At 35.9% G+C, this 72089-nt stretch overlaps 2 pseudogenes; one reads left to right on the top strand and one right to left on the bottom strand.

The window, feature by feature from the left end:
• Window positions 1–32428: 32428 nt before the first annotated feature.
• LOC116893431 lies at window positions 32429–33334 on the bottom strand (annotated as a pseudogene).
• A 14646-nt stretch (window positions 33335–47980) lies between these two features.
• Window positions 47981–52137, top strand: LOC116893430 (annotated as a pseudogene).
• Window positions 52138–72089: the final 19952 nt, after the last annotated feature.

Below are 72089 nucleotides of genomic sequence, written 5' to 3'. Positions count from 1 at the left end.
ACCTGCAAATGTGCAGAGAGTAATCTTCACATCCACCTCGATGTTCGCTTGGCTGTTCCCTCACTACTCTCACTCCAGTTTCCACCTCCTCTAAAACTACTCAATGGGGGATATTGTAGACATCATATTTTTTTTATGAACTTGAGTATTTCTTATTTACATTTCGAGTGTTATTCCCTTTCTCGGTTTATGGGCCAACATCCCCCTAACCCCTCCCCCTCCTCTTCCTTATGGGTGTTCCCCTCCCCATCCTCCCCCCATTGCCGCCCTCCCCCCAACAATCACTTTCACTGGGGGTTCAGTCTTAGCAGGACCCAGGGCTTCCCCTTACACTGGTGATCTTACTAGGATATTCAATGCTACCTATGAGGTCAGAGTCCAGGGTCAGTCCATGTATAGTCTTTAGGTAGTGGCTTAGTCTCTGGAAGCTCTGGTTGCTTGGCATTGTTGTTCATATGGGGTCTCAAGCCCCTTCAAGCTCTTCCAGTTCTTTCTGATTCCTTCAACAGGGGTCCCGTTCTCAGTTCAGTGGTTTGCTGCTGGCATTCGCCTCTGTATTTGCTGTATTCTGGCTGTGTCTCTCAGGAGAGATCTACATCAGGCTCCTGTCTGCCTGCACTTCTTTCCTTCATCCATCTTGTCTAATTGGTGGCTGTATATGTATGGGCCACATGGGCAGGCTCTGAATGGGTGTTCCTTCTGTGTCTGTTTTAATCTTTGCCTCTATTCCCTGCCAAGGGTATTCTTAATTCCCCTTTTAAAGAAGGGAATGAAGTATTCACATTTTGATCATCCGCCTTGAGTTTCATTTGTTCTAGGCATCTAGGGTAATTCAAGCATTTGGGCTAATAGCCACTTATCAATGAGTGCATATCATGTGTATTTTTCTGTGATTGGGTTACCTCACTCAGGATGATATTTTCCAGTTCCAACCATTTGCCTACGAATTTCATAAAGTCATTGTTTTTGATAGCTGAGTAATATGAAGTAATATCAAGATGGACTCTCAATTCTGCACATCTGTGCTCCAAATGCAAGGGAACACATATTCATAAAAGAAACATTACTAAAACTCAAAACATACATTGTACCACAAACAAAAATAGTGGGCAATTTTAATACTACACTCTCATCAATGGACATATCATGGGAACAAAAACTAAACAGAGACACAGGGAAACTAACAGAAGTTATGAACCAAATGGAATAAACGGATATGTGTAAAACATTTCATTCTAAAACTAAAGAATATACATTCTTCTCAGCACGACATGTTACCTTCTCAAAAACTGAACCAATAAACGGTCCAAAGCAGGTCTCAAAAGATACAAGATGATTGATATAATCCCATGCATCCTGTCAAATTATCATGGACTAAGGCTGGTCATCAATAACAACAAAAACAACAGAAAGCCTGCATACATATGGTCACTGTAAAAAAGTTCTACTCTGTGATAACTTGGTGAAGGAAGAAAGGAAGAAAGAAAGAAAGAAAGAGAAAGAAAGAAAGAAAGAAGGAAAGAAAGAAAGAAAGAAATTAAAGACTTTTTAAAAAGGAAAGCACAGCATACCAAAACTTATGGGACACAATGAAAATAGTGCTAAAAGGAAAAGTTATAGCTCTGAGTTCCCCTCTGCCCCCAAAAAATGGAGAGAGCATACACTAACAGGTTGACACCATACCTGGAAGTTCTAGAATAAAAAAAATAAAAAGAAGAGAAGCAAATACACACAAGAGAGGTAGGCAGCAGGAAATAATCAAACTCAGGTCTGCAATAAACCTTGGAGAAACAAAATGTACTATATAAAAAGTCAACAAAACTAGGAGCTACTTCTTTGAGAAAATATACAAGTTATATGTAATTATTTAGTCAGACTAACTACACAGCACAGAGACAATCTTGAAAGTAACAAAATTAGAAATGAAAAGGAAGACATAACAGAAGCTTTTCAAATTCAAAAACATCAAATCATAATGTAAAAGCCTATACTCAACAAATGTAGACAATTGGGATGAGATGGACAATGGAAGACAATGATAGGGGGTTCATGGGAGAGTTGGTAGGTACGAATTGGAGGCTCTTCATAGAAGCATGGGAAGGGGGTTGAAAGTGGGGGAAAGGAGATAAAATTGAAATGTAAATACTTAAAATATCCAATAAAATAGAAAAAATGAAGAAATTCTACATTTAAGCAGTGAGTACGTGCTATTTTCCTAGCTTATTGCCTGATTATCAAGTGTTGCAGATTCTTCTCATGGAGTGTATGACCATGGAGTACACAGCATTGTATATGTTATGAATATTATCACTAAAGGCCCTGTCAAACTTCTCTTCCATTAGCCACTGCAATGAGGCATTGGATGAATAGTTACTCAATATTTTACAATTATGTGTTGAGGCTTCATAGTTAAAGTAATGCCACTCTGGCATTACTAGATATAAATCTGTGCTTCTGAGATGGTACCATGACTGTACAAAAATTTTAAAGACAGAAATCTCACCATCATGGTGTAGAAATGTAAGAGTTCCATAGAATGTGTCATGATTTAAGTCTCTGTTACTTGCCAGGAATTCCAACTCTGATTTGGTGACCCATAATCTCTGTATTGCTGGAGATTCCCACATTCTGAAGCTCAATTCAATAATACTGTATCCTCCCCATAAATAGTAATATTTGTGGATAATACCACAATTTGGTTTTAGTACATTTGAGTGTTTTGATAGAATGAAAACTCATTGATTGAGATCATGTTAACAAAGGCAAAGCAAATTTCCTTTTTTTCACTCTCATTTTTCAACTATGAGAGAAAATGAATGACTTTATCATTATCTGAGATGACAAAGGCCAACCAAGTTCCACTTAAAATAACATAATAAGGAGACCATTGCCAATGGTATTGATGTGTACTTTGAAGTCATCTAATAGAAATAGAGAAATTGTTTATTATCACTGAAGGTAGAATTTAAAGGTCCATAGGTAGGGTGAAGGAGCAACAACACAGACAGCATCATGAAGTGTAGTGTACTTAAAAATAAGTGTAATCAAATTTACCTATGACTTTTCCTTTCAATTATGATTTAATTGAGCAAATGTGGAAGCCTGGTACATCCATGTCTAATTGGAAGAGCAAGCACAGTGGTTTGACATAAATGCAGCAAAACACATTGCATGTTATAACTTTCGTTTCATCATTCAGTTTTTGTCTTAATATCTGTGTTTTTCAATGTTTAAATATATTTTAATATATTTACAACATAGAGATATTTGACTCATATTATTCTAAAAAAGGCATTTATATCTTAATTCAGAAATACTTCTACTAATTTTAACCAGAAAATTTGATGCATAATACTGCTTTAGCTTTTAGGAACAAATAACTTAACGTGCCCTACTTGATGGTATTTTTTGTACACTAGAGGTTGTGACTTTACTAAAGATGACAGAGATCCTCTTTTTAGGAAAAGGCTATAAATCCTCTGGGAATATTTACCTCTGTGCCTCCACAGAAAACAGATAATCAGAACAAAGTAAAGTTAAATATTTAATCATGATTTGGCAGCCTAAATGTGTTATGAGAAAATTAGATAAAAAGCTTTATCCTATTAAATATCCAAGCAATTTTCAGGAAAATATATCAGATTCATAAGTTGTAGTTCTTGAGGGAATACAGAAGTTTGATTGAATGGAGTTTTCTCTAATATACAAAGTGTCTGATAATGATGAAAAATAATTTTGTGGAAAATTATGAAAGAATGAGGTATCAGAATGGAGGAGGAAACAAAAGAAAATCAAGATAAAACATAGCAATAAGTTCTACCAAGATATGATTTAATAATTATTTAAAATGATCTATAAAAACTATAGCAGTATGTTTGTGAAATTTTTGACATTGGTTTTAATGACATTTGGCACTCTGACACTTAATGATTGGTCAAACACTAGCTCGTAGTAAAATAGCTAAGTGCACAGACAGGATTAGATGTTTTCATCCTCCTTACTTCCACTAAAATGTCATGAGCTGACAAGCTAAAAATGATTTGTCATCATGCCCTTTCAAAATAGTACTCCAGATAATTAAAAGTTGAGTTATAGAGAAAATATTTGTAAAATATATTTCTGTTCCATCACAGTTTATCACTGAGAAGTAAGTATATAACACAACCAGGATGGTAAATGAAAACGTTGTTACTTGAAATTTTAACAATGATAATATAAACTAAGACCAATAAAAGAAAACACATATCTAGGCACAGAATGATACTTTCTATGTTTTGGAACAACAGTAATCTCTACTTACTGAGAATCGCATAAATAAATACTCAGCCAGTCAGTCAAGACTGCAAGTTTCTCTCTTCCACCATGCCAGATTCAAGTCTTCATGGCCTCCTCTATTCTTCCTTTCTGGAATCTGTCAATTTCTTGAAGTCATGCCTAGCAAAAGTCCAATCATGTCTCTGATTAGTAAGTACAGTGGAACTACATAGATTGTCTATAACCATAAATCCAATCTCATTCATTAATTTTATTAATATCCATCAAAATTCCCCAAAGAGACATGTTAAAAATTCCTGGTCTACGGGTTGGGGATTTAGCTCAGTGGTAGAGCGCTTGCCTAGGAAGCACAAGGCCCTGGGTTCGGTCCCCAGCTCCGGAAAAAACAAAAAACAAAAAAACAAAACAAAACAAAACAAAAAATTCCTGGTCTATGATAACTCTCACATGGAAATAATAAAATTTCCATGTAAATTAAAAAAAATGTAAAGATGTCCTAGAAGTTGGTTCTTTAAGCAGTAACAAACACATAGTCTCTTCATAATATAAACAATTAGGGATAGTCATACACTATTTTTCATTAAATAAATTGGGCATATGTGTTATAGTTTTCCACCACAATGGCCCAAAGTGTGTTTTATAATCAAAGACATATTTGGTAATAGATCACGATTCCTGTTGATTTCATCCATTGAAAAGACAATGCCAATGCATATTTGTGGTCCTTAGTTATTTTTCTGTAAAATATTACAGTTTTTATTATGGACAGATATCTATACATGATCAATTTTACTCAATTGAAACACTCATCTGTACTCTAAGTTTCTGCATCTAACCTCTAAAGATGGAAATAACTGGCTTTTGTTCTGAGATTGATTGACATGATGAACATAGAAAATAGCAAACACTTTAAAAGTTCATGACAGTGTTTCCTCCCATAAATAATATGTGGTATTGGTCTCTTTCACACAGAGGATTTCCATCTCTACTTTTAAGTGCTTGATCAAAAAGTAAAGAGAAAGCAATAGATATGGACAAAAAAAGTAATTCTGATCATGTCTTCATTTTGAAATTATTAAGCAGTATAAAAATACATGTCTTAGGAGAGTCATTGAGTTCATGATATTTTCTTGTGAAATTACCTGTACTGGTTAAGGAAGTGAAAACATGATTTATTTATCAGTGCATAATAGACTTTCTGAAACAATTGGTTAATGTAATTACAATCATTTATACTTAGTGGCCAATATACTTACCATGTTCCAATCATATCTACCATCATCTTGTTAATATTTTCTTTCAATATTTTGCTAAAAGAAAATATTTTCTAAATATATAAATTCAAGTATCAAGTATGCGTTTTGTAAATGCATATGGTTGTATGTAATTGAATGAGGATTATTTAGGTCATAATAGGGCACTATATCCAAGTGTATTATAAGATTCTTTGCTGTAGAATATCCGGTTCAAATGTGCATGTATACACTTATGCCATGTACTTAGTCCAGAGATTAAGGTCTTGTCCCTACACCCAAGTATAATTCCCCTACTTTCTGTTTACAAAGGAATGTGATATATTCACTCTGGGTACTTCTCATCATTATACATTGATTTCTAGCAAACATTTTTGATAACATTTCCAGGTACAGTAAAACAATGCTTGAATCCTCCTGAGAACTCAGAAAATAAGAGATCACAGTGATATTTTTATGTGCCTGTGGGATATGTTTATAATATAGAAGAAATTTTGGTGTAACATGTTAATTTTTTGTTAATAAAAGTGTGCCTCAAGAAAGTGCGAATGGAATAATAATACCATACTGTGTTTATATTTATGTAAAGACTAATATCTCCAATCTCACACTTGTCATTTAATATAATTTAATCAATAAACACTCAAAATACACCTATATATTTCATGATTAAATTTGAGGTAAATAGAATCAGGTTTTCCCAAAAATTATAAACCTGTGGGGATTTCATTCTATACCTTATAAAATTGACCATTTTAGAATGTTCTTTATTACCAAACACAAAATTCTCAATGGACACTTTTCTAATAACAAAATAATTTGAGGATAAACGTTGTGCATTGCTCAAAATACTTCCTACAGGAAGATTTTAGGAAACATCAGTTACTTAAGCTGTCTGTGTAGCCTAACAATCTAAAGGGCTATGTTTTAAAGCAACTATCAGCAATTCACTAAAATGGGTATTAATAAATACTACATTGGTATCATGCACGCCTATATTTCATAAAATGAGTGAAAATTGTCTCACAAGATATAAATATCATAAAGGGGTCAGAGTTTAACCAATTTCCATAAAAGGAGTAAAGGACTAGCTATTTTTTCTAAAATAAAGACAAAAAAATCTAATAGACAGTTACTGTATCTCTAATTTCAAATGTTCCTAATATCCCACACCACAACTGTAAACTATGCCAGTGACAAGGGACATTATCAGTCAACATTGTTACTAATAGTTTCATTATTCAAAGAATGTTAACATATCATTTGATTCCATATGTTACAAATATATTTTATTATAAAGAGAGAGTGCCAAACTGAATTTTATAAAAGATAAAAGTCAGTGATTGTACATGAACAATGTAAAGCACAAAGCCACAGGTCTTTTGTATTTTATCTTTAAAACACTTGTATGCCTTACCCTCTAATGACCTAAATATTCCCTAATCATATAATACAAACATACACATCCAGGCATTCATATAAATATGAGTTTCTGAATGTAAAGTCCTTTTTTCAAACGTGATGAAACATTAGATGGCAAGTGATCACATGCAATGAATCTGGTAGAGTAAGTTTGCATGTATGTAAAGATCTTGATAACTATACACACCACAAATATTACTGGAACCAGCTATGCTCTAGAAGCAAAACAGTGAAGGAAGGATTGTCAGCAGAATTTATGATACTTTATTTGCAGGTACTTGGGATAAAACCTAATGAAATATTATGGCACCAATTTCCATAAGTCATAATTGTCTAGTGTGAAACATAAACTGTTATTAGGAGGGCTTTATGTGAAGGATAAATGTTAATATTCCTTTATTCTTCAGATTCTACGCTTTAAGTTAGAGAATACCTGGAAGAAAATCAAAACCTCCACTAAATAAATTAAAACAAGAAAATTGGATAGAATCTGTAAAATAATTAAGCTTGTTTAGTAGTATTCACACTTTTAAACAGGACAGAAGACTCGTGGATTTACCCAGTCTTCCTCCTGGGAGCACTCAAGAAATATTCAAGTTGTCATTTACATGGAAAATACAAATGCACTTAACAGAAAATTCAGTTGAAATAGTCATTCTCCATAGGCAACTGAAAAACCTATACCCAAGTCTTTATTCTAGACTTCATTCAAATTTATTCTCTAAAACTACCTGGGATCAATGGAATTTGACATGAGAAGAGGAATGTTGAGAAGAAAGTATTCTACCATCAAAAAGAACATATTTTTCCAGCCTAAAACCATGAGTTCTGGCAATTGAACTCATGTTTTTTCGCAGAAGTAAGACATACTCCTCACCACTGAGTCATTACTTCATCCTCTTTATATTGGCTATTTTTACAAGTCTGGGGACCAAGAACAAACGATTGTTAGTGTGAGAAGATTTTCAATGGCACTGGAGCACTGGCAGTTCTCTGTGTGTCATGAATATTACATAGTCAAACATTCATGTGCTGTTTTAGAAGCTGACACTTGAAGTGAGGATGACCTTTTTCCCCACTTTAGACCCAAGTATGTCTAAGCACAGGACCCTCTTGGGTGCTTATATGGGAATGGGATGAGCTATAACACCGCAACAGAAAGGGAATAGAATAAAACACTTGAAGAGTAAGCGTAGCATGCCCTTGAGATCAAGCAAATCATGAACCATTTTTTAGCAGATTTTATGACTGTTTACCCCATGATATAAACATAAATGCTATGGGAAAAGAAGGAGGCAATAGAACAATGGGAATGCACATTTCTGACACTAGAGGAAAATGCCTAGTGTCATCTGGAACCCCTGTGCACAGGAGCCCGAGAAAAGGCAGGGCAGGCCCTGCTGGTTGCTGCAATCACAGAGAGCTGAACGGCATCCCCAGAGTAGAGATTTCAGTCATGAGACCAGAGGTAAGATCAACTTTTCTGCTCCACATGACCTGCCTGATTGACTCAGGACACACACCCACAGGAACAGCTGAAGACCAGTAGACAGGAAAGACTACATGCCTGAAAGCAGAATACTTCGTTCCTATAACTGGCTGAAGGAAAACAGAAAAACAGGTCTACAGCACTCCTGACACACATACCAATAGGACGGTCTAGCCACTGTCAGAAATAAGAGAACAAAGTAACTCCAAGAGACAACCTGATAGTGAGAGGCAAGTGCAGGAACACAAGCAAAAGAAAACAACACTACATGGCAACATCGGAGCCCAATTCTCCCAACAAAGCAGCATTGAACATCCAAACACACCAGAAAAGCAAGATCTAGATTTTAAGTCACATTTGATCATGATGATGGAGGACTTCAAAATAGAAATAAAGAACTCCCTTAGAGAAATGCAGATAAACAAGTAGAAGCGTATAGAGGAGAATCACAAAAATTCCGGAAAGAATTACAGGAAAAGGAACTCAAACAGGTGAAGGAATTACAATTGGAAATAGAAGCAATAAAGAAAGCTTAAAGAGAGACAAACCTGGATATAGAAAACCAAAGGAAGAGACTAGGAGCTGTAGATACTTGCATCACGAACAGAATATAAGAGATAGAAAAGTGGCTCTCACACACCTTGCCTCCAGTTCACTGCTCCCAAACCCAGTGGGAGAGAGAGCTAACTGCCCGGACAGGTGGGCACTCCTGAGACTGCAGAGCGGAAGAGACCAGCAACACTGCCTACCGCTGCCCACATCCCTGGCACAAGAGGAAACTGTATATGGCCTCTGGGTTCCCTTGGATAAGGGCACAGGAGCAGCAAGTCTGCTGCGTCTGAGATACCGCCAGAACCTGATGGGACCAACCAAATACACAGTTCTCTGCACCCAAATCCCATGGGAGGGAGAGCTAAACCTTCAGAGAGGCAGACAGGCTTGGGAAACCAGAAGAGACTACACTCTGCCCACACCTCTGACTCCAGAGGAAAACACCAAATGCCATTTCGGACTCTGGTGCACGGGGGCTCCCGGAGAGGGCAGCACCGATCCTCCTGGTTGCTGCCCGTGTGGAGAGCTCATAAGCAACACCCCACGAGCAAACTTGAGTCTCGGGACCACAGGTAAGACCAGCGTTTCTGCTCCAAGCCTCCTGCCTGGTGAACTCAGGGCACAGGCCCACAGGAACAGCTGAAGACCTGTAGATAGGAAAAACTACACGCACGAAAGCAGAACACTCTGTCCCCATAACTGGCAGAAAGAAAACAGGAAAACAGGTCTACAGCACTCCTGACACACAGGATTATAGAACAATCTAGCCACTGTCAGAAATAGTAGAACAAAGTAACACTAGAGATAATCTGATGGTGAGAGGCAAGCGCAGGAACCCAAGCAACAGAAACCAAGACTACATTGCATCATCGGAGCCCAATTCTCCCACCAAAGCAAACACGGAATATCCAAACACACCAGAAAAGCAAGATCTAGTTTCAAAATCATATTTGATCATGGTGCTGGAGGACTTCAAAAAAGACATGAAGAACTCCCTTAGAGAAATGCAGGAAAACATAAATAAACAAGTAGAAGCCTACAGATAGGAATCACAAAAATTCCAGAAAGAATTACAGGAAAACACAATCAAACATTAAAGGAATTAAAAATGGAAATAGAAACAATCAAGAGAGAACACATGGAAACAACCCTGGATATAGAAAACCAAAGGAAGAGACGAGGAGCCGTAGATACCAGCATCACCAACAGAATACAAGAGATAGAAGAGAGAATCTCAGGAGCAGAAGATTCCATAGAAATCATCGACTCAACTGTCAAAGATAATGTAAAGCAGAAAAAGCTACTGATCCAAAACATACAGGAAATCCAGGACTCAATGCGAAGATCAAACCTAAGGATACTAGGTATAGAAGAGAGTGAAGACTCCCAGCTGAAAGGACCAGTAAATATCTTCAACAAAATCATAGAAGAAACCTTCCCTAACCTAAAAAAAGAGATACCCATAAGCATACAAGAAGCCTACAGAACTCCAAATAGATTGAACCAGAAAAGAAACACCACCCGACACATAATAGTCAAAACACCAAATGCTTAAAATAAAGAAAGAATATTAAAAGCAGTAAGGGAAAAAGGTCAAGTAACATATAAAGGCAGACCTATCAGAATTACACCAGACTTTATGCCAGAGACTAAGAAAGCCAGAAGATCCTGGACAGATGTCATACAGACCCTAAGAGAACACAAATGCCAGGCCAGGTTACTGTATCCTGCAAAACTCTCAATTAACATAGATGGAGAAACCAAGATATTCCATGACAAAAACCAAATTTATACAATATCTTTCTACAAATCCAGCGCTTCAAAGGATAATAAATGGTAAAGCCCAACAGAAGGAGGCAAGCTACACTCTAGAAAAAGCAAGAAACTAATCGTCTTGGCAACAAAACAAAGAGAAGAAAACCACACAAACATAACCTCATATCCAAATATGAATATAACAAGAAGCAATAATCACTATTCCTTAATATCTCTCAACATCAATGGCCTCAACTCCCCAATAAAAAGACATAGACTAACAAACTGGACATGCAATGAGGACCCTGCATTCTGCTGCCTACAGGAAACACACCTCAGAGACAAAGACAGACACTACCTCAGAATGAAAGGCTGGAAAACAACTTTCAATGCAAATGGTCAGAAGAAGCAAGCTGGTGTAGCCATTCTAATATCAAATAAAAACAATTTTCAACTAAAAGTCATCAAAAAAGATGAGGAAGGACACTTCATATTCATCAAAGGAAAAATCCACCAAGATGAACGCTCAATCCTAAATATCTATGCCCCAAATACAAGGGCGCCTACATACGTAAAAGAAACCTTACTAAAGCTCAAAACACACATTGCACCTCACACAATAATAGTAGGAGATTACAACACCCCACTCTCATCGATGGACAGATCATGGAAACAGATATTAAACAGAGACGTAGACAGACTAAGAGAAGTCATGAACCAAATGGACTTAACAGATATTTATAGAACGTTCTATCCTAAAGTAAAAGGATATACCTTCTTCTCAGCTCCTCATGGTACTTTCTCCAAAACTGACCATATAATTGGTCAAAAACGGGCCTCAACAGGTACAGAAAGATAGAAATAATCCCATGCGTGCTATCAGACCACCACCATGCCCTAAAGCTGGTCTTCAATAACAATAAGGGAAGAACGCCCACATATACGTGGAAGTTGAACAATGCTCTACTGAACTATAACCTGGTCAAGGAAGAAATAAAGAAAGAAATTAAATAGTTCTTAGAATTTAATAAAAATGAAGGTACAACATACCCAAACTTTTGGGACACAATGAAAGCTGTGCTAAGAGGAAAACTCATAGCGCTGAGTGCCTGCAGAAAGAAACAGGAAAGAGCATATGTCAGCAGCTTGACAGCACACCTAAAAGCTCTAGAACAAAAAGAAGCAAATACACCCAGGAGGAGTAGAAGGCAGGAAATAATCAAACTCAGAGCTGAAATCAGCCAAGTAGAAACAAAAAGGACCATAGAAAGAATCAACAGAACCAAAAGTTGGTTCTTTGAAAAAATCAACAAGATAGATAAACCCTTAGCCAGACTAATGAGAGGACACAGAGAGTGTGTCCAAATTAACAAACTCAGAAATGAAAAGGGAGACATAACTACAGATTCAGAGGAAATACAAAAAATCATCAGATCTTACTATAAAAGCCTATATTCAACAAAACTTGAAAATCTGCAGGAAATGGACAATTTCCTAGACAGATACCAGGTACTGAAGTTAAATCAGGAAAAGTTAAAAGATTTAAAAAACCCAATAACTACTAAAGAAATGGAAGCAGTCATTAAATGACTCCCAGCCAAAAGAGCCCAGGTTCATATGGGTTCAGTGCAGAATTCTATCAGAGCTTCATAGAGGACCTCATACCAATACTATCCGAAATATTCCACAAAATTGAAACAGATAGAGTGCTAATAAATTCCTTCTATGAAGCCACAATTACTCTTATACATAAACCACACAAAGACTCAACAAAGAAAGAGAACTTCAGACCAATTTCCCTAATGAATATCAACACAGAAATATTCAATAAAATTCTGGCAAACCGAATCCAAGAACACATTAAAACAATTATCCACCATGATCAAGTAGGCATCATCCCAGGCATGCAGGGATGGTTTAATATACAGAAAACCACTAACGTAATCCATTATATAAACAAACTGAAAGATAAAAACCACATGATCATTTCATTAGATGCTGAGAAACCATTTGACAAAATTCAACACCCCTTCATGATAAAAGTCCTGGGAACAGTAGGAATTCAAGGCCCATACCTAAATATAGTAAAAGTCATATACAGCAAAACAGTTGCTAACATTAAACTAAATGGAGAGATTGAAGCAATACTAAAATCAGGGACTAGACAAGGCTGCCCAGTTTCTCCCTTCTTATTCAATATAGTTCTTGAAATTCTAGCCAGAGCAATGAGACAACAAAAGGAGATCAAAGGATACAGATTGAAAGAGAAGTCAAAATATCACTATTTGCAATGATATGATAGTATATTTAAGTGATCCCGAAAGTCCCACTATAGAACTACTAAACCTGATAAACACCTTCAGCAAATAGCTGGGAATAAAATTAACTCAAATAAATCAGTTTCATTCCTCTACACAAAGGAGAAACAAGCTGAGAAAGAAATTAGGGAAACAACACCCTTCATAATAGTCCCAAATAATATAAAATACCTCGGTGTGACTTTAACCAAGCAAGTGAAAGATCTGTACGATAGAACTTTAAGCCTCTGAAGAAAGAAATTGAAGAAGATTTCAGAAGATGGAAAGATCACCCATGCTCATGGATTGGCAGGAATTATATACTAAAAACGGCCATTTTACTCAGCTATCAAAAACAATGACTTTATGAATTTCATAGGCAAATGATGGAACTGGAAAATTTCATCCTGAGTGAGGTAACGCAATCACAGGAAAACCCACATGGTATGCACTCATTGATAAGTGGATAATAGCCCAAATGCTAGAATTACCCTGAATGCGCAGAACACATGAAACTCAAGAAGGATGTCCAAAATGTGAATGCTTCACTCCCTCTTTAAACAGGGAACAAGAATACCCTTGCAAGTGAATAGGAAGGCAATGTTTAGAACAGAGGAATAAGGAACACCCATTCAGAGCCTGCCCCACATGTGGCCCATACATATGCTGCCACCCAACTAGATAAGATGGATGAAGCAAAGTATTACAGGCAGATAGGAACCAGATGTAGATCTCTCCTGAAAGACACAGCTGGAATACAGCAAATACATAGGCGAATGCCATCATTAAACCACTGAACTGAGAACAGGACCCCAATTGAAGAAATCTTAGAAAGGACCGAAAGAGCTTGAAGGGGCTTGAGACCCCCATATGAACATCATTGCCAACCGACCGGAGCTTCCAGTGACTAAGCCACTACCCAAAGACTATACATGGACTGACCCTGGACTCCAACTACATACATAGCAATGAATAGCCTAGTAAGAGCACCAGTGGAAGGGAAAGCCCTTGGTCCTGCCAAGACTGAACCCCCAGTGAACATGATTGTTGGGGGTGGGCGGTAATGGGGCAAGGATTTGGAGGGGAAATCCCATAGAGAAGTGGCCGGGGAGGGTTTAGGTGTATGTTGGCCCATAAACCGGAAAGGGGAATATTAATTGTAATGTAAATGAGAAATACTCATCTTAATAAAGGTGAAAAAATAATATAAAAATAAGTTAAAAAATAAATAACAAGTCATGAGGGAAAATTCAAATTATAAAAAAAAATCAGGACTGAAGAAACTGTATTATAAGAAATGCCAAATATTCTTGAGGATCATAAGAGTATTCATTGGAATTATGTACTCAATTAATTTTGAAAATCTAAGAGAAATTATTAATATTCTCTATAGATATCAGTTAGAAAATGTAGGTCAAGTACAATCCATTTCAATTAAACCTACAATCCTGACAGAAATATAAGCAGTCTTAAAGGTCTCACAATGTGACATCAAGCTGTATACATAGTGAAAGTAATTAAAATGTAGTGTATTGGTATAGAAAAATACCCCTTGATTAATGGATTAAAATCAAAGTCCGAGGAAGAAAGTTCACATCTATGGAAAATTGAATTTCTACAAAGAAGTCAAAATAATACAAAGAAGTAGTCAGTGTACCTTCACCAACTGCTGCTGGCCTAATGGGAAATCTGCATGTTGAAGAATGCAAATGGACCCATAATTTATCACCTAGAGAAAATTCAAGTCCATTTAGATCAAAGTATTTAATGTAAAAACCTCAGTTCTCATGAGTTGAGAAGATGATAGAGTCATGCCACACAGTTCCTGATTTTGAAGATGAATCACTCCTTGGAAACATTTGTTTACATCGATAAGCCAGAAAAATTCTTTAGCTGAGTAGTGAACAATAACGGAGCAACAGGTTATAACTTGTGGAAGTGATCCATCACACAAATGATATTAAGAGTTGAGCAAGTCCTGAGAATGGAATAAGCCAAAGCTTGAATACTAGAGACCATCGACTGAGGCTCAAGGATGAGGTTAAAAGATGTCTTTACCCTCCCGCAGTCTGGCTCTCCATATATTTTTACATAATTGTCCTATAGATGCATTAAACATGAAGTTGTTAGCTTGTCTTTTGGACATATCCATGGCTCCAGCTGCAAATATGGGAGAGGATAGCCTTATCTGATATCTGTGTGAATGGATGCTGTTGGTCCTATGTAGGCTTGATGCCCCAGTTTAGGGGAATGCTGAGGTGCTGAGGAGGAATTTTGTTGGTGTCTGTGGGAGTATCCTCATAGAATTATGAGACATGGGGGTCGAATAGGAGGGTTTCATAGGGGAAAACTGGATGTGGGTTAACATTTGAAATATAAATAGATAAAATAGCGAGTCAAATTTTTTTTAAAAAAATTAATGTATACTTGAAAAACCAAAAACATAAACAAAAATAAAACAAAACTTTCAGAGTTCGGAATTTTATCTAGGGAATATTCAAACTCAAATGTACTGTGAATACCATAATGGAAACTGAAATTAATAGGTATGACAATCCGGACACTGTCAACCCTATTTCTAATACAGAAGACATTGATGGTTACCCAGAACTTGTAATAGAAAAAACTTTTAGAACTCTGGTGCAAAATTGTTTGAAATTAGGAGAAGCAGGAGGTAAATTTAATACACTGCTGGTTTTGAATGCAGCTAAAGCAAACAATGTTTTGAGAATTAGGGGACTGGAGATTTATAACTGAAGACTAGATTATTTTTCTTTCTTTGGAAACCAAAATGCTTCAGAATGAATAAATAGTGACATACTTACATTGAAAAAAGAAAAAGAAAATTCAATTTTGGTACTGAATGTTTTCTCAGTGTGTGAAGGTTTGTTATATAATCAGAAGGACCTGAGTTGTGACCTCTTGCACTATATGACATGACATAATTTCTGATTTGTAGAATTGGCTGCACTGCTACACACTCTAAAAACCAGGCTGGACTTTGGTTCAAAATCTGCTTACTTACCTTTTTGGTCCTGGGATAAATGGTGTTTGCCACCAATTCTGAATGGAAATTTTTTTTTTCTTTGACTGGCTTTAATTGCTTAAACAAGTCTCTGCAGTTATCTATTTGATCTTCATGAAACTTAACTTTATTCCAGGTAGTATTTGTAAGGAAGGACCTAGAATACATGTATATTCAAATGTATATATCAAAATGTGCTGGATATTTATTTTGTTTTGACTTTAAGAGAAACTTGGATGAACAAAATTAATTCAGAAAGTTTTCTAAATTGTGGAGAAAAATCAAAGCTTGTTGGAAACCCAGTAATCTCTTCAGAACTAGGGAGGTCATGGATCTTAGAGGAGAATTTTCTACTGCCACTTTATTAAACCAGCATGATTCCTAACTACATTCTAAATATTTATGATTATATTCAAATAAAACTATAGGACTCATATCTCTTAGGAAAAATAAGCCTTGAAGAAGATGGGTAGCATTACTGAGTACCAAACAGAACAAAATTAAGGGAATAAGAGACCATGTGGTGCCTACCACCAATCTGATTCATCTACTGCACACAACTGTACACAAAGCTTGTGGATGAAAGTTGAGGGCAGGTTGAAAACGTGGTAAAATAAAGAGGAGCAGGAAGATTACTCTGAGAATACTCTCCTACAAATGCTAGAGAGATGGCATTCATGATATTGCATAAATGAGGCTATCTGAAAAATAAATGGAAAATGTGATAGTGGTAGACAAACTAGCATGAAAGTGTTGAACTTCAGGAAAATTCAATCATATGCAGAGTACTGCAGACAACCATGGAATGCTGAAAATGGGAGAGTTAATCAATCCAGGGGAAGATATTTCCAGTAGGTAATCAAAAGGCAAGTGTTCAGCTAGGAAATACTATAAATACAAGTTGTTTTCAATGGAATAACTCAGTTCTAATGATAATTTTAAATATTCATAAATGAACACTATGAGTATGAGAGTGTTTGTGGTGTGTGCATGTGAAGGACTGAAGGTCAAATGAAAATGTGAAATGATATAATTATATTTAAATCTTAAAAGTAGAACATATTTTTTAATTTACAAAAATTACAAAATGAAATATTTTCACAGAATATTTTTTATTATTATAAAAATATATTTATTAGATTATACCAAGTATCCTAGTGATCTCCATTGCTTCATAAAACAGCAAGTTTTCCTTTTACTCCTAATGGAGTAGACTTTTTTTCTGATATGAGGTAGTATATTCTAGTTATGAGTGTTCTATACTGGGGCAGATTATATGTTTCAAAGTTAGGAAATAAATTGAGAACAACATAGGATGATGTTTATGGCCTGTAATGTTTACCAGTGATGGCATTATGGTAAGTATCCATTTCTTTTCTTTTTTTTTTTTTTTGGTTCTCTTTTTTTCAGAGCTGGGGACCGAACCCAGGGCCTTGCGCTTCCTAGGCAAGCGCTCTACCACTGAGCTAAATTCCCAACCCCAAGTACCCATTTCTTAAGATACCTTATCCATGAGTCAAAGAACCTGAAGAAATCAAGCTGGAAGCTTTAAATATACAGCATATTTTTAATAGTCATAGAAGTAATAAAAAATATTATGCAAGTGTGAACCCTGAGACATATAGCAACAATATGACTGTTGGAACAGTGTCACGACCATCCTAGGAGTAACCGATGAGTTCATAATTGAGTTGAAGGTCCACTTAACAAGATTATATCCATGCCTGGAACCATTACCAGGGAGAAGAGTATGCAGCTAGAAAGTTACATAAATTCTGTAGAAGGACCTAACAGTAATAATTAGCTAAATTTTCATAATGATAATATTTCCCCTGAATCTTATTTTTGTATTGAAGATTAGTCTATATCTCAATCCTCATCAAGTGATTTATTTTTTGCAATTCATGGTAATTAACTTCTTGCTTTCGATCATTCAATTTGACAGTAATAAACTTCGGTGTTTCCAGCTAAAATAAACTTATGTCTTAAACCTTACATTCCAAGATGCCAGAATCATCCTGGAAGATGAGTCATAAACTATTTAAAACCAGAAGTGATATATAACTTCCAGAAAGGAGGATTTTTTTTCTCAGACAGAATAAGGTACTTCCCCTCATAAAATCATTTGTTTTAAAAATATATGAATACCTTCCCAAAATTAAGCTAGGAGAATCTGAGTGGAGTAGAGGATGTCAGGGATTTCCACCACTATCAGAAGATGTATAGACCAAGATTGCTACACAGACTTCAATTTATGTCTCAACCCTAGTCATAATTCATTTCAGTTCACTAAGTAGAACAAGTGCTATTTCTTGGAACCCATAAAATTTGGATGAAATAGTGGTAGGGGTCAAGTGATTGGAAAAGTAATAATTGAACGTGAACTTTTGTAAAACACATATGCAAATAGAAAACAATCCAAGAAAGAATTAAGTATTAAATGTTCTAACTGGTTTTATTTAAAAGAACGTAGTTTGTTTTTGTTAGAAATAATCATCCTGTAAGAGTGAGACATTTAGATTTCTCCTATTTTCTCACAGATGTGTGTCAAAGTTCTTAGCATCTTCCAGAGGACACCTGGTCAGCTTTCAGGGATAATGAAATCATATGACTACTCAAAACACCTGATCTATGAAAATGTTCATAACAACCTCCTATATATTTTTAATTATCAGTTGGATGATATTCATAAATAATTTGGAATCCTGATTTTAATGTTGTCAATGCCATTGTCAGTGATACTAAATTCATCATCCTTTAGAAAAAAATCTCATATCACTTTGTCTATTCCTCAGAGATTAACAACCAGATATAATATATAATATATAATATATGATATATGATATATGATATATGATATATGATATATGATATGTGATATGTGATATATGATATATGATATATGATATATAATGTATAATGTATAATGTATAATACATAATACATAATACATAATATATAATATATAATATATAATGTACAATATATAATATATAATATATAATATACAATGTACAATATACAATATATAATATATCATGTATATTATACTGCAGAATATACACATGAAAAGACATGAATATGGCCCCAAAATATCCTAAAGTATTTCCTTACTAAGAATTTTGTAATTATCTGGATCTGCTTTATCTCTATCTATATTGCTGAGATTCATTCACCCCAAGTGTAGTATACAGCAAGTACACTCACATGTGTCCTTGTGTTCCTCCATTGTCATTAGAAATGTTCAGTTCATGTGCTGTGTAGTTTATCAGTCTTTAAAATCATTCATATTTGAAAAGGTAAATTATATGTCACAAAGGAAATGACCTTACATGAAATAAAACAAGCAGAGTACTAAACACAATGTAACAGAAAGTAATGGGAAAAAAGGGACACAAACTCTCTAATGAAGATGAATAAGGCATACAGGCCCAGGAGAGGAATTTGAAATTTTCATATTTTTGTTAAACCTGTTCCCAAACACAAACCTGGGGATTTGAAGTTGGGAATTTGGCTCATTCTGTTCATAATTCCATGCAGAAATTCACAGGATAAAGGACTTAGAATTTCTGCTCATTACAGGCACACGTGTATATTAAAAAATGATGAGTGATCACTGTCATGTACTTCATACAAGCATTGTAATCTACTCACACCGTACAAACTTTTTATTAAATATTTTTAATTTTATGAAAAATGTTCTGGAAGAGCTAAGAACAATATTTATTGTAGAAAGAGAATATTACAACAGTGCCTAAACCTGTTTAAAAACAACATAACTATTAATTCTAGAAAAGAATGTTAAAATTCCAAGCATATCTGTCCTTCAGGAGGCCCAACAAGGATTTGACTGAGATAGAAGCAGGCATCTTCACACATTTAATTGACTGTAGTTGGGGATCCTGGTGGTTTAATTAGGAAAAGACTGCAAGAAGTTGAGGAGGAGGGTGAACACATAGGAAAACCAGCAGCCTCAACTAACTAGGACCCTAGAAATACCTCATTCCCTGAGTCACCACCCAGACAACATACACTAGCTGTTATGTGACCACAGACACATATACAGCACAGGACTGCCTGGTTTTGTCACAGTGAGAGAAGTTATGCCTATCCCTTGAGACTTGAGACTACAAGTATTGGAGAGGCCTAGTGCAGAAATGAAGAGTGGAGTTTATAGGGGAAAATGAGGGATGAATCAAGGTTATATTAACTGGTGTGGGGTGCATGGGTGGAATAAGATGCATTAGACAGGATGGTGGGGACCTACTCTTGGACACAGGTGGGAGGAGAAATGTGTTGAGAAACTGATGGAGGGTGGACCAAGCGGTGAATAATGACTGGACTATAAGAAATGCTTATAGAAAAATATTTAAAAAAACTCTTTGGATATTTTATTTTCCTATGTAAATGAACACAACTGAATAACCATTAAGGAAATTTGTGTGTGTTCATGTATTTATGGTTATGTGTGTATGTTTAAATTTTCTTACGTCTGATATATCCATATATATGCATGAACTAACTTTGAAGACAGAAGTCAGATACCCAGGGACAGCAATACAATAGGAAATAAGGTCTTCTGTGTCTGGAAACAGTAGCCAGTTCTTCGAGAAGAATACCCAATATTGTTAACCACTAAGTTATGTACTCAGAATGCTAATATATATATATATATATATATATATATATATATATTGATATATATATATCTGAATAATGTTGTGAAATTTTATTAAAACCTAGGTAAATATGTGGTTAAAATTCTCTAAATGATAGAAATCAGTGACAAAATGAAAATGTATCTACACTGTTTCCAATTGTCCTTAGAAAATAGGTTTCAGAAAATGAGGCATATGTGGATTACACACACATAGTGGATTGGTATCCATATATGAATAAGGTATCTATAAAAGAACAGGTGATATGCACATTGGAAATAAAAATGGAAGATGGCTACTTGGACAAAGGAATCTACTCCGTGACATTTTGACTATAATAAGGAAGATTAAGAATCAATAACTAGCAAAACACATTACTATATGTATATGAAATTGCTAACATGAATCACATCACACAATATTCTACAGAGGAATGACATTATAATTGTGATACACAACTTAAATACTTTATTCCAAGCACAATGTAAAGCACTGGAAATCTTAAATGCAATCTTTAAATAAGAGTTTTCCTAGCTTTCTATGAATGATTGCTCTGGTTATGTCCTATATATCTGCAAATTAGACATAGAAGTACAATTCATCACACAATCAGTGATCATAAACATATTGCATTTTAATTTTTGAATGATCAATAAGAATCAGAGATTAACACCAACACAGTATGCCTCATATCACATGCTAAAGAATATTTATTACTCTCCATACACAAGAAAATGGCCTGTATTTACCTTAAACTCTGTGCAGGTCATCCCAACTAAGGAGAGTGCTATCCTCACACTCATCACTATAATTTTTCACTGTAAAGACATATTCTAAACTGAATATAAGAGACTAACCACAGAACATTAAAGATAGACAAGATATGATGTAAAGGGATGGAAATTCTTCACATCTTTGTTCTACCACACCAAATCACATAGGCTCTGTACGTGAAAATTTGCTAGAGCCTTTTGTGACACTTGAACCCAACACAATCTCCTCTGAAAACCAGAATTATTCTACTCCTAACAAGTCTGCATTTTATTTTCTTTATTTCTGCCCCTACATATCACCTGAAATATCTTTTTACAAAAAGAAAGTGCTAGTGCTGAAGAAATAATAGGATAAATCTAAACTCTCAGATTTTCACCCATGGAAATAGCTGAAATTGTCAAGTGGGTGATTTCCCTTAACTTTGTTCCTTTCAGAAGAAACTGAAAAAAAAAAACCAACCTAATATGACAGGATTCCTTCCCACTAACTTAGAACCATTTCAGAAATCTAGTTTATTTCCACTCCTAAGTGTCATATTCCTATGCTTCAAAACTTAAATGTACACTACTCAAAACTATCAGGCCAATAGAAAATTTCTTATCAGGCATAGTACATTCATAAAGCTCTTCAAAAATCAAGGGAAAGAGCCTAAATGAAGAAATACAAAACCCCTTCAACACAGAAGCAAAGAGATGTCAGTAACTAGAATTGTAATCTTTGCAATCCTTTATGTCTAGACACAAGCATTAAAACAAAATAAAAAATAGGAAGAACAAAATGTCCAGAAACTCTAACAGAGTCATCCCCATATATTCAGACTTAGATAACACTCAAGTAAATGATCTTAAAAGAGCATGGAAGAATAAAATAGATATTTTAATAATTATTTTACATACTTACATTCTAAATATGCCTCCCCTTCCTGAGACTTCAACCCATCACACATACTTGTCTTTAGAAAGGAAGCTCCCCAGCCACCCACACACCTCACTCCCACAAGTGGCCACCTTTGGTGCAACATCAAGTTTCTTCAGGATTAGGCAAATACTCTCCTACTGAGCCCAGATGAGTCAGTCCTCTGATTTAAATGGGCCAGGGCCCATAGTTCACCCCAATTATACTGTCTTGTTGGTGGCTTGGTCTCTGTGAACTCCCATGGATACTGGTTAGTTGATACTGTAGGTTTGTCTCTGTGGAGGCAATCTCCTTCAACTCCTTCAGTCCTTCCCATAACTCTTCTGTGTGTGTCCCTGACTGCAATCTAATGCTAAGCTGTAAGAATCTGCATCTGTTCCAGTGAGGTGCTGATAGAGCCTCTCAAAGAGAGCCTCAGTAGCCTCCTTTAAGCAAGCACTACTTGGAATAAATAACAGTCTCAGGTTTTGGTGCCAATGTGGTGGATCCCATGTTGGGCTGTTTACTAAATGGCCTTTCCTTCAATGTTTGTTCCATTTTTGTCCCTGCATTTTCTTTAGACTGAACCATTTCTAGGTCAAAAATTTACAACATGACTGAGGAACCCCATACATCACCTGTTTGCCATGTCTCTTTACTGGAAACAGTCTCTTCAGATTCCATCTGCACACCATTGTATATATCAGTTAAGCTCATCCTCATTGAGTCCTGGGGGCCTCTATCTACCAGAGGATCTCCCTACACTCCACCTGGCAGTGCTGCATATTTCCATTCATTTTTCTGGCTTTCTGAGCTTCTTTTCTTTTCAAACTTTATCATGTACCCTCCCCCTTTCCACCCAGGTACTTCCTTACCTTTCCCTCACATGACTATTTGGTTTCTCATTGTAAGTATTATTGAAATGTTCATACTTCAGCCTTCCTACTTGTTAAGCTTCAAAAGTATAGTATAGTATTATGCGTGTACTGTTCCTTTTCCTAATACACACCTCTCAATGAGAACACACCATGGATGTACATTTTGGCCTGCGTTAAATTACTCATGCTGACATTTGCTAGCTCCATATATTTATCTGAAATATTAATGATCTCATCATTTTTAAAAGCTGAATATTGTTCATTTTGTCAATGAACAACATTTTTTGTCCATTAATCTATTGAAAGACATTTGTGATATTTCCAGCTTCTGAATTTTAAAAATAAGGCTGCTATGAACATAGATGTTCTTCAGTATCTCTCGGGAAAAAGGTATGGTGATATTTTTATTCAGGTTTTCTTAGATTATGCACTGTAATTTGTACTAATATTAATTTTAAGAATGTTTTGTTAGTACAAAGAATGACATTCAGTTTCTGTTAAAGTTAACACTGAGTCTCAATATTAATATCTTTAAAATAGCAAATTCCAACATTTTGTTCTTCAAAATATACTCACAGCATATATTTGGGGGAATTTTTTCTGACCAGAACAACAAATACTTATACTTTATGATAAAAAAATTGAGAAATGGAACATTATAAAGCTTCAAATCTTCTGTAAGGCAAAGGACACAGTCAATAGGATAAAACAGCAACCAATACATTGGGAAATGATCCTCCATTGATAGAGGGCTAATATCTAACACAAATAAAGAACTCAAGATGTTAGATAGCATAGAAACAAATAATCTGATTAAAAATCAGTTAAAAATCTTAACAAATAACTCTCAACTGAGGAATATTGAAAGATTGAGAAGCACCTAAAGCAATGTTCAACATCCATAGTCACCAGAGAAATGCAAAAAAACAAAAACAAAAACAAACAAACAAACAAAAAAGCCCTAAGATACCACCTCACACCAGTCAGAATATCTAAGATCAAAACCTCATGTGACAGTAGATGCTGACAATGAAGTGGAGAAAGAGTAAAACTCCTCCATTGTTGGGATGGCAACTGCTACAACACCTCTGGAGGTCAGTCTTTTTGTTCCTCCGAAAATTTGACATAGTACTACCTTAGTACTCAGTTATACCACTCCTGGGCATATACCCAAACTATGCTCCAATACATAACAAGGGAACATGCTCCAGTGTGGTCACAGCAGCCTTGTTTATTAAAACCAGAAATTGGAAAGAACCCAGATGCCCTTAAACAGAGGAATGAATACAGAAAATATGGTACTTTTATACAATGGAGTACTAATCAGCTATTAAAAACAACGACTTCATTAAACTCTTAGGCAAAAGGATTGGACTAAAAACTTTCATCCTGAGTGCATTAATCATCTCACAAAATAACATACATGGTATGCAATCACTAATAAGTGGCTATTGCCCAAAAATTCGGACTACTCAAGAATCAATTAACCAGCCGTATTAGTCTTGGGAAGAAGGAAGACCAAAATGTGGATGCTACAGACCTTCTTTAAAGGGGTAACAAAATAATCATTGGACAAATACAGTAACAAAGAGGGAGGCACACACTGAAGGATAAGACATTCATTGACTGCCCCTCCTGGGAATCCATCCTATATGTTGTCACCACACCCAGTGACTATTGCTGATGCCAAAAAGTGCATACTGAGAGGAGCCTGATGTAGCTGTCTCCAGATAGGCTCATCCAGAGCCTGACAAATGCAGAGGTGGATGCTCAAACCCAACCTTTAGACATGGGGATCCAATGCAAGAGTTAGAGAGAAAACTGAATGAGCTGAACGGTTTGGCAAAATGATAGGGAGAACAACAATATCAACTATCCAAATAACCAGAGCTCTCAGGGACTAAACCACAAACTAAAGAAAAAACTTTGAAAGTTTTGCCATGGCTTCAGGCACGTATGTAGTAGAGGATGACACTGTATGGCCTCAACAAAAGAAGAAGCTTTTGGTCCTGTGAATGCAACTTTCTCTAATATAGGGGAAATCCAGGGTGTTGATATGGGATTAGGTAAGTGGTAATGTGAGAATCTTCATAAAAGCACGGAGACGGGAAATGGAAGAAGAGGGTAAGGAGGATAACATGTGAAATGTAAATATATAAAATATCTAATAAATATATTTAAAAACTCCCCACTTATTTAAATTATGTAAGCAGAAGTTCAAATACATTTTGAACGCATTGGGTTTTACATTTTCTAGCACTTTATGTACCCTTTACTGAGTCATAAATAATTGTACAGCATAACAGGGAATAAAATGAATGTACATCGAGTCGAATTGCTTTAATACTAGAACTTAGGAAAGATTTATTGAGAAATGGGAAGTTATGATGTCAGTATGTTATATACCCTCTGAAACTGGGAAACCTGCTAGATTTTGAGCTGGTGCAATGACAGAATATTTATAATGTTATAGTGTCTGGTACAAGAAGCTACTATGCTCCTTAAGAAAAATCATAATTAAAAATGGTATTTTGCTTACAAGAGAGTTAGGGCCCTTGTGGCACAAATTTTATAGGCCAGAGAAACAAACATATCTAATATATGTGAGCAAACACTACATGGCACTAAACCCACCAAGACAGTATTTTGAATACCATGAATCACAAATTAGATAGTGCCTGTACCTATAGAAGTAAATGCTGCTATTGTAAAAAAAATATAAAATACAACAATACAATGACTTGTGGTATTCTCGTGTCATACTAATAAATCTATGTCTTCTTCAGTCATCACCAAAGAATGTTCCTTAATTAGCAGATGGAAGAAATTCTCAGAACATCAAACAAACTATATGCTCTGAGTCACAATTTGAAATCTAAAGTGGATGTCAAATCCAAATATAACTCTCTTCAGACTTAAGGAAACACCATAGAAGAAGCTATAGAAAAACTGTGAGAGCTAGAGATGATTGAGGACAGGAAGAAAGCATGGTTTCTAAATAAATGGAAGTATAACACACACAGAGAGAGAGTGAGAGAGAGAGAGAGAGAGAGAGAGAGAGAGAGAGAGAGAGAGAGAGAGAGAGAGAGATAAGGCAACAGGAGTAAAAATAATAAGTTTTTTACACTGGGTCCCAAGATCTGAGAGTAGAAGTAGACTGTTGGCTCATCCTTAATAGAGTGACAATTTCTTTGTTCTTAAATTTTCACTTTTTTAACTTATTTACTTTAAATCTACTAATTGCCCCCTCTTCTAAGCTATTACCCCAAAAATCTAACCCACACATTTCTGAAGAAAAATAAAATACCTTCAATCTATTTTTAAACTAAAGTTCTTTGAATATGTATTATTTCTTACAAGTTAAAATTTTTAATGATATTTGTAAGTGTTTGAACACATGAATCTCTGGATTTCATGGCTTCTTTTGGGCTCTGTACCTTATTTTATCTAATACCTATGCGTTAGTATTTGTTTTACCTTAGTCTAATTTACATTAACATACATTATTCAAAATATATCCCATAAAAGATAGCTTTCTAATGGGAGATAAAATTATACTCTTGAGGAGTGATGTGTTAAGGATCTGGCAAAAGAAGAGGTAAGAATAAAGTCTAATTAGGTTTTGGAATAAAAAAAATCCCTTTAACTGAAAAGAATATACAAAAAGCGAGGAAAAGAAATAAATGAAAATCAGTTTTCTTTTCTGTGTCCTCATAAAACTCAATGGAAATATTTCTTTTAATTTCTTATATGTGTAATATTTATTTTAGAGTTTTGTACTATGTGCAATAATGAAGCAATCTCTTCATGTAAGCCAATATTGGCAATCTAATTTCACAATGCTTTTGTTGAAGGTGGGTGTGACAAAAAATTGCCTTGGATATGTTCTTCTAACTAAGATGCTTTTTCAGGTCTCAGTGGGAGAACAGGACCCTAGAATTTCAGAGACTTGAAGTGTCAGGGTAGGGAGATAGCCAATCACTAAAATAAGTATCAGGGAGGAGAAGCAGAAAGGATTGAGGGACCGGCTAACTGGGAGGTCAGCGAACAGGATTTAAATATGTAAGCAAAACAAAATAAAAATAAATTTCTGTGACATGCATTATTGACACCTACAAAAGAAACATAACAGGAAATAACAAATATCTGTCTTTAATGTCTCACATACAAGAAGATATAAGCTAGCAGACTAGATATGCAAATAGATTCCAACATTTTGATGCATACAAAAACACCTAAATAACAGAGAGAGTCAGTATATCAGAGGAAAAGTCTGGATAAAGATCTTCCAAGGAAATGGTCCCAAGAAACAACCTGGAGATGCCATCCTAATATCCAATTAAATAGACTTTTTACCAAAAGTTATCAAGTGAAATGAGAAAGGACACTTCATCTTCAAAAAAAAAAAAAAAAAAAAAAATCTAGAAAGAGAACATCTCAGTTCTGAACAGTTATGTCCCGAATGCAAAGGAACTCACATTCATAAAGCAACTTTACTAAAGCTCAAAACACAAATTGAATCCCAAATAAGAATGGTGGTAAACTTAAACACTCCATTCTCACTAATGGAATACACATTGAAAAAGAAACTAAACAGAGACAGGGTAAAACAAATAGAGGTTATGAACCAAATGTATTTAACAGATGTCTACAAAAGAGAAGAGTATATATTCTTCTCACCAACTCATGGTACCATCTCTAAAATTGACCATATAATGTGCCACATGACAAGCTTCAATAAATAAAAGAAGATAGAAATAACCACATACACCCTAACAAATCAGCATGGCTGAAGGCTGGTCTTCAATAAGAATGAAAACAAGAGAAAGCTTACATACATTTGGAAAATAAACCATGCTCTACTAAATGATAAGTTAGTCAGAGATGAAATAAAAAAATTTAAGCCTTATGGGACTTCAAGGAAAATGATTGCAAAATATGTCCAATGGTGCACAGTGAAAGTAGTGCTAAGAGAAAAAAATTCACAGCAGTAAGTTCTTTGATAAAGGATTGGAGTGATCTATCACTAGGAATTTAACAGCACACCTGAGAGCTTTAGAACAAAAAGAAGCAAACACACCCCAAAGGAGTAAAACTTAGGGTCAAAAATCAACTAAATAGAAACAAAGAAAAAGATACACAGAATCAGCCACACCCAAAGTTTGTTTTTGAGAAATAAAGAAAATAGATAAATAAACCCGTAGCCAAACTAAGGCCTAGAGACACTATCCAAATTAGAAAACAAACAAATAAGTAAACAAAAAACAAAGTGAAACAAAACAAAAGAAAAAAGAGAAGTGAAAAAGGAGACATAACAAGGAAATTAAAAATATGAAATCATCAGATCCTACAACAAAAGCTTATACGAAAGAATATAAATAAATAAACAAAATAAAACAAAACAAAACAAAAAAACTCAAAAAACAAAAAACTGGAAAACCTATCTGAAATGGATGGTTTTCTAGCAGGAAACCTGCGATCATGCCATATTGCTTAAGGAAATAGAAGAAACCTTTAAATCCTCACAACACCCTCCCCACCAGAAGACAAACAAACCTCAGGGTCAGATGGCTATAATGCAGAATTCTATGAGACCTTCAAAGAAGAACTAACAGCAATATTCTTCAAATTTTTCCATAAAATATCAGAAGAATGAACACTACCTAATTAATTATCTGAAGCTGTAGTATCCATGCAAAAATACTCAACATCCTTACAAATTGAACCCAAGAACACATCAAAACCATCATTCACCACTTTCAAGTAGGCTTCATCCAAAGGATGCAAAGTTGGTTCAACATACAAAAATCCATGAACATAAACAACTATAAATTAAACTAAAAAAAAACCTAAATATTCTGCTTAGATACAGAAAATTCATTTGACAAAACACAGTACTCCTTCATGATGAAATAATTTAAGGCCAATAGTTAAACATGGTAAAAGCATTTTACTGCAAATGGACAGCCAATATCAAATCAATTGAAGGGATTCTTGAAAAAAAATACCACAAAACTCATTGACAGGACAAAAATGGCCACTCCCTTCATATCTATTTACCCCCCCCCAAAAAAAATCAAGAAGATCTCTTAAGATCAAGTAAAGGTATCACTATTTGCAAATGATATGATAGTATACATAAGCAACTGTAAATTCTCCCAGAGAACTTCTGCTGCTGATAAACATCTTCAGGAAGTAGCTGGATACGAAATTAACTCAAATAAATCAACAGTTTTCCTTTATTCGGATAAAAAAGAGAGGTTTAGAAAAAATTAGAGCAACAACTCCCTTTACAATAGCCATAAATAATATAAAGTATCTTGAGTAACTCTAAACAAACAAATGAAAGATCTGTTCATGTTCAAGTTTCTCACCAAAAAATCGAAGAAGATCTCAGAAAATGGAGAGATCTCCCATGCTCCTGGTTCAGCTTAACTAACAGTAAAAATTGCCATCCTACCAAAAGCAATCTACAGATCATTGCAATATCCAATAAAATCCAAGCACACTTCTTCAAGCCATGGAAAAGAAATTCTCAAATTCATCTGGAAATGCAAAAATCATAGAATAGTGAACATTAATTTTTACAATAGAAGAACTGCTAGTGAAGTCACCATCCTTGACCTCAAGCTATAATACAGAGCCATAATTATAAAAATTTCATAGTATTGGCAGAGAAATGAACAGAGAGAAATGTACAGATTGATCAATGGAATAGAATTGAAGACCTAGACATGAAACTACATACTTAAAGCCAATAGACATTTGACTAAGAGGAAAAAAATGGAAAAAAAGAAAGCATCTTAAATAAATCATGTTGTCTAACTGGAAGTCACCATGTAGCTAAATGAAAATCAATCCATATTTGTAGCTTTGCATAAACCTCAATTCCAAGTGAATCAAGGACCTCAACATAAAACCACATAAACTGAAACTATTAGAAGAAAAAGTGGCAAAGTTCTTTGAACTTATTGGCTCAATGGGAAACTTCCTAAATATCTTAAACAGAAATCCAGTATATCAGGCTCCAACATCAAGAATTGCTAAACAGAACATCATGAAACTGGAAAAATCTGTAAGATAAAGGACATAATCAATAAAGCAAATCTTCAACCCATAGACTGGAAAAAAAATCTTCACTATCCCCAAATCAAATATAGGGTTTATATCCAAAATATGTATATGTGTATGTGTGTGCGTGTGCATGTGTGTGTGCTAAGAAGCTAACCCCCAACAAATCAAACACCCAATTAAAAAATGTGGTATAGAACTAAACAAAGAATTCACATCAGAGCAATTGAGAATAGCTGAGAATCACTTGAAATGTTCAAAGTTCTATGTGAGCAGGAAAATGCAAATCAAAATGACCCTGAGATTCCAAGTCACACAAATCAGAATGGTTAATATCAAGTTGTTTTATGGGCCTGAGCATTTGGGTCAACTGTGCAGAGAATGTAAAGTCCATGCTGAATATCTGATTTCTTTTCCTATACCCATGTAACATTTTTCACATCTGTCTCTCTGTCAGAATCACTGTATGACTTTCAGTTGGACCTGTTCTTGTATACACATGCAAGCACTTTGGTATGTACTCCATTCACACCCATATAAGTAAAATAATATGAATAATTTTTGTGAAAATTTTATTCTATTTATTTTTCTAAATAATGTCGATTATTTGTTTTATTAGAAATAATTTTATATCATTTTATGTAATAATTTTGAGTATGTATTATGTAAGAATATATGGATTTCAGAAGACACCTAGTAGAATTAGGCTTTCTCATGTTACTCAATAGACAAATATGGATGTTATTGCAAAATGTGTTTCTTAGGGGACATTGCTAATGATCATATATCCATGAAGACTAACTTAGGGAAGTGATAGTTGTGTTAATGTTGATGCATTTGACACCCATACCTTATCCCAATGTGGGAGGAGAATTGAACAGTATGAAGATTTAGTGGATCTGCAAGCACTCAATTGTCTTTTTGGAAAATTCATTTTCTAGGAAGCAGCATAATCAAAGCATCTGTCTCCCAATCCATTCTTTCAGAATTTTGTGAGTTCAGGACCTCAATCAGAACTGCACACCAAGGGCAGTCTCAGAAAAATTAGGTACATGAATATCAGAATTTTTCCCTATCCCTTCCATAACTACAGTATAATAGCATTTTAATATATTTGCAAACCTATTTAATTTTGTTTTAGTTTTCATGGTTTAATATTTTGACAGTATATTCATTATTCTTTTCCCAATTGGCTCCCAGATTCATCCTCATCCTATATCTCCTCCCCCAAGTCCAAGAGGATACCCCCACCTCTCTGACCACAAAACCTTCCCAATACATTTTAGCCTTATGTCTTTCAGGGGTTAGGTGAGTTTTCTCTCAATAAGGTCAGACCAGGCAGTCCTATGTTGCATATCTGCTGGGGGCCTCATATTAGCTCGTGGTTTCTGCCTAGTTAGTGGATCAGTGCCTGACAATTCTTGGTTGTCTGGGTTAGTTGAGATGGATGGTTTTCCTATGGGTCACCCTCCTTCTCAGGATCCTACAACTATCCCCTAAATAAAACACAGTGGTCACTGGCTTCTGTCCATTGTTGGATATAATATGTTTTGTGTTTGTAATCAGAAAAAGAACATTTTTAACTTGACTATTGACCAATAGCTTAAAAAGCTACTGTAAAAACTGACAGTATTCTGTAATGAGTGTACTCCTACTAGAAATCAGGAAATGTATTCTTATTGTATCTTTGTTGATTTTTAGTTTGTTTTTTAGTCCAATTGATTGTTTGATTTGATAGATTGTTTCTATGTGTTATTCCTGTCTGTCATAGAATTCACATTCTATACAAGGTTATAGATCCCACTGCCTTATCAAATTGATTTGAAGGTACCTGAGGCAAAATATCTATGAAAGCAAAATGTTGGATAAAATTTTAATAATAATTTGAGAATTTTAGGTCTCCCAGAGGAAACTAAAGAAGTGAATGATTGCAAGATTTTATGAACATTGTTTTCAAGAATGATAGATATGTCATTAGACATCACTAGAGGAACCAGTGATAGTGATTCTAAATCTAGATACATTCACTAATATTTGGTGAGTATATACCAACATTATATTTGCCAGAATTCCTGAAATATTTGTTCAGAAATATGATTTCTCCCTGAACTTTTGGATAGAATTTCTGGCTGGTTCCATTAAAATGATGTAGATTTTTGGGTGCAAAGATACATCCAAGCATCCCTGCACTGTGTGCCAAGATGGAGAAGATCACAACAGCAACCATGACCATACCCTTGGTGCTACGGTAGACAGGAAGCGAACCTACACAGACACTGCAGAACACCAGCATGCTGATGTCAAGGACTTGCCTTTGTTGAATGTGTCAGACAGATTCTTTTTCAGGAAAGCTACAGTGAAACTTCCCAGGGTCAGGCAGGCCAAGTATCTGAGTACACAGTTGAATGCCATAATAGAACCATTGCTATACACAATGATGATGTGTATAGCACATCATGCTCAGAATGTTCACCAATATCAAGAATGGGTGAGAAATTGCTAGTCAAATTGCACCCAGAATACATTGCAATAGGGAACATATAGAATAATGGAGTTTGTTGTCCCTGATAACAGGAAGGCTCTTAACCTTCTTCCTGGTTGTGTGACTTTGAAAGCCAGAACCATAGTGATTGTTTTGGCAAGAACTGGGGAAACAACCACAGTGAATACAATTACAAATGTGACCTGCTATAAGATACAGGCAGCTCTGATAGATTGGTCAATGAAGAAAAGGGAGCACAGAAAATAGAACATAAGTGACAGGATTAATAAGTAGCTGAGAATTCTGTTATTGGCCTTCACTATAGAGTGTTATGGTGCTTCACAGAGACCCAAAGTACCACAGCTCTGAAGGCAGACAAACAGAAGTGTATTAAGGCAAGAACAATCCCCAGGTGTATTCATAACTTTGAAGTGTCACTTTTCTGAAATGCATTAGTTCTATTCTGCGTTGGCATATTGGCATTTTGGAGAGTTCACACACTGATCCATATCTGATGTTCAAAGAAAATTTTAGTTAGTGCTGCTTTAGAAACGTTTTTGACAATGTATTTCAAGTAAGGTTGTTGAAAGAATCATCAGAATGCTGCCTTTGTTGCTGACAATATAATTTCAAGGATAGTGCTGCACAGCATTGCTTTCAATTTATAATGTTCATAATGATATAAGGGAAAATAAAAACAGGAATTTATTTATTTGTCTATTTAACTTTGTTGATTATAACCTTTTTTATGTTATCAGAAAGCAAAGATTTCCAAAACCAAGTATTTGTTCTATGTTGATACAAGTTGATTATTGAACTGAAAGAAGATTCCTCATAAACCATAATGTTTTGTAGTATATTTTATAAATAAATAGCCCCACACTCATTGTTTGCTAAGATCATTAACTGTTTTTGAATTCATTTCTTGTGACACATTATGACTCTGACTTTACTGGAATAATACCTGTAATAACTACATTAGAATTTACTATAGAAACAACACTAAATTGAACAGGTAGGCTGGATGTGTGTGTGTGTGTGTGTGTGTGTGTGTGTGTGTGTGTGTGTCCTAAGATATAATTCTCATCATGGCTACAATATGAACTGCGATTGTAATTGAAATCATTTTTTTTTGTAATTTCCGAGAACATTTATGTGCTTCTTTGCTTTTGAGAATTCTTATCTAGAACGGTGCATTTGTGGAGGGCTACTATTTGATAAGTGGCTTAAAACCCTAAGAAGTTGGTTTAGCTCTAAATAGAATATTTTGTTCTAGCAGAGAACCTAAGTTCAGATCTCAGAACCTATGTCAGGTGTCTCAGGATTAAACACAAATGTAACTACAGGGGTATTATTTCATCTTATGTGTACCTGTAAATGCGTTACACATCCCAAACAAATAACAATTAATATAATAAAATTTTTATACACTATTGTGGAATTCATTGATATAAGTATTAATTCTTTTATATTTTTATATCTAAAACAATTTCAGTATATTTTAAAAAATTATGTTTGATCATAGTGTAATGTTGAAATGCATGACTTCAAAGGACATCTTCTGAGTAGGTTCTTGGTTCTACTTCATGCATCATGGGAATAAAATCAGATCGTAAGCCTTATCAAAAAATGAGAAAGCCTAATTCTTCTAGGTGTATTCTGAAATCCATACATTCTTACATAATACAGACTTTTAATGACCAGCTATGAATAATGGAAACACAATGAAGACATGTTGGATAAATTCTGAATGTCTAGTTATTCTGAGAAAGAGCTGATGGTGAACTGTGTGTAAAATCTAGAGATTGCAACCTGATTTTTTTTTTAGTTAATTTTTTTTTATAGATTACCTCATTTGCCTTTTTTTTATTACTAACTTGAGTATTTCTTATTGATATTTCGATTGTTATTCCCTTTCCCGGTTTCTGGGCCAACATCCCCTAACCTCCCCCCTTCTTTATGGGTGTTCCCTCCCATCCTCCCCCATTGCCGCCCTCCCCCAACAATCTAGTTCACTGGGGGTTCAGTCTTAGCAGGACACAGGGCTTCCCCTTACACTGGTGATCTTACTAGGATATTCAATGCTACCTATGAGGTCAGAGTCCAGGGTCAGTCCATGTATAGTCTTTAGGTAGTGGCTTAGTCCCTGGAAGCTCTGGTTGCTTGGCATTGTTGTTCATAAGGGGTCTCGAGCTCCTTCAAGCTCTTCCAGTTCTTTCTCTGATTCCTTCAACGGGGGTCCTATTCTCAGTTCAGTGCTTTGCTGCTGGCATTCGCCTCTGTGTTTGCTGTATTCTGGCTGTGTCTCTCAGGAGAGATCTACATCCGGCTCCTGTCTGCCTGCACTTCATTGCTTCATCCATCTTGTCTAATTGGGTGGCTGTATATGTATGGGCCACATGTGGGGCAGGCTTTTTAATTATTTTTTTTTCAAATTGGCACAAAGTATTGTGAACAGACTGAGGGAACTTTAATTGGGATATTTTCTCAGCCAACACTAGCCTGTCTTCATACCTTTCAAGCATTTTCTTAGTTGGTATTTGACATAGAGTGCCCATCTCACTGTGGTTAGTATAGCTTGTATATAGTGTTCATTTCATATCTATGCCTTAGTTCAAGTCTGCAGATAACCACATTTGTCTCTTTTGATTATAAGCCGTATATGAAATCATCCTTTCCTCCTCATGTTTCTTATGATCAAAATTTAATTAAAGCAATAGAGAAGCAAGTTACTATTTGAAGACATTTGAAAGAGGAACAGTATGTGATTAGATCATTGATAACAAATATGACCTTGAACAAATTAGCATTTTAAAGCATGAGATTGTATATAAAAACAGTGGAATGTGCAGACTGCAGACACCGGTTTAATATGTTTGAAAATGATAAATTGATATGTAGTGACCTTAATTGTGGAGTGTTTCATTAAGTCAAAATGATCTATAGTAGGTGCAAATAATGAAAAAGGCTGGATAAAAATTAGATTGTTTAACATTAATTGATAATTTTAAGAATTCTTCTTATGATTTTCATATTGTTGAAATGGTCTTACCATGAAATATCAGTAGATTAATACAGGCAATGAGGGTCGGAGTAATTTTCTCTTTTTTCCCCATCATTTTCTTTAAATTTATTTTAATACATTGTAATCTTTTAAAGACAATTTAGAGTTAGAGTACTAAAATGGCATACTTTTATGCTTCATATTCATTTTTATGCTAGAATCTCCCTTTCGTACATAGCAGATTCAGGCTCACCACATAGGGTATACTGGCAAGAAATAGTGATATTCAGGCCACTGCCTCTAAAGTACTTAGATTAAAAACATGATCAACAAAACTACTTGTCACTACTTCAGATTTTCATGGATAATGATTTTCTCAACATTATTGATTATATTATAGTATTGTCAACAGGTTTGTAAAAAAAAAGTCATACCAATATGTGTTCCTTCTGTTTTATCATGTTTTATTTCATTAACACTAAATGAATTTTGGGCTTCTTTAACAGCCATTTCTGAATGTTTATGGATAATAATGTTATTCCAGTGTGTGTGGTGTATTGCACTCAAAAAAATCTGCATATGTGGAAGTATACCTGAATCTCTGGATTAAACTCGACTGGTTCTCCGAGAATAATCTCTCTGTTGTATCTTATGTTCTTTTGGTGTGTGCTTTAGTCAAGAATAACTCCATACATATCCATCATATTTTTTGTTACCTTATTTCATTTCCCCTCTCATTACACATTTAATATCTTCCTCCAAATTTATAAGGAAAAGTTCTCCTCTTGTATGTGAATGAGTCTCCAGTTCTTCGGAAGGCACCAAGGAATATCTTCAAATATAAAAAAGCTTTCTTGTTATTGATTACATTTAGAGAATATTACCAAAAATATTCAGCCATGTGGAAGATTATTTTTTAATTTTGTTTCATTGTTGTTATTGCCCTATTTGATGTGTTTTCAGAGCCATTTCTTTGTCTGTTGAACTTGTGCTGTCTATATGTTCCTTTGAAATTTTGTACATCTTACGTAAAAGTATCAAGGTGCTCTTCAAGTTTCTTAAAAGTGATGTTAGTGTAAATATGAATTTCTGCAATTGTATTCATTAATGAGCTTGGTAAATGCCCTATTATATGGGAAAACAATTTCTGAGTATAATAATAAATGTTAGCAATTATGGAAATTAATATTTCATAACTGTAACATTAGTCTCACTTGAACCAACTTGATTGCACAGGTTTAAGATAAGGAAGGAGATTACTGTGTAACAACAAAAAAGATATGAAAAGTATATTGTTAAATTTAAAGGGAAGAATATAAAATGGTGGTGAAGAACAGTTTTATATTCATTACATTTCAGATAATGGTTCTCATAGAAAAATGGTATTTTTATTCATCCATGAAATCTTCAGTGAATTAGTAAAATATATATTAAAAATGAACAAAAAGGTAATACAGTAGCCTAGAAATTGGTTCCTGATGTGACAAAATATTTCTTTTCAATATGTCACAGTGTTTACTGTTGTGTTTAATAAGTCAATAAGTTATTACATATCCACATTTCTAATTCCTGTGGCCAACTCAATCTTGTCTCTATATACATAAAATGTTCCACCATGTGGAAAATACAGGTTGAACTTTCCTATTTACATTTTAATCCCAAGGCATTGTGAGAAATTCTGAATATGAAAAATGTCAAGGTCTTCCTGTTCTCTCTCTCTCTCTCTCTCTCTCTCTCTCTCTCTCTCTCTCTCTCTCTCTCTCTCTCCCTCTCTCTCTCTGTTTCTCGTTTCATAATCATTCTGTCCCCAAGAGGTTTAGTCTAGTGGGTCTTTCTGAGAAACGAGTTTAGCTAAAAGACGAGCATTGCACAACAATATATATACCATTCCTTCAAGTCATAAAATGTATTATAATTTCATAGTAAAGGAAACATCATTTAAAGAATGAAAGTGAGAAATACAAAAAAAGCAATTGGAGATATGAAATTATCAGGTTTGATGTGGAGGTGCTTTATCCACTTGGACTTGAGGTTTCTATATGGGAATAAGAAAAGATCATGTTACATTCTTCTACAGGCTGACCTCCAGTTGAACCAGCACCATTTGTTGTAAATGCTGCATTTCTTCCCCTGGAGAGGTTTAGTTCCTTGTCAAAGATCAAGTGACCATAGGTGTGTGGGTTCATTTTTGGGTCTTCAATTCTATTCCATTGATCTAACTACCTGACTCTGTACTAATGCCTTGCAAATTTTACCACTATCTCCCTGTAATACAGCTGGAAGTTAGGGATGGTGATTCCCAGAAGATTTTTAGTTGTTGAGAATAGTTTTCATTATCCTGGTTGTTCTTTTTTTTTGTTATTTCTAAAGAACTTGCAATTTTCTATTTATAGCTCTGTGAAAAATTGACTTTGTATTTTGATTTTTATTGCATTCAATCTGTATATAGCTTTCAGAAAGATGTCCATTTTTAATATTTTAATCTTGCCAGTCCATGACCATGAGAGATCTTTCCACATTCTGATTTCTTCTTCAATTTATTTTCTCAGACACTGGAATTTCTTGTCATACAGATCTTTCACTTGCTCAGTTAAAGTCATACCCTGGTATATCATATTAACCGTGACTATCGGGAATGGTGTCATTTCCCTAATTTCTTTCTCAGCCTGTTTATTCTTTGAGAAGAGGAATGGTGCTGATTTGTTTGGGCTAACTTTATATCCAGTCACTTTGCTGAAATTCTTTATTAATCGTAGGAGTTCTTTGGTTGAATTTTTGATGTCACTTAAGTATACTGTCATATCATCTGCAAAGACTGATATTTTGACTTCTTTTTGTTGTCTAACTGCTCTGGCTAGGCTTTCAAGTACTACATTAAACTGATAGGGAGAGTGGGTCAAGCGGATCAAGAACATCCACATGAAACCAGATGCAATGAAACTAAGAGAAAAGAAAGTGAGGAAGAGGCTCAAGCACATGGGCAAAGGGGAAATTTTCCTGAAAAGAATACCAATGACTTATGATCTAAGATCAAGGATGAACAAATTGAACCTCATAAAATTGCAAAGTTTCTTTAGGGAAAAGGACACTGTCAATAGAACAAACAGCAACTAACCAATTGGTAAAAGATCTTTACCAATCCTACATTCAACAGAGGGTTAATATCCAATATATAGAAAGAACTGAAGAAGTAAAGCTCTAGAGAATCAGGTAACCACTTATAAAACAGTGGGCTACACAGTTAAACAAAGAATTCTCAACTGAGGAATATTGAGTAGCTGAAAAGCACCTAAAGAAATGATCAAAATCCTCAATCATCAGGTAAATGCAAACCAAAACAACTCTGAGATTCTATATCACAGAGTAAAGAAGATCAAAATTTCAGGTAATAGCAGATATTGATGGGAATGTGCAGAAAGAGGAACACTCCTCCATTGTTGGTGGGATTGCCAACTGATACAACCACTCTGGAAATCACTCTGGTGGTTCCTCAGAAAACTGGACAAATTATTAACTGAGGATTCAGCTCTATCACTCCTGGACATATACCTAAACTGTGTTCCAACATATAAAAAGGATGCATGCTCCACTATGTTCAGAGCAGCCTCATTTATAATAATCGGAAATAGGAAACAACCCAGATGTCTTTCAACAGAGGAGAGGATAAAGAAAATTTTGTACATTTACACAATTGAGTAATACTCAGCTATTAAAACCAATGTCTTCATGAAATACTTAGGCCAATGGATGGAACTAGAAAACATCCTGAGTGAGGTACTCAATAGCAAAAGAACATGCATGGTATGCACTCACTGATAAGTGGCTATTCGCTCAAAAGCTTGCTATACCCAATGTGCAATTCACAGATGATTTGAAGCTCCAAAAGGAGAAAGACCAAAATGTGGATGCTTTACACCTTCTTAGATGGAAGAACAAACATGCTCACAGGAGGAAATATTGTGACAAATTGAGTATTAGAGACCAAAGGAAAGGCTAAACTACCATCCCAAGAGTGCAAACGGATGGACCTATGGTTCCAGCTGCAAATGTAGCAGAGGATGGATTTGTCAGGCATAAAGGGAGGAGAGGCACTGAGGCCTGTCAAGACATGATGCCCCAGTGTAGGAGAATGTCAGAGTAGGTAGCTAGAAGGGAGTGGGTATTTGGGTGAGAAAGAACCATCATAGTAGGTGGGAGAGGTTGGATGGGATAGTAGGTTTCTGGAGGGAAAAAAGAGAATGGGGATAACATTTAAAATGTAAACTAAAAATATCCAACTGAAAATAAAATGTTTAAAACATGAAATTATCATAAAATTCCAAGTATTTCAGTTCTCTTAAACTACTCAACACAAACTGACAAAAATTCAGAACCTAACACAGATATGCAACATAAACACACATAGACACAAACACACATTAACACATAGAGAGTCTCAATCTTTTCTGAATCACACATATAATACAGCTATATACTTATGTACACACTAATATACATACATGTTCACACACACACACACATATATATATATATATAAACATATAAAAATTCAGGCACAAAAATGACATACATATGCACAGATATGAATTTACACAAAATATGTACATTGGCACACATATAAACACACACACACACACACACACACACACACACACACACCCAGGTCTCTGTACACCCACAAAGACAGACAGACAGACTGACAGCAACACACAGGAAGAAGCATAAATTATAAGCACCATTCCAGAATGATATGACACACATGACACAAAAAGGCAGGTAAAGGCTAATACCTGCATAAAGGAATAGGCAGACAACTACAGAGTAAAGCAGATATAAATATGGATAGGCACATAGAAACACTCTCAGAATGCACACAATGGTACGCAAGACACATACTCTGACTAACACTCAAAGAAATATACACACATATACAAACACATTATTGAACAAAATTCATACATAGAAAAATGTTGCTCCCATCGACAGTCATACAAAGAGATGCACATGTATGTACAAAACAAAACAGATATTAACACAGGTACACAGAAAGCATAAAAATATACCTTTGCACAATGAGAAAGATGCATTCAGACCTATAAACTTATTTTTATTGATGGAACTGAATAACAACACTTTTTCTTGTTTAATTGCTCTTAGAAACCAAATAAGTTACCCAGAGACAACATGGCAGCCAGAATCTTTGGAGGACTCTAATAAAAACCATTCCTTAAAGTGATTTCCATATAATTGATGAATATAAATAAAAGCTCTTCTTCTCATCATATAGAAAATTAATGAAGAAGTTCTGTCTATAGTGAATATTGAAAGGGGTATGCTGATGCATATCCATGTGCTCTGTATGAAAAATGAGTTATCAGAAGCCAATAATGTCTCTTTCTTAGAAAACTTCACTAATGAAATCCCACTCTTGTATTTTATGAGGAAGAAAAAAATGAAAAACAAGATAAGACATAGCAATACATTCCACAAAGATATGACTTAATCATCTTATTAAAGATAGTGATATATAATAACAATAGCAGTATGTTGATGAAATTTTTGACAGAGATTCTAATGACAATTGGCACTCTGACACTTCATGGTTGGTCAAACACTCACAGGTAGTAAAATGGTTAACTCCACAGACTGGATTTTACGTTTTATCCTTTCTAGTATCATTGAAATATCATGAACTGCCAGGCTAAAAATGGATTTTCACCATGCCTTTGCAAATATGCTCCAGATAATTAAATGTTAAGTGATAGAGAAAATGTTTGCAAAATATAATTCTGTTCCATGACAGTTTACACTGACAACTAAACTTGTAACATCACCATGATGGTAAATGGTAAATCTGCCATTTAAATTTTAACAATGACAATGTAAACTTATGACCCAGATGAAGATAATACATATCGGGGAACAAAAATAATATTTTCCACATTTTGGAACACCATGAATCAATCTCTACTTCCTGAGATTTGTATCAGTAAACACTCTGACTGCCAGTCATTCAAGACTGCAAGTTACTCTCTGCCACCTTGCCAGAATCAATTCTTCATGACCTCCCCTATTCTTCCTTCCTGGAATCTGTCAATTGCTGGAGGTCACACATAGTGGAAGACCTAATATGTCTCTGATTGGTAAGTACTGTGGAACTACATAGATTGACATAAGTGTTAGTACAATCTCCTCCATTAATTTTCTTAATATCTTTCAAAGTCTCCCAAAGAGAAATGTTGTTACAAATTCTTTGCCTAGGATAACTCACACATGGAAATAAGATGTCCAAGCAAGTAAAAAAAAAATATAAAGATGTCAGCCAATCCTGTCCTGTAATCAGAAATGAATATGTAGTGTCTTTGAAACAGACAAAATTAGGGCAAGGCATATAAAAATTTTCCTTACATAAATGGAGTTCATTTTTTAAATCAAATGGCTAAAACTGTATTTTATAATCAAAGAAAGACATATTTAGTAGAAGATCAGGATTCCTGTTGCTCTCATCCATTAAAAAGACTAATGCCACAGCATTTTGTGGTTTTTGGTTGTTTTTCAGTAAAAGAGCACAGTTTTTTTATTATGGACAGGTGTCTATACATTATCAGTTATGCCCAATAGAAGCACTATTCTGTACTTAAAGTTTCTGCATCTGATATCTAAAGATGAAAAAACAAAAAAAAAACGACTCTTGTTCTGAGATTTGAGTTGACATGATAACCTAGAAAATAGCAAACACTTTAAAGTTCATTTTGGTGTGTCTCCAATAAATAGATATGGAATTGACCTCTTTTACAAAGTGGATTTCCATGTCTGTTTTAGAGTACTTGATTAAAAAGTAAAGAGAAAACCACAGATATGGACAAAACACTAATTCTGATCATGTTTTCATTTTAAAATTATTAAGCAATGTTAGAAATATGTGTTATAAGAGCTATTGAGTTTATGATTTTTTGTGAAATTAACTGAATTTATTAAAGAAGGAAAATCATAATTTATTTATCAGTGCCTAATATTCTTTCTGCAGCAACATTTGGTTCTTGTACTTACATCACTTATAATTAGTGGTCAATTTTCTTAACATGTTCCATCATATCTACACTCATCTTGGTAATTTTTCTTTTGGTCATTGGTGAAAATATAAATTCAAATATCAAACATTAATTTGGTAAGTCATAGATGTCTACACATATGCTTGTATGTATTTCAGCAAGGATTATTTAGGTCATAAGAGGGGAATATATCCAAATGTTTTATAATATACTTTGCTGTAGACAATCCTTGCTTCAAATGTGCAGGTATACAATTGTACCTGGTACTTACTGCTGAGATTAAGGGCTTGCCCCACCACCTAAGTAAAATTCAACTACTTTCTATTTACAAAAGAATGAGATATATTCATTCTAGGAACTTCTCATCATTACAAGTTAATTCTTTGGAAAATTGTTTGATAACTTTTCTAGTTAAAAATAAAGCAATACTTGCATAATACCGAGGACTAGGAAAATGAGGAAATTCAGCGATATTTGTATTTGCCAGTACTATATGTTTATAAATAGAAGGAATTTTTATGTAATATGTTCAGTTTTGTAATAAAAGTGGGCCACATGAGAGTGTAAATTAAATAATGCCATATGGTGTTTGTTTATATACAGACTAATATCTCCAGTCTCATCCTTGTCACTTACTATAGTCTGATCAATAAACACTAAACATATGCCTATATATTTAATCATTGATATAATCAGGTGTTTATCAAAAATTGTATCCCTGTGGTGTTTTCATTTTATACCCTACAAAATTGGCCATTTTTGGATATTCTATATAAACAGACACACAATTTTCAATTAAAATTTTTACTAATATACAAAAGTAATTTGAGAATAATCCTTGTGCAGAGCTCAAAGTTCAGTGAATTTTTAGGAAACATCAGTTACTTAAGCTGTCTGTGTAGCCTAACATTCTTTTTTTTTTTTATAACATCTTGACTGATCTTTATTTATTTACCTATTGACATATACATAGGCTACTTATATAACTTAGCTATTATACAGTGCTGTAGTAAACATGGGCATAGAGTTGTCTCTTTTTGCTGCATAGTTTTTTTTTGTTGTTTTTTTTTATTAACTTGAATATTTCTTATGTACATTTCGAGTGTTATTTCCTTTCCCGGTTTCCGGGCGAACATCCCCCTCCCACCTCCCCTTCTTTATGGGTGTTCCCCTCCCCATCCTCCCCCCATTGCCACCCTCCCCCCAACAGTCTGGTTCACTGGGGGTTCAGTCTTAGCAGGACACAGGGCTTCCCCTTCCACTGGTGCTCTTACTAGGATATTCATTGCTACCTATGAGGTCAGAGTCCACGGTCAGTCCATGTATAGTCTTTAGGTAGTGGCTTAGTCCCTGGAAGCTCTGGTTGCTTGGCATTGTTGTACATGTGGGGTCTCGAGCCCCTTCAAGTTCTTCCAGTTCTTTCTCTGATTCCTTCAACGGGGGTCCTATTCTCAGTTCAGTGGTTTGCTGCTGGCATTCACCTCTGTATTTGCTGTATTCTGGCTGTGTCTCTCAGGAGCGATCTACACTTCTGCAATTCTTTGCTTCATCCATCTTGTCTAATTGGGTGGCTGTATATATATGGGCCACATGTGGGGCAGGCTCTGAATGGGTGTCCTTCAGTCTCTGTTTTAATCTTTGCCTCTCTCTTCCCTGCCAAGGGTATTCTTGTTCCCCTTTTAAAGAAGGAGTGAAGCATTCACATTTTGATCATCCGTCTTGAGTTTCATTTGTTCTAGGCATCTAGGGTAATTCAAGCATTTGGGCTAATAGCCACTTATCAATGAGTGCATACCATGTATGTCTTTCTGTGATTGGGTTAGCTCACTCAGGATGATATTTTCCAGTTCCAACCATTTGCCTACGAATTTCATAAAGTCGTTGTTTTTGATAGCTGAGTAATATTCCATTGTGTAGATGTACCACATTTTCTGTATCCATTCCTCTGTTGAAGGGCATCTGGGTTCTTTCCAGCTTCTGGCTATTATAAATAAGGCTGCGATGAACATAGTGGAGCACGTGTCTTTTTTATATGTTGGGGTATCTTTTGGGTATATGCCCAAGAGAGGTAGAGCTGGATCCTCAGGCAGTTCAATGTCCAATTTTCTGAGGAACCTCCAGACTGATTTCCAGAATGGTTGTATCAGTCTGCAACCCCACCAACAATGGAGGAGTGTTCCTCTTTCTCCGCATCCTCAACAGCATTTGCTGTCACCCGAGTTTTTTATCTTAGCCATTCTCACTGGTGTGAGGTGAAATCTCAGGGTTGTTTTGATTTGCATTTCCCTGATGACTAAAGATGTTGAACATTTCTTTAGGTGTTTCTCAGCCATTCGGCATTCCTCAGCTGTGAATTCTTTGTTTAGCTCTGAACCCCATTTTTTAATAGGGTTATTTGTCTCCCTGCGGTCTAACTTTTTGAGTTCCTTGCATATTTTGGATATAAGGCCTCTATCTGTTGTAGGATTGGTAAAGATCTTTTCCCAATCTGTTGGTTGCCGTTTTGTCCTAACCACAGTGTCCTTTGCCTTACAGAAGCTTTGTAGTTTTATGAGATCCCATTTGGCGATTCTTGATCTTAGAGCATAAGCCATTGGTGTTTTGTTCAGGAAATTTTTTCCAGTGCCCATGTGTTCCAGATGCTTCCTTAGTTTTTCTTCTATTAGTTTGAGTGTGTCTGGTTTGATGTGGAGGTCCTTGATCCACTTGGACTTAAGCTTTGTACAGGGTGATAAGCATGGATCGATCTGCATTCTTCTACATGTTGACCTCCAGTTGAACCAGCACCATTTGCTGAAAATGCTATCTTTTTTCCATTTGATGGATTTGGCTCCTTTGTCAAAAATCAAGTGACCCTAGGTGTGTGGGTTCATTTCTGGGTCTTCAATTCTGTTCCATTGGTCTATCTCTCTGTCTCTGTACCAATACCATGCAGTTTTTATCACTATTGCTCTGTAATACTGCTTGAGTTCAAGGATAGTGATTCCCCCTGAAGTCCTTTTATTGTTGAGGATAGTTTTAGCTATCCTGGGTTTTTTGTTATTCCAGATGAATTTGCGAATTGTTCTGTCTAACTCTTTGAAGAATTCGATTGGTATTTTGATGGGGATTGCATTGAATCTGTAGATCGCTTTTGGTAAAATGGCCATTTTTACTATATTAATCCTGCCAATCCATGAGCATGGGAGATCTTTCCACCTTCTGAGGTCTTCTTCAATTTCTTTCTTCAGTGTCTTGATGTTCTTATTGTACAGATCTTTTACTTGCTTGGTTAAAGTCACACCGAGGTACTTTCTATTATTTGGGTCTATTACGAAGGGTTTCATTTCCCTAATTTCTTTCTCAGCTTGTTTCCCTTTGGCGTAGAGGAAGGCTATTGATTTATTTGAGTTAATTTTATACATAGCCACTTTGCTGAAGTTGTTTATCAGCTTTAGTAGTTCTCTGGTGGAACTTTTGGGATCACTTAAATATACTATCATATCATCTGCAAATAGTAATATTTTGACTTCTTCTTTTCCAATCTGTATCCCCTTGATCTCCTTTTGTTGTCTGATTGCTATGGCTAGAACTTCAAGAACTATATTGAATAAGTAGGGAGAGAGTGGGCAGCCTTGTTTAGTCCATGATTTTAGTAGGATTGCTACAAGTTTCTCTCCATTTAATTTAATGTAAGAAACTGGTTTGCTGAATATGGCTTTTACTATGTTTAGGTATGGGCCTTGAATTCCTATTCTTTCCAGGACTTTTATCATGAAGGGGTGTTGAATTTTGTCAAATGCTTTCTCAGCATCTAATCAAATGATCATGTGGTTTTGTTCTTTCAGTTTGTTTATATAATGGATCACGTTGATGGTTTTCCGTATATTAAACCATCCCTGCATGCCTGGGATGAAGCCTACTTGATCACGGTGGATGATTGTTTTGATGTGCTCTTGGATTCGCTTTGCCAGAATTTCGTTTAGTATTTTTGCGTCGATGTTCATAAGGGAAATTGGTCTGAAGTTCTCTTTCTTTGTTGGGTCTTTGTGTGGTTTAGGTATAAGAGTAAGTGTGGCTTCATAGAAGGAATTCGGTAGTGCTCCATCCGTTTCAATTTTGTGGAATAGTTTGGATAATATTTGGATCGCTTAAATGTACTATCATATCATCTGCAAATAGTGATATTTTGACTTCTTCTTTTCTGATCTGTATCCCCTTGACCTCCTTTTGTTGTCTGATTGCTCTGGCTAGAACTTCAAGAACTATATTGAATAAGTAGGGAGAGAGTGGGTAGCCTTGTCTAGTCCCTGATTTTAGTGGTAGCCTAACATTCTAAGGGCTATATTTCACAACAATTATTATTCCATATATTTCAAATATATTTTACACTTAAAGGAGAATGCCAAGCTGAACTTTATAAAAGATAAAAGCCAGTGATTATACATGAACACTATGAAGCACAAAGACACACTTCTTTTGGATTTTATCTTTTAAAGCATGTGGATGTCTTGCCTTATAATGACCTAAATATTCCTTGTTCATTACATGCAAACATATACAACAAGGTATTCATACCAAGTATGAGTTTCTGAGTGTAAAGATCTTCTCTTTCCCAAATTGATAAAGCATTAGAAAGCAAGAAGTGATCACATGCAATGAATTTGAGAGGGTAAGTTTTCATGTATGTAAAGTATTGTTAACTATATGCACCATGAATATTACTGTAACCAGAATATGGTGTAGGAGCAGCACAATGATGGAAAGATTGTCAGCAAAGTTTATAACCATTGATTGGTATACTTGGGATAAAACTCAATGCAATATTGTGGGATCAAATTCAATAAGTCATCACTACCTATTGTGCAACATAAAATGCTATTATGAGGCCTTTATGTGAAAGATCAATGTAGGTATTCCTTTTTTCTCAGCTTCTAGGATTTAAGACAGAGGTCACCTGAAAGAAAAACAAATATTCACTGGATTAATTAAAAGGAAGAAATAGGATTGAATCTCTAAAATAATTAAGCTTGCTTCGTGGTGTACAGATTTAGCAACAGGACAGAACACTCAAGGATTTGCCTAATATTCATCCTCAGAGCACTCAAGAAATATGGACGATGTCATTTACATGGAAAATACAAATGCACTTACAAGACATTCAGAGTCTGTTTGAAATAATCTTTCTCTTTAGGCAACTGAACTGCTCAAAGTATGAAGGAACAACTTATGTCCAAGTATTAATGTTTGACTTCATTAAAATTTATTCTCCAAAAGCATCTTGAATCAATGAATTTTACCATGAGAAATGGAACGTCGAGGATGAAGAATAGTGCCATCAAAATGAACATATCTTTCCTGCCTTAAACCTGAACAGTGTGGCTTGTGAAGTGCTGTGCATATAAGCACATCAAATTTCTACCATAATTTACTTCTCTGGGTTAAGAAGAGATTGCATATTCATGATTCTTTTTTTTTCAGATTGCATCTGAGCTCTGAAGGAATGTTAAGCACTTTCTTCCCCGAAGCTCTGCAACTGGTGCCCACCACTCATTTAATTAACTCAGATAGGCAAATACCTTGGAGATTAATACTTTCTCAGGTTCCATGATATCACTCATGTTTGTTAATGCCTGGAAGGAAGCCCTTTGGTTTTAATTTGGTCTGGAATATGTTTAACATGGTGATTTTATTGACCAAATAAAAATGCTGTCAGTGGATTATATCAGAACATTCACGGTGAGAAATCCAGTAATGGTACATTCTGAGCCACTAGAGACACACAGGACATTTTATTACAAGATCCATGTTAAGGAGAAGCAGGCTCGTCTTTATAGTCACTGAGATCCACAAACCATGTACAGTTTGGACTATGCCACACTATTGGCAAGAACAGATCATCTAAAGATGCCTTTTTTTAAATTTTTTTTTTATTTTATCTGGTTCTGTCCAAAATTACACAGTTCTTCACTAATCCATAGTGAATATACTTGATAAAGATGTCAGTGGATTATATCCAAACATTTCAACTGGAGCCTTAGGACCCTCATTTGTATGCTTGGTTGCTGCTGGTTTACTCCCTGTGACTCTGCCTTTGCAACATTCAATTCTTATGAGAAAATAATATGTAGCTAATATTTGAATTCAAAATTATGATCTCCTTCCCTGATTCTCATGATTTTTTCAATATAATAACTTGTGTTGACCAATTTAATCTACATTATCTTTGTTTCCTACATTAGTTTTGCTCATATTACATTGCAGTAGTATTTGTGAGGAAGTGTTGCTTAGACATATCTTCTTAGTATATTGGAAGCAACGCTATGTTCTAATGTGTAATCTTTTCTCATAAAATCTTTCTACCCATCTATTCTAACTTTAAATCTAGTATCAACAATGACCATCAGGAGTTAACTGAAAATTGTACAGTAATGAAAGTCTTTCAGTGGATTTGGAATGAAAAAAAAAAAAAAAAGAAAACAAAGCACATGTTGGCAACTCATTGGTTTGGGTGACAATAAGCCTTATTTTGTGTTTTGATGACACAAAGACGTTTAGTGTTTTGCAATGGATATTGGTGTACATTTAAATGTCAATATTTTTACATATGTATGACTTCTGATTCTGTATAAACTGTCCTAGAGTGCTGAGATTGTATTTAGAAAAATGTAGATGGAGAAGTATTCATAAGAATACAGAGAAAAATTTCAAGAGTGAGGGATGGGGCTCACCATTCTCAAAAAATTTAAATCATAATTGTTCCTCTGTAAAGGAAAAACAGAAATAAAGATGGAATGGAGACTGAAGAAAATGTAATCAAGAGACTTCCCAGCCTTGAGAATCATCTCACATGCAGTCACCAAAATCAGAATCTATTTCTCATTCCAAAAAGTCCTTGAATCCAGGATCCTGACCTCTGAAAGGCTTTGCAAGACCTTGACCAATACAGATGTAGATTCTTGTACGAATTCATCAGACTGACAATGCAGACTCCAATTGAGAAGATAGGGAAAAACCTGAATGAGCTAAAGGGGTTTGCCACTTCATAGGGAAAACAACAGTATCAACCAATCAGACAACCCAGAACTCACAGGGACTAAAACACAAACCAAAGAGTACACATGGAAGGATGGACCAATGGATCCAGCTGCGTATATAACAGAGGATGGCCTAATCTGGCATTGGCTGGAGATTAGGCCCTTAATCCTTTGAACATGCATAAGAGAATGCTAGTACTGGGAGGCAGGAATTAGTAAGTTGGTGGGGGAGAACCTTCATGTAATCAGGGATCAGAGCAGATGGGATAGACATTTGCCAAAGGGAATCTGTGAAGGGGGATAACTTTTGAAAAATAACCAATAAAAAAAAATAAAAAATAAATAAAAGGAGAGTTCAAATGAAATTTGCCATATTCCAGATTTAGTAAACTTGTTTTTGTGTTTAATAATTATTATCACTTTTGAAAACACCACACATTTTTCTTCAGTTTTCTTTATGGCATACTGACTAAAATGTGTCATGTATTTTGCTAGTGTCTGCACCTCCATCAATATTATCAACTGCACGTCTTGTTACTGAATCATTCCAAAGTTCAATCAACCTCTTTCTCTCTTCAGGATATTGTGTGCATTCTCAATTTTCAATTCAAGAATGATATTTTCATCTATATTTTTTTATTATCAGCTTCACATGATATATTAATACCCAATTACTTCATATCTATTCAAATTTCAAATGATACCTCTACTACTTTTTCGTGCAAAGGTGTGCAAACAGGTGTGCAAACACAGACACACACACACACACACACACATACACACACAGTGCTTAAAAGACACACACTGTTATATCCAGACTCAGAAAAGTCTGAAATCCTTCAATCTTTAGTTCAAAATGATAACATCCTGTTATAACCTCAATTCTCATTAACAAGATCAAATAATTCTAGAAAGTTTATGCAAAGTTTCATATTTGTATGTAACACCTTAATGTTTGCCATCTAAATTGTGATAAGACCATGAGAACAGTGGACCCAGAAATCATATGTGTTTAACTTCATCCACTTTTACAATCATTTCTGCATTGCATAAAGTCCATTTCCTTAAACATTTATCAGATTGCTTGTGAGTTTTAGTCTAAATAGTTACATTTAAGAATTGATACGTAGCTCACTGTAAAAATTCTAAGAATGAAGTTTACAGCACTCTGTTCCTCCCTGTTTCAGAGTCAGTCACATCTTCTTAAGCAATGCCAGCCTATTCCTGTAGACACGATGGCAAGGTCGATGTGGGCAGATTTGGCTGAATTGGGTGCCCGGTTCACAGGGTTGCCTTCTCTACTTCTGGCAAAATGGAGATTGGTGCCATCAACAACCCTTTCATTGATCTCAACTTCATGGTCTTCATGCTCCAGTATGACTCTACCCATATCAAATTCAATGGTGCAATAAAGGGTGAGAAGAGGAAGCTTGTCATCAACAGGAAGCCCCTCACCATTTTCAAGCTGTGAGATCCCTCTTACATCAAATATGGTGATGCTGGCACTGAATATGTTATGAAGTCTATTTGAATCTGCACCTCAGTGGAGGAGGTCAGCGTTCACTTGAAGGGTGGTGCCAAAAAGATCATCATCTCCGTCCCTTTGGCCAATGCCCCCATGTTTGTGATGAGTATGAACCACCAGAAATATGACAAAATACTCAAGATCATCAGCAATGTATCCTGCACCAGTAGCTGTTTAGCCACTCTGGCAAAGGTCATCTATGAAAACTTTGTCATCATGGAAGTGGTCATGTCCATAGTCCATGCCATCACTGACACTAAGAAGACTGTGGAGCTGAGGGCTAAGAAACTACTATGAAAATCTGATGTGTGTTGACTGTGGGGTAGCCCAGAAGATCATCCCTTCATCTACTGGTACTGCCAAGTCTGTGTGCAAGGTCATCCCAGAGCTGAATAAAAGCTCACCGGGATGACCTTCCCTGTTCCTATCTCCACTGTACCTGTTGTGTATCTGACATGCCACCTGGAGAACCCTGCCATGTATTATGACATCAAGAAAGTGGTAAAGCAGAACCAGTAAAGAGCATTATGGGCTACACTGTGGACCAGTTTGTCTCCAGTAACTTCAACTGCAACTCCTACTCTTTCACCTTTGATGCTAGGGCTGGCATTGATCTCAATGACAACTCTGTAAAGTTTATTACCTGGTATGACAGTGAATATGGCTACAGTAGCAGGTGGTAGACCTCATGGACTACATGTTCTCCAAGGTGTAAGAAACACTGGACCACCCACCCCAGTAAGGATACTAAGAGCAAGAGAAAGGCCCTCAGTTGAACTTTAAAGTTCCTATCCCAACTTTAAAGTCAAGACTGAACATCTTCCTCAAAATTTCTATCCTAGGCAACCCCCCCCCAAAGAGGTGCCTATAAAGCCCTCCTTACTCTCTTGAATACCATCAATAAAGTTTGATGTACACACAAAATATGGAGAATACATGGCAGTAATGGGTATCCATTTTTTGAAAGTAAAATAACTGTCTTGTATGATATGCTTTCTTTACTTGCTTGTTGAAATCATCAAGATTCATGTCATTTGCATATTATGAACAATCATAAAACAGCAAAAATGACAGAAAATTACATATTTGTTATGTTCGCTCATGTTTCCTTTTGGAAAACTCCACCAGAACTTTGGATAAATTGTAACATATTCATATATCTACTGCCATACATACTGGAATCTTTTCTGATACTTCACACAAAATTGTAATACTCAATAAATTATTTGGTTTCTGTTTACCAACACTTTCTCAAAGTCAGGTTAGATACACATCCTACCTCAATTATGAATTTATTTGTCACGTTAAATGCACCAGTCATATTCTTGTAAGTCTCCACAAATGGAAAAATTGATGAAAAATTTTAAGTGTTATTTTAAAAGTTATCAAAATTATTAATGTTGGTTGTGTACATGTTGTAAACTATTCTCATCATGTTTCAGTAACACACATATCTCTAATGGCTGCCATCATTTTATTATGAAGTGGTGTTGGATATTTTCAAATGCTTTTCCTCATCTAATCAATCATTTTGCTGCATACAAGTAATATAATTCAACATCAAATATATACATTATCTCAGAATAAACAGCAAGAAAAAATGACACAAATGGGCCTAAGGAGCAAGCTGCTGAAGCCATTCCAGTAGGTAACAAAATACGTAATAATCCTAAACAAATCATAAAAGATAAAGGATAATACATATATATCCAATTGCTTCAATTCTCATTTTATTTGCCAAAAATACTAGGGTACCCACTTAAAAGAAATCAGCCAAAGCTTAAATCACCCACTGACTTTCACATATTTATAGAGAATTCAATATATTATTATAAACAATGGATTGGTTGTTCAGAAAAAAAAATCTAAATGGTAATTAACTGCAGGTATTGATTTATTCTGCTTATAATTGACTGCAGATATTCATAGGATAAATGACTTAGAATTTCGCCTCATTATGGAAATCTGTGGATCAAATCTGTTGAGTGATCAGTGTCATGGACCTCAAAGAACAATTTTAACATACTCACACAGTAGAAACTTCCAGCTAGTTTTGAGAAAACCAAGAACTTGTCATGGAATACCACATTGGAAGAATTCAGCATTGTTAATTGGATTGTGGAAGACCTTTCAAGTGAGGATTCTTGAGAAAATTTGTGAAAAACAGACACAAAGAAAGGAATGGTTACATGATAGGGAAACTTGGAGTAGTGGTTAGAATTATGTGTGTGGAAATATAAAATAAGTGGATCAGATTATGACTCAATCTGATAGGAGAATGAAGATGAATATTGGAGGAGGAGCAGTTGAATGAATGAATGAGTGAATGATTGAATGAATGAATAAATGATCGAAAACTGTTCTCAAACAGGTTCTACAACTCATATCTGGGAAGATATGGTGCATCATGCATCAAGTAGATTCAGATATTGATCCTGTTAGGAAATAACAAACCCTGTTGAAAACATAATGCCATTAAAAATCCAGGATACAGGCTTCTGAATTCTAGGCACAATATAGCATCTGGCCCTCAGGGGCCAGTCATAGGAGATTACTTTTATAACCTGATTAGTTGTATTGAAGACATGACTAATGGATGTTTCCTGGCAAAATTGATCTCTTCACTGCCATAACATACCTGTCTTTAAAGACCATGATCAATCCACTTATTATATGATCAATATTATTAGCAGATTTGATTTCTCAGAAGATAGTATTTGGCATGCATTCTCTTAAACTCTCATGGGAGCATGAGCATTATTAGATATGTTTTGCAGAATACTTGGGCTGCTGAAGTTATGGATCTTAACAAAGAATATACTCCTGTTATTTTGTGACTGTGTAATCACAGTAATTTTCTCTGTGATTGAAACCTCCCATCATGCACAGAAGCTCAGTAAAGTGGATATTAGTATCATTTAGTGTCTCTTTTGCTGTGAAGACATGCCATGACAATGGCAACAGTTTTAAAGGAACATATTTATTTGGGGCTAGATTACAGATTCAGAGATTCACTCCATTGTCATCAGGGCAAGACGCATGCCTGAAAAACAGCAGCATCATGTTTGAGAAAGAGTCAAGTTTTCTATAAACAAGATGGCAGGGAATAAAAGCTAAAAAAAAAATACAGAAACATAAAAACAAAAAACACCCTGACCTCAGTTGAACACAAGGACACTTCTATTTCAACAAGGCCTCAAATCTTTTCATTGTTGCTATTGTTGTTGTTGCTGTTGTTATTATTACTAACATTATTATTATTATTATTATTATTATTATTAATTATCTTTAATCTTTTCTTTTTACAATCCAGTCTGATCACCTTCCTTGCCCACCCTCTCACTGTTTCTCATCACATTTCTCCTTCTCCATCTCCAAGGGGATGTCCCCATACTCCACCCCACCAGTCCTCCCCACTATATGGGGCCTCAAGATTCTCAGTGTTATGTGCAACTTCTCTCCCTGAGGCCAGAATAGGTATTCCTCTGCTGTGTATGTGTCTTTGGCTTTGTATTACCCAGTGTATGCTGCCTGTTTGGTTGTACCTTCTATGGGACATCTCAGTAGTCCAGGTTAGCTATGATTGGTGGCCTTTCCGTGCAGTTGCTGGCACCTTCAGCTTCTTCCAGCCTTTTCCTAATTGAACCACATGTGTTCATGATTTCTGTACATTGGTTGTATGTGTTTATGTATCACTGTCTCATTCATCTGCCTGTGGGGCCTCTCATAGAACAATTCTCCAAAGCTCCTGTCTGTAAGAACACTACTGTATCAGTAATAGTGTCAAGCATTTGAACATCCCTCTGAGTTGAATTCCAATTTGGACAAGTCCCTGGATATCCTCTCCCCATGTCTCATTTCCATTATTCTTCCTAAGTTTTTTGTTTGTTTGTTTTTTATACAGGAACACTTCTTCTTTGGTCTTACCCCTTAATATTCCTATTCTCTATGTGCCTATGAGGAGCATTTTGATTCAAAGTACACCAAGCAGGAAAGTATACAGCCCAAAATACTTTTAGAAAATACCTAAGTCTATCCAGATTCAAATAAATCTTTCTATAAGATAAAACAATAAAATATGACAATGCCGTTCAGACAAACCAGGATGAAGGGATGACCCTGGCATCTAAACACGATGCTAGGAAGGAAAAAAAGGCAGAATTGAGTGGAAGAGGCTTAGACTAACTGAGACTTTTAAAAAGAGCACTTTCAAAACTGTTATTCTGCAGAATCAGAAGGTTGAAGAGTATGCTCCATGTTTCTACCTTCTGGGACCTGTCACATATGCTGAGGTAGGCTCTGGATATAAAACTATTTCTGATTCATTTCTGCTCTTCAAATAACCATTCAACCTTTCTCTCAATCTTTGACATTGTGCAACTTTTAATAAAAATATTGCTCAGAGGCCCATATGGAGGGTCAATATCAGCTGGCATAATTGTGTATTTAGTGGTGTATGTTTATCATTAGAGGGAGAGCTTCCAAGTCTCAAAGCTCAAACCATGCTAAGGAGTTCACAGTTATCTTTCAGCTATCTCTAGATCTAGATATAGAACATTCATCTACATTTCAAGCACAGGTTTGCCTGAATATCATTATTCTTCCTGCCACAATAATAAACCTTTGAAGGTTTAAACCTTTGAAATGTAATACAGCTCCAATGAAATGATCCTTTAAAATAAAATATTGACATTGTTTCTTCACAACAATTGAACCTTAAGACATCCATATTCCAGTAGTTAATCTGAAAATTTACGAATTTGCAGTTTGGTTCTATTCATATATTGTTCGTCATGGGATCCATATTTTGGTCAGTAGAGAGTCCTCTGTGTCTCCCTAGGGATGGTTTGTTACATAACAAATGGCATATTGGTATAATAGCAGAAATCCTTTTAAGTTTTTTTTTTTTGTTTGTTTGTTTTGTTTTTTGTTTTTGTTTTCTTTTTTTCGGAGGTGGGGATAACAGGGCCTTGCGCTTGAAAGCGCTCTACCCTGAGCTAAATAAGTTTTAAATTTAGGCTCACAGATAAAGGATGCTAGCTAACAGCCTTCATCAGAGAAGCTATTCCTCATCAGAAATGGGGAACACCACAAAAAACCCATAATTGTATACAATGTAGAGATGAAAACTTTTGGTGAGCCTAACTCCAGTGGATTCATCTACATCATAAGTTCTTCATCAATGGTCAAGGAACAAAGAGGAAATATTGAAAGTCAGAATATTAGAAAAATTGCCGTGAGTATTGCTCTCTCAAAATGACTTAATAAACAAGATGTGAGCAATGAAAATATTAATAGACTTGGTAAAGTTTAATTGAAAACATATACTCAGGCCACATTTCTGGACAAAGAACTACAGGCTAACTTGATGAACACAGAGCTAGGGATAGTTAGCTTTCACAAGGATGATCTGCCTAATGGACTGTTAAAAGCAAAGTAGTCAGCATGGTAAAATGCATACACAACAAGCATAAAAAAAGGTTTAGCAGGCTATATTTATATGCTCATCCATATAAATATGTGGATATATGCATTTTTTGTAGCTTTATTAGAGTGCAGAACATTTATTGTCATGGCAGAAAGAATGATGAAATGTATATTACAAACACACATACACAAACACACACACATACATAAATACACACACAAATACACACACATACACATACTGTATGTATATATACAGTAGTGAAAGTGATTTGGGAAAGATATTGTGCAATTTAGCTTTATCATGGAATATTTGTGAAGAAGTAGCTAACAGTTTGAGAGGATCACGGAAGAAAGTGCAGGGTCAGGGGTTTGGAAATGATCAGGCAAAGACAGGAAGTGTAGAAATGATAAAGTTTAACATACATAATATTTTATGAATAAATGCATAGGCCAAAAGCTTTTCTTCTTCCCCAACTAGTTCATAATTTTATCACCAATTTATTGCTATTTAATTAATTCTGCATTACTGGTAACCTGATTCTTATTTTTATGTGACCCTCGTTTTCTGTGTCTGGGTTAATCCCCTGCACTTGACTATCTAAAAGAATCTTCTCCCTCTGCCAGATAACTCAACTTCCATTCTTGCCTCAGAACATTGATCCTAGTTTTTTGTTTTTTGGTTTTTTTTTTGTTTGTTTGTTTTTTTGACATGTGAAACATCAATACACTTCAGAAGACATTCCTTTCATATCACCCCACTTTTAGTTCAATAAAAGGCCTAGAAATCAATGGAGAAAACTTAGCTGTGATTAAGAGCATCAAGGGTATGAAGTCAGGGGTAGACTGCCTCCAGTGGCCATTCAGGAACTCCGGTAGTGTTACAGGGATACCAGACAACCCACAAAACTTTCTACCAAAAATTACCCTGTGTACAAGAAAAGCTGGAGTTGTGGATCTATCAGGATGGAAAAGAGACTGGGGGAACTAGACCAACATGAGACAGCTTCCATGAGCAAGTGCCAATTCCTGACACTATAAGAAATACTTTGTTACACTTATAGAAAGGAATCAAAGGCAGCTGCACTCTGATAAGCTCCATGGAGCAACTGATGCAGATGCAAGCATTCACAGCCAAACAGTGCAGTGATTCTAAGGATTCTTACGTAGGTATACGAGGAAAGATTACAGGCCCCAAAAAGATAGGGAGTCCACAGAAATACCAACAGAATCAACTAATCTGGACTTCTCAGGCTCTCAGATACTGAACTACTAAACAAATAGCATATACTGGCTGGACCTAGGCTTCTCTGTTTATATGTAACATATGTGCAGCTTGGGTGCCGCACATGGGAGCAGGGTCTGTTCCAGGAACGGTTGCCTATATGAAGGTTTTGTTCATTGGCTAGACTACCTTGTGTGACCTAAATTGGAGAAGGAGCACATATTGTTGCAAAGATTTGTAATGCACAGTTGGGCAGATACCCAAGGTATCCCTACATGTTCACAACAAAAGAAGATGGATAATGATGGAAGAATAGTGGTTTGAGTTATGGTAACTCATCCAGTGAGCAAGATGTAGAGCACACAGGGAAAGAAAGAAAGAAGAAAGAAATAAGGAAAGAAAGAGAGAAAGAAAGAAAGAACAAAGAAGAAAAGAAAAGGAAAAGGAAGAGGACGTGGAAGAGGAGGAAAAGAATCTAATTGGCCATTTGTTTCTAATTTTAAAAAAATATGCTCATGGGGAAGAGAGCTACACTCTCAAAATTCGGGTCAATCCTGAAAGCTCAGGGAGACCACCACTTCAGCTCACACTCTTGGCCCAAGAGGAAACTGCCTAGAATCCTTTGGATTCAGGAATGAATCCAAAGTCAGCAGCTCAAACCTGTTGGTTTCTGCCAGTTTCCGGAATTGAACTGTACTAAAGCTCCCTAAACCCAAATACCTTGGAGAAGAGAACTGGAATATCGGCAGTGCAGACAATACTGAGAGCTCAGGGGTGACTGGCACTTCTGCTCATATTCCTTGCCCAAGAGGAACCTGACTCGTGGCCTCTGAATACAGGAATATGAAAACAGTCAGCGTCAAGAAACTGCTGGTCTCTGCCTATTCCTGGAACTGAACTGAATTGTTCTCCCAGCTGCCTGCACCTAAATTCTTTCAGGAAGAGAGTTGGACCCTCAGAACTGTGGACAATCCTGAGAGCTAAGGGGAGACAATTACTTTTGCCCACATTTCTGATAACAGAGTAACTTGCATAGTGCCCTCTGTGCCCCTAGGCACAGAGACCTACAAGCCGTAAGTGGCAGGACCATTGTGGTTTCTGCCTGTGCCTAGAATGGAAAGCCATTGCCCAGGAGCTCATACAAACCTTAGAACAGAGGTAAGAGCAACCCTTCTGTTCCATGCAACCCAGAAGGTGGCTTCAAGTAAAATAAACCTGGGAGGAATTCTCTGACCCCAGATTCATCTTAAAGAATACATGTGTACAAGTGTATTGTCACACAGTCCTAATGGGCTGTCAAGCAACTGTCAGAGACCGCAAAACAAGCTAACACCAGAGATAACCTGAAGGCGAGAGACAAGCACAGGAAACAAAGCAACAGAAACCAAGGCTACTGGGAATCATCACAACCCATTTCTCCCACCAAAGCAAATACTGGATATTCAAACACTCTGGGAAAATGAGATTTCGATTTCAAGTCACATCTCATGATGATGATAGAGCAGTTTAAGAAAGACATAAATAACTTCCTTTAAAAATACAGGAACATAGTGGTAAACGATTAGAAGCCATTAAAGAGGAAACACAAAAAATCCCTTAGAGAATTGTAAGAAAACACAAAAAAACAGGTGAAGAAATGAACAAAACCATCCAGAATTTAAAAATGGAAATAGAAATAAAGAAAGTACAAAGTGAGACAACCATGGAGTTAGAAAACCTAGGGAAGGGAAGAGGAGTCATAGGTGCAAGCATCACCAACAGAATAAACGAGATTGAAGAAAAAATCTCAGGTTCAGGAGATACCACAGAAAACATTAACACAACCATCAAAGATAATGTAAAACTGAAACAGCTCCTAGCCCAAAATGTACGGGAAATTCAGGAAACAATGAGAACATTAAGCCTAAGGTTGGTAAATATAGAAGAGGGTGAAGACTCCAAAATTAAAGGTCCAGTACGTATCTTCAACAATATTATAGAAGAAAATGTTCTTAACTTAAAGAAAGCTATGTCTATATACATAAAGAAGCCAACAGAAATCAAAATATATTGGACCAGTAAAGAAATTCCTCGGTTGGGGATTTAGCTCAGTGGTAGAGCGCTTGCCTAGGAAGCGAAAGGCCCTGGGTTCGGTCCCCAGCTCCGAAAAAAAAAAAAAAAAAAAGAACAAAGAAATTCCTCCAGTCAGAGTAGAAGGCAGGAAATAATCAAACTCAGAGCTGAAATCAACCAAGTAGAAACAAAAAGGACCATACAAAGAATAAACAGAACCAAAAGTTGGTTCTTTGAGAAAATCAACAAGATACATAGCCTCTTAGCCAGTCTAACGAGAGGACACAGAGAGTGTGTCCGAATTAGCAAAATCAGGAATGAAATGGGAGACAGAACAACAGAATCTGAAGAAATAAAACAAAAATCATTAGATCCTACTACAAAAGGCTAAATTCATCAAAACTTGAAAATATGTAGGAAATATACAATTTCCTAGACAGATACCAAGTACCGAAGTAAAATCAGGAACAGATAAACCATTTAGACAGCCCCATAACTCCTAATGAAATAGAAGCAGTCATTGAAGTTCTCCCAACCAAAAAGAGCCCAGGTCCAGATGGGTTCAGTGCAGAATTCTGGCAAACCGAATCCAATAGCACATTAAAACAATCATCCACCATGATCAAGTAGGCTTCATCCCAGGCATGAAGGGATGGTTTAATATATGGAAAACCATCAACGTAATCCATTGTATAAACAAACTGAAAGAACAAAACCACATGATCATTTCATTAGATGCTGAGACAGCATTTGACAAAATTCAACACCCCTTCATGATAAAAGTCCTGGAAAGCATAGGAATTCAAGGCCCATACCTAAACATAGTAAAAGCCATAGACAGCAAACCAGTTGTTAACATTAAACTAAATGGAGAGAAACTTGAAGCAATCCCACTAAAATCAGGGACTAGACAAGGCTGTCCACTCTCTCCCTATTTATTCAATATAATCCTTGAAGTTCTAGCCAGAGCAATCAGACAACAAAAGGAGATCAAGAGGATACAGATCGGAAAAGAAGAAGTCAAAATATCATTATTTGCAGATGATATGATAGTATATATAAGTGATCCCAAAAGTTCCACCAGAGAACTACTAAATCTGATAAAAAAAAAAAGTCAGCAAAGTGGCTGGGTATAAAATTAACTCAAATAAATCAGTAGCCTTCCTCTATACAAAAGAGAAACAGACCCAGAAGGAATTAGGGAAATGACACCATTCATAATAGTCCCAAATAATATAAAATACCTCGGTGTGACTTTAACCAAGCAAGTAAAAGATCTGTACAATAAGAACTTCAAGACTCTGGAGAAAGAAATTGAAGAAGACCTCAGAAGATGGAAAGATCTCTGATGCTCATGGATTGGCAGGATTAATAGAGTAAAAATGGCCATTTTACCAAAAGTGATCTACAGGTTCAATGCAATCCCCATCAAAATACCAATCCAATTCTTAAGAGAGTTAGACAGAACAATTTGCAAATTCATCTGGATTAACCAAAAACCCAGGATAGCTAAAACTATCCTCAACAATAAAAGGACTTCTGGGGAAATCACTATCCCTGAACTCAAGCAGTATTACAGAGCAATAGTGATAAAAAAAAAAAAAACCTGCATGATATTGGTACAAAGACAGACAGATAGACCAATGGGATAGAATTGAAGACCCAGAAATGAACCCACACACCTATGGTCACTTGATTTTTCACAAAGGAGCCAAAACCATCCAATGGAAAAAAGATAGCATTTTCAGCAAATGGTGCTGGTTCAACTGGAGGTCAAGATGTAGAAGAATGCAGATTGATCCATGCTTATCACCCTGTACAAAGCTTAAGTACAAGTGGATCAAGGTCATCCACATCAAACCAGATATACTCAAACTAATAGATGAAAAAGTAGGGAAGCATCTTGAACACATGGGCACTGGAGAAAATTTGCTGCACAAAACACCAATGGCTAATGCTCTAAGATCAAGAATCGACAAATGGGATCTCATAAAACTGCAAAGCTTCTGTAAGGCAAAGGATACTGTGGTTAGGACAAAACAGCAACCAACAGATTGGGAAAAGATCTTTACCAATCCTACAACAGATAGAGGACTTATATCCAAAATATACAAAGAACTCAAGAAGTTAGACCACAGGGAGACAAATAACCCTATTAAAAATGGGGTTCAGAGCTAAACAAAGAATTCACAGCTGAGGAATGCCAAATGGCTGAGAAACACCTAAAGAAATGTTCAACATCTTTAGTCATAAGGGAAATGCAAATCAAAACAACCCTGAAATTTCACCTCACAACAGTGAGAATGGCTAAGATCAAAAACTCAGGTGACAACAAATGCTGGTGAGGATGTGGAGAAAGAGGAACACTCCTCCATTGTTGGTGGGGTTGCAGACTGGTACAACCATTCTGGAAATCAGTCTCGAGGTTCCTCAGAAAAATGGACATGGAACTACCTGAGGACCCAGCTATACATCTCTTGGTCATATACCCAAAAGATGCCCCAACATATCACAAAGACACATGCTCCACTATGTTCATAGCAGCCTTATTTATAATAGCCAGAAGCTGGAAAGAACCCAGATGCCCTTCAACAGAGGAATTGATGCAGAAAATGTGGTACAACTACACAATGGAATACTACTCAGCTATCAAAAATAATGACTTTATGAAATTCATAGGCAAATTGATGGAACTGGAAAATATCATCCCAAGCACGGTAACTCAAACGCAGAAAAACAAACATGGTGTGCACTCATTGATAAGTGGATATTAACCCAAACTCTCGAATTACCCTAGATGCACAGAACACATGAAACTCAAGAAAGATGACCAAGATGTGGATGCTTCACTCCTTCTTTAAAAGGTGATCAAATACCCTTAAGAGGGAACAGGGAGGCAAAGTTTAGAGCAGAGAGTGAAGGAACGCCCTTTCAGAGTCTGCCCCACATGTGGCCCATACATATACAGCCACCAAACTAGATAAGATGAATGAAGCAAACAAGTGTAGGCTGACAGGAACCAGATGTGAGACACAGCCAGAATATGGCAAATACATAGGCAAATTCCAGCAGCAAACCACTGAACTGAGAACGGGACCCCCGTTGAAGGGATACGAGAAAGGACTGAAAGAGCTGAAGGTACTTGGGACCCCATATGAACAACAATGCCAGTCAACCAGAGCTTCCAGGGACTAAGCCACTACCCAAAGTCTATACATGGACTGACCCTGGGCTCCAACTGCATAGGTAGTAATGAATAGCCTAGTAACAGTACCAGTGGAAGGGGAAGCCCTCGGTCCTGCCAAGGCTGGACCCCCAGTGAACAGGATTCTTGCGGGGATTGCGGTATTGTTGGGAGGATGGGGAAGGGAACACCCATATGGAAGGGGAGGGGAGGAGTTAGGGGGATGTTGGTCTGGAAACCAGGAAAAGGAATAACCTTTGAAATGTAAATTTAATAAAGATGGAAGGAAAAAAAAGAACACAGATTTTCCAAAATGAAGGCAAACAAACAACCAAAACAGTGCCAATGTTCAACATGCTTAGTCATACTTCACATGAACTAGAATAGCTAAGATCAAAAACTCAGGTGGCAACCTCCAGTTGAACCAGTACCACTTCTTGAAAATGCTAACTTTTTTCTACTGGATGGTTTTAGCTCCTTTGTAAAAGATCAAATGACCATAGGTGGGTAGATTCATTTCTGGGTCTCTCTCTCTCTCTCTCTCTCTCTCTCTCTCTCTCTCTCTCTCTATATATCTCTCTCTCTCTATATATATATATATATATATATATATAAAATCATACAGTTTTTAATCACTATTGCTCTGTAATAATACAGCTTGAGGTTAGGGATGGTGATTCCCCTAGAAGTTATGTTATGGTTGAGGATAATTTTCACTATCCTGTGTTTTTTGTTATTCTGAATGTATTTGCAAATTTCTCTTTCTCTATGAAGATTTGGGTTGGAATTTTGATGGGGATTGAATTAAAATTGTACATTAATGTTTTAAAAATGGACTTTTTAACTATATTAATCCTGCCAATACAGGAGCAGGGAAGATTTTTCCCTTTTCTGAGATCTTCTTCAATTTCTTTCTTCAGACACTTGAAGTTCTTGTAATATAAATCTTTTATCTCATAGTTGCCATCACACTGTTGGCTTTTATGTTATTTGTGACTATTGTGAGTAGTGTCATTTCCCTATTTTCTATCTCAGCCTGTTTATCCTTTGAATAGAGAAATGATACTGATTTGAGTTAATTTTACACCCAGCCACTTTGCTGAAGTTGTTTATCAGGCTTAGTCGTTCTTCAGTGGAACATTTGGGGTCACTTAAATATACTATCATATCATCTGAAAATAGTGATATTTTGACTTCTGCCTTTCTAATTTGTATCCCTTTGATCTCCTTTTTTGTCTGATTACTCTGGCCAGGACTTTGTGTACTAAATAGGACTTTGTGAGTAAGTAGGGAAAGTGTGGGCAGCCTTCTTAATCCCTGATTTTAGAGGGATTGCTTCAAGTTCCTCTTCATTTAATTTGATGTTGGCTACTGATTTGATGTATATTGCTTTTACTACACTCAGGTAAGGCCTTGAATTTCTCATCTTTCTAAAACTTTTTACATGAGAGCGTGTTGAATTTTGTCAAATGCTTTCTCAGCATCTAATGAGATTTTTTTGTGAGTTTTTTTTCTTTGAGTTTGTGTATAGAGTATATTACTTTGATGGATTTCCATATATGGAACTATCCTTGCATCCTTGCGATGAAGCTTACTTGACCATGATGGCTGATTGGATTGATGTGTTTTTCTATGTAGTCTGCAATAATTTTATTGAGTTTTTTTTCTTTATATTCATGAGGGAAATTGGTCTGAAGTTCTCTTTCTTTGTTGGGTCTCTGTATTGTTTAGTTTTAAATGTACTTGTGGCTTCATAAAACAAATTAGTAGTTTTCCTTGTGTTTCTATTTTGTGGAATAGTTTGTGTTGTATTGGTGTTAGGTCTTCTATGACTTTCTGATAGAATCCAACACAAATTCCATCTGGTCCTGCACATTTTTTGGTTAGAAAACTTTTAAAAACTGCTTCTATTTTTTTAAGAGTAATGACAGTTTAGATTTTTTATCCAGTCCTGATTTAACTTAAGTCCTGTTATCTGTCTATAAAATTGTCTATTTCAACCATATTTTCCAGTTTTGTTGAGGATATAAGCTTTTGTAGTAAGAACTGATCTTTTTTTTTAATTTCCTCAGTTTCTGTGTTATGCTTCTCTTTTCATTTCTGATTTTGTTAATTTGGATATATTCTCTGTTCGCTGTTGCTAGTCTGGCTATGACTTTACTTAGCTCCTGGGTTTGTTGATTTTTTGGTTAGTTGTTTTTGTTTCTATTTGGTTGATTTCAGCCCTGAGTTTGATTATTACCTGTGATCTACTCCTCTTGCGTGTATATGCTTTTATGTGTTATAGAGCTTTTAAGTATGCTGTCAAGCTCTTAGTGGAATCGCTCTCCAGTTTTTTGTTTTTGTTTTTGTTTTTTGAGGCACTTGAGTTTTGAGTTTTGGGTATGTTTTGCCTTAATTTTCATGTTGAAGTCTCCCAGTTTTATGATGTGAGGTACAATGTGTGGTTTGAGTTTTAGTAAGATTTATTTTATGAATTTAGGGGTCCTTATATTTGAAGCACAGATATTATAAATTGCAAGTATCTTGGTGGATTTTTCCTTTTATGCTTATGAGGTATCCTTCCTTATTTTTTGATAACTTTTCATTGAAAGTCGATTTTATTCAATATCAGAATGGCTACACCATCTTGTTTCGTAGGACCATTTGCTTGGAAAATTGTTTTCCAATCATTTACTTTGGAGTAGTATCGGTCTTTGTCACTAAGGTCTGTTTCCTACATTCAGCAAAATGTTTGGTCCTCTCTCTGTATCCAGTCTATAAGTCTTTGTCTTCTTTTAGGTTTGTTGGAAGATTACTTTCTTCCTTTTTCTAGGATATAGTTTCCATGCTTGTGTTGGAAATTTCCATCTATTATCCTTTGTAGAGCTGATTTGTGGAAAGATATCGTGTAAATAAGTTTTTTCATGAAACATCTTGGGTTCTCCACTATGGTAATTGGGAGCTTTGCTGGGTATAATAGTCTGGACTGGCATATGTATTCTCTTATTATTTCTATAATGTCTGCATGTATCTTCTGCTTTTCATAGTCTCTCGTGAGAAGTCAGGTATAATTCATTTTTTGTTGTTTTGTTTTGTTCTGATGTAATTCTGATTGGTGGGATTTTCTTTTGATTAATATGAAGTTTCCTTCCTTATTTTATGATAACTTGTGATTGAAAGTCGATTTTATTAATTATTATAATGGCTGTTCAAGTTTGTTTCTTAGGACCATTTGATTGGAAAATTGATTTCCAGTCTTGCTCCGAGATATTGACTGTCTTTCTCACTGAGATATGTTTCATGTATTGAGCACTAGGGTTCTCACTATTGATCTAGTCTTTTATTCTATGTGTTTTTAGTGGGTATTTGAATCCTTTGACGTTAAGACATACTAAGGGACAGTGATTGCTGTTTCCTGTTATTTTTGTTGTTAGAGGTGGAATTATGTTTGTGTAGCTCTCCTGTTTTGGGTTTGTTGCAAGAAGATTACTTTCTTGATTTTTCCTATCGTGTAGTTTGTCTCTGTGTGTTGGAGTTTTGCTCTCCTTGATTCTGTTATCTTTATCGTATGTTTACATTCAATCCTGTCTTTAAAGTTCTTAAATGTCTCAAAAGTAACTGAGATGAGGAAAAAGTATTTGAGCATTATCTTCTCCCTGAGAAACCTGCTCAGCAATACTTTCACTAGCTGATTCTCCATGCAATTGTCACACACTTCTGACTCCTCCTTGGTGAAACCCCATTCCATCTATTCTAAGATGTTAATGATAAATAAGTGTCTGTGTTCAGCCTGTACACAGGAGTGGAGTTCTCAACCAGAAGCAAGAATATCTGGAAGGTACATAATAAATATACACATACTACTTTTGGAGAACAAACTGACAGGCAATTTTTCAAGGCTTAACGTCTCCTTCCTCTCACTCTCTGCTTTCTCTCCTACTCACTCACAACTTGAGGTCGCATACACTCTGCATTATCTTGTGCACTCTGCTTTTCTTCTGCACGCTCTCCTTTTCTTGAAATCTGACATGCCAACACATCTCTATTGATTCCTCTTTCACTCCCATGCCCACTCTTCATACACATATCACACATATCACACATACTACATACACTCGCCTTTCACTCTCACACACACTTCTCCACACACACCTCAGTTTCTCTCTCCTTTCACTCACACATACCTCTTCTAACACCTAACATTTTTTCTTCACTCACCCTTCTCATACTCTCCCACCTTTTTTCTTTCCCCAATCCAAATGCAGTATGACAAAGACATTGTATAATCATAGCCAAATGAAATTCAAGAGAATTAAAATATCCCACATAAAAATCAAGAATTACAGTTGTTCCCCAAAGGTTCAAGCTTCCCCTATTCCTTGGCCTGTGGCCAAAATAATAATTGCTAACTCAATATTATTTAAACTTTAACTTTTAACTTATTATATTTTAAATAACAGAGTTCTGAGGTCAACTACTTGTGTTTTCCTGTGACTGTTGAATGATAAATGACATGAGCAAAGCTGCCAGTCAGTGGCCAGAAAGATACAATTTAGCTGTTATCTCAGTAGTTCTACTAGTTTTCTCCTGCTCATTGCACACAATGATGTCCTCAGAGTCCTACTGTTTTGACTTAGCTTTACTAGTATAAGATTTTATGTATTCTATACTAGCTTATTTAGGAACCACTCCCATATGTTGTACAAAATTTAATTAATAACTTCAATAGTTTTTATTTTCCCTTTCTTGGGGAACCAATGTTAGTTCAAACTCATTTTCTAATAATTTTTTTCAAAGTTTCCTTGTAAGGCTAGCATTAATCTGAAACTGGCATTGTGCAGTTATTACATTATTTCTAAGAACACACAGTATACACCTGTTCCTTTCAGACTGTGCTGTGCTGTTCTGTGCTGCTTTGCCTCAGTTTTTAATTGTTTAACATTCATTACATGAAGGAATATCTAGTTTCACAGAAATCATCAGAGCAGAAGTAAAAAGAACAGGAAAGTCATATATAATAGAAAAGTTTTGCTCACCAAGGGCAAGTGAAAGGCAGCCATGCACAAATGAAATTGATACAGCCATTGCCTAGGTCTAAGGTTACAAGAAATGGGAACAACTGCTCTTTTACAAAGAGCCACCATGAGCTACCGATATGCCTCCATGATGCCTACTTCAGGAAGTCCCTTATTTCAAGTTCAGAGTCCCCTGGAGGGACAAGTCTACTGATACTCAGGGTCCCAGATACCATCCTATCTTTTGTTTTTTAAACAAGGAGCAGTCACGGGCTTCTGAGATGTCTCCATTCCAGCCTACTTCTGGGAGCCCGTCTCATGGTATGCTGTCCCCAGAAAATGTGAGTTTATCAGGTTGAGATAGGATCTCCTCCATGAGTGCTAAAGGACTGGGTCACTCTCTGGAGATTAGATAAGCCAGTCTTATGTTCAATTGTTTCACATTTTGAAAGCAGAATTAGAAGATATAGGAGTATTTGTTGAAACACCAGAAAAGCCTTCTGTCCAGACAAGCATTAAATTTTTCAACAGAATCATCTGTCCAATTCTTGCTACACCTTTTAGGAACACCTTTTGAGGCTTCTTTTACTTTTTTTATTACAAAATGTCATCAAAATGACCATATTCATCTTAGAAGAAATTCTGAATAAAGCTGTTGAAATTTCTAGAACAATCCTAGCTCACCTTCTTCTTTAGATGAGCTCAACATATTGTTGGTTGCTCTAAGTCAGAGAGTCAGAAAAAGCCACAATATATCAATATTAAGTTAAACATTTACCCCTATATAGTCTGAAATCATTATTTTAATTTAAAGAATGTACCATTATTTTTCATATTTAATTATGTGTTTGTGTGTTCCTCTGCAGTTCAGAGGTATTCAATATACACAGAGCTGGGTTAGATCTGTCCAAGAGCAGCTCCACATGGGTGGTGCGAATGGAAATCAGGTTCTTTAGAAGAGTGAGATATGCTCCTAGCCACTGAGTCATTTCTTTACTCTTCTTAAAATTTATATTTTTAGAAGTCCATGGGCCTAGAACAAATGCATGTTGATGTGAGAAAATTTTCACTGGCACTGGAGCACTGGCATTTCTCTGTAGAACATGAATGTTAAACAGTTAACCTTCACGTGCCGTTTCAGAATCTGGCACTTAAAATGAGGCACTTTTCCCCATTTTAGACTCATGCATGTCTAAGATGAGTACCCTCTTGTGTTCTTGTCTAGGAATGACTGAGTCATAAATCTACAACAATAAGGGAAGATAATAAAACAGCTCAAGCATAAAAGTTTCATGCCTTTGAGATCAGACAAATCATGAACCATTTCAAGGAGATTTTATGACTGTTTACCCCATGATATAAACACAGCTGCAATGGGGAAACAGGAGGTACTAGAACAATGGGAAAATCAGCAATGGAGATACAGTTCAATTGGGAACTCCAAGTAACTCCATATTTCCAATATGGTTTCAGCTAGATGCTATGAGAGACTAATTTGTCAATATAATCTTCCTACCATTTTTTTTTACCATTTGGCAACATCACTTGAAAGTATACTCTCTGCTCTTCATGGGAAGCACAGTTAGTTGCCCTGAAGCGACTTTCCCTGTCAATTTCTACCAGAAGTTTTGAAACCAAATTTGATGATGTTTTCCTTTGTATCTATGAAGCTATTTATGGATTTCTCTAGGTATCTATCTATCTATCTATCTATCTATCTATCTATCTATCTATCATCTATTTATCTATCCTGCATTTTCTATAATTTGCTAGTTATTATTTTACTTTGATTAGCTATGTCTTTAATGAACATATTCATTCAAAACCAAAAGCATGAAATTTATAGATAATACCCTTAAACATATAGTAGTACCTGGAATGTACTGCTACTTTATCAGGACAGCAAAAATTCAAATCATGTATGGCAGAATGCATGACTCTCCAAACTCAGTGTCTGTTAACTCTAGCCATATAGTCAGACATGCACAGCTAACAGAGTGTAATAATGTGTGGTTGCCATACAGCAGAAAACTGAGAAAAAGGGTATTATTCTCAACATAAGATTGTCTGCATAATACTGAAAACAGGTACTGTCACACTGGCATTAAAAGTATAGAATAATGGGGCTCAAGAGATAGATAAATCAATAATAAAAAGCACTGGCTAATCTGGAAGAGGTACTGAGATGGTTTCCAGCACACTTATCAGTTAGATTCGAATGTCTATCCATAGGACCCATATCCAGAGGACCAGGCATCTGCAGGCACTGCATATAAAGCATAATTCCATACATATTTATGCATATGTAATTTTTGAAACAAAAAACCCTTAACATTTTTCAACATATACAAAATCCCATATACATGGCATAAAACGAAAAAAAAAAAGACACACAGATAGGGTGTAGGGAGCAAAGAGAAGTAGAGGAAGGAAAAGGAGTGAAGGAAAATCACAGTGCAGGAAAACTATAAGCAAATCATAGTGAAAAACACACACACACACACACATACACACTGAAGCATTATTATTTATTTATTTTTCATAAGCTTTTCTTTTTATGTCTTTTTTTTATTTTTACACTCCAGTTTTTTGGTTTTTTTTATTCTCCTCCCAGTCTATCCTCCTACCTTTCCCCATCCCATACCTCCTCTCAGTCCCCCTGTCTCTAGGAGGATGACCCACTCACAACCTTCTCAACAACCAGACCTCTAAACTCATCCAGTCGTTTCAGCATTAGGTGCATATTCTCCAACTGAACCCAGACCCAGGTGTCCTCTGCTGTATATGTTTTCAGGGTCTCATATCAACCAGTGTATGTTGCCTGGTTGGTGATCCAATGTCTGTGATATCTGAGGTTCCAAGCTAAATTGAGACTGTGGTCCTCCTATAGGGTCACCCATCTCCTCAGCTTTATCCACCCTTTCCCTAATTCAACCAGAGGGATCAGTAGCTTCTGTTCATTACTTGGGTTCAAATATATGCATCTGATTCTTTCAGCTACTTTTTGGGTCTTTCAGAGAGCAGTAATGATAATTCCATTTTTGTGAGTACTCCATAATCTCAGTAATAGTTTCAGGTCTTAGAAATGCTCGTTGATTGAGGTCCCACTTCAGGCTTGTAGTTGGACCTACTTTTCCTCGGGATCTTTTCCATTTCTGTCCATGAAGTTCTTTTAGACAGGAACAATTATGGCTCAGAGTTATGACTGTGGGATAATCACCCCATCCCACAGTTGATACACTTCTTTCTCTTGTACATGGGCTCTAAAAATTATCTCTCCCTACTCTAAGGCATTTCATTTAGTGTCCTACCTGTTGATTCCTGTGATACTCTTACCTCTCAGGTGTCTGGTACAAACTGGAGGGTCCTTTCAATCTCCTACCTCAAAAGGTTGCCTGTTTCCATTCTTTCTGCTGGCCCTCAGGGTTTCAGTCCTTTCCCCAGACCCAATACCAGATCATTTCCCCTTCTTCCTCAGCTCCATCTCATTTCTTTCCAATGTCCCTTCTTCCTTCTTCTCTTGTGTATGCTCTTTTCTCCCTCCCAAGTGGGACTGAGGTGTCCTCACTTGAGCCCCGTAGCTTCTTGAAGTTTATGAGTTCTGCGAACTGAATCATGGGTATTCTGTACTGATTGTCTTGGGTGGGGGGTAATATCCACTTATTAGTGAGCATATACCATGTACCTCCTTTGGTGTCTGAATTACCTCAGTCAGAATGGTATTTTCTAGTTCAATCCATTTGCCTGTAGTACTCAGGTTATTCTTGTTCTTGATAGCTGAG

Source organism: Rattus rattus, chromosome 2, assembly GCF_011064425.1.
Source record: "Rattus rattus isolate New Zealand chromosome 2, Rrattus_CSIRO_v1, whole genome shotgun sequence".
Classification (NCBI taxonomy): Eukaryota; Metazoa; Chordata; class Mammalia; order Rodentia; family Muridae; genus Rattus; species Rattus rattus.
This window is presented reverse-complemented; position numbering and strand designations above follow the sequence as displayed.